Source organism: Quercus robur, chromosome 6 (assembly GCF_932294415.1).
Source record: "Quercus robur chromosome 6, dhQueRobu3.1, whole genome shotgun sequence".
Classification (NCBI taxonomy): Eukaryota; Viridiplantae; Streptophyta; class Magnoliopsida; order Fagales; family Fagaceae; genus Quercus; species Quercus robur.
The window spans coordinates 19996624-20067034 of NC_065539.1; the positions used below are offsets into that span (position 1 = coordinate 19996624).

General features: G+C 38.5%; 6 protein-coding genes, 1 long non-coding RNA gene and 1 other non-coding gene across 9 annotated transcripts; 4 read left to right on the forward strand and 4 right to left on the reverse strand.

Annotated features, from left to right (window-relative positions):
- Positions 1-522: 522 nt before the first annotated feature.
- Positions 523-1471, reverse strand: LOC126689666 (uncharacterized). Its single transcript, XR_007644570.1, has 2 exons — positions 1250-1471; positions 523-1114 (listed from the first exon to the last, which is right to left on the reverse strand). It is a non-coding gene; the product is annotated as an uncharacterized LOC126689666 (long non-coding RNA).
- Positions 1472-2533: 1062 nt separating this feature from the next.
- On the forward strand, positions 2534-8667 carry LOC126733164 (PHAF1 protein At3g51130). Of its 2 annotated transcripts, none has more exons than XM_050436357.1 (15): positions 2534-2775; positions 3139-3221; positions 3405-3479; positions 4528-4595; positions 4668-4773; positions 4881-4941; positions 5040-5206; positions 5526-5588; positions 6209-6256; positions 6749-6862; positions 6968-7067; positions 7154-7227; positions 7700-7804; positions 7989-8051; positions 8421-8667. In XM_050436357.1, the coding sequence occupies exons 1-14, from the start codon at positions 2679-2681 to the stop codon at positions 8037-8039; spliced, it is 1212 nt and encodes a 403-aa protein (XP_050292314.1). In that variant the 5' UTR covers positions 2534-2678; the 3' UTR covers positions 8040-8051; positions 8421-8667. The 2 variants fall into 2 exon arrangements, with proteins under 2 accessions (XP_050292314.1, XP_050292315.1); XM_050436358.1 differs by having other exon boundaries at positions 2536-2775; positions 7992-8051.
- Positions 8668-8712: 45 nt separating this feature from the next.
- On the reverse strand, positions 8713-12396 carry LOC126733165 (probable pectinesterase 53). Its single transcript, XM_050436359.1, has 4 exons — positions 11796-12396; positions 11044-11233; positions 9533-9975; positions 8713-9431 (listed from the first exon to the last, which is right to left on the reverse strand). Exons 1-4 carry the CDS (start codon positions 12134-12136, stop codon positions 9284-9286), a joined length of 1122 nt encoding a protein of 373 aa, XP_050292316.1. The 5' UTR covers positions 12137-12396; the 3' UTR covers positions 8713-9283.
- Positions 12397-13562: 1166 nt separating this feature from the next.
- On the reverse strand, positions 13563-13635 carry TRNAE-CUC (transfer RNA glutamic acid (anticodon CUC)). The gene has a single exon. It is a non-coding gene; the product is annotated as a tRNA-Glu (tRNA).
- An 83-nt stretch (positions 13636-13718) lies between these two features.
- On the forward strand, positions 13719-17829 carry LOC126733166 (protein CHAPERONE-LIKE PROTEIN OF POR1, chloroplastic). Its single transcript, XM_050436360.1, has 5 exons — positions 13719-13891; positions 14476-14682; positions 14776-14879; positions 16753-17197; positions 17536-17829. Exons 2-5 carry the CDS (start codon positions 14537-14539, stop codon positions 17690-17692), a joined length of 852 nt encoding a protein of 283 aa, XP_050292317.1. The 5' UTR covers positions 13719-13891; positions 14476-14536; the 3' UTR covers positions 17693-17829.
- Positions 17830-20387: 2558 nt separating this feature from the next.
- Positions 20388-28097, reverse strand: LOC126733167 (probable serine protease EDA2). The gene is made up of 12 exons (XM_050436361.1): positions 27779-28097; positions 26815-26940; positions 26507-26662; positions 26013-26195; positions 25292-25408; positions 25106-25159; positions 24954-25025; positions 24403-24608; positions 24144-24238; positions 23088-23162; positions 22094-22177; positions 20388-20744 (listed from the first exon to the last, which is right to left on the reverse strand). Exons 1-12 carry the CDS (start codon positions 27977-27979, stop codon positions 20629-20631), a joined length of 1485 nt encoding a protein of 494 aa, XP_050292318.1. The 5' UTR covers positions 27980-28097; the 3' UTR covers positions 20388-20628.
- Positions 28098-34788: 6691 nt separating this feature from the next.
- Positions 34789-36282, forward strand: LOC126689966 (uncharacterized). Its single transcript, XM_050385114.1, has one exon. The coding sequence runs from the start codon at positions 34789-34791 to the stop codon at positions 36280-36282; it is 1494 nt and encodes a 497-aa protein (XP_050241071.1).
- Positions 36283-36414: 132 nt separating this feature from the next.
- Positions 36415-39984, forward strand: LOC126689967 (uncharacterized). The gene is made up of 3 exons (XM_050385115.1): positions 36415-37147; positions 37286-39299; positions 39537-39984. Exons 1-3 carry the CDS (start codon positions 36415-36417, stop codon positions 39982-39984), a joined length of 3195 nt encoding a protein of 1064 aa, XP_050241072.1.
- The last annotated feature ends 30427 nt before the right edge of the window (positions 39985-70411 follow it).

Below are 70411 nucleotides of genomic sequence, written 5' to 3' on the forward strand. Positions count from 1 at the left end.
ACTGAATTATAATTTAAAATTTAATCGAATTTTTTCTATGTTTTGCTTATTACTAATATATATATATATACATATATATACATACATATATATATATATATATATAGATATGGTGCAATCATATCCATTAAATGCATATCTAAGTTTTACGTAACTACAAATCTAATAATCTAAATGTAGTTGTATTCATTACATGACAATATGTCTCTTCATAATTAATATTAATTCCTTGCAAGAAACCTTGTGTGACACTCTTCATAATTAATATTAAGTCCTTGCAAGAAACCTTGTGTGACAAAACATGCTAAGTACATTATTACGAGACAAAAGAAATACAAGAGCATGACAACAACCTTCTTTAAAGGCTAAAGGCTAAAAAGTATAGACGATATCACCTTTGAGCATTCACAGTAAGGAAGCTATAAAATATTGTTTTTAGCAACTTAAAAAGTAATTTTATATATTTTAACAACTCACATTTAACGTCAAAGAATCTTTGACATCAATAAAAATAAAATAAAATAAAATAAATCAAAGAATCTATATTAACATTCATCTCATTAAAATAATATAAACAACTTATTAAAATAAAATAAAACTTCCCCACAAAAACTCACAACAACCACCCACCACAACCTTCTCACCACCACTGTGGTAGCCACAATCCACTGAAAAACAAAAAAATGCAAAACAAAACCACCACCATAACCACAACGACAACCACCGTTATCAACAACCCACCACAAAAAACCTAGCAAAACCTAGCAACCCACTTTCGCCAAGAAACACTACTGAGTCAAAATCCACCATTAAAACCATTATCACCAATACAAACACAACCAAAACCCACTAGCACCAAGTCCCACTAAATCAAACCCATGAGCAAGCCACAATCAAGCCATCAGAGCACGGCCAACTCAAACCCACAAATCCGAGCATGACGACACCTCACAAATCACAAAATCGGCAATCCAAACCCATGAATCTGATCTCCACACCGAAGTAATAACAACAACAACAAAAAAGTGTAGTTCTTATAGTTTATTTTTAGGTTTGTATTGGTTGTAGGCAAATGACTTAAATAGATAGATAGAGAACCAAATAGTCCCAAACACTGTCACAAAAGTTAGAGAAATTGATTAGGTAAAATCAAATAAGTTAGAAAAATGAAGGAAATTGATGAGAAATTAAAAGAATCAAAAGAATTGAAATTGCAATCATAGTCATAGATTGATATTAAGAAAATTACTTTTGGTTTGGAATCGTCGACAAGACCTAGGAAGTTGCAGAAATAGATAAACAGCTAAGAAGATGCCCACGAATCCGATCTCACCTCAACATTGATGTCCACAATCCGATTTCACATGGGCTGGGTTTGGAGCTGAGAGGAGAGAGTAGAGGAGAAAGAAAATAAAAAAGAGAAAACAAACCTTATGCATGTGAAGTGATTTGTGAGTGTGTGGGGAATAAAAATAAAATAGTTTTTATTATATCATCCAGCTACTATGAGCTACTAGAGTTAGTAGCCCACTGTAGTAATCACTCAAAAAATGTTAGCTTTACCGTTTTTACTGTAGTGTGTGTTTTTGGTTGCTAAAATGACTATTTAGTTATTTTAGCAACCTTATTGTAAGTGCTCTAATACCCCTAAGGCCTCGTTTGGGAGGAGGGAATGGAATGGAAAGGAATGAAAAAAATAATTTTAGAACATTCTTCCCTTCCTTTATTTGGGAGTTTTAATGGAGGGAATTGAGAGTTTAAGTGGGAGAGAATGGAATTGGTAGGAAGGAACGCTCATTCCTTTTTATTCCTTTAAAACTTCAAATTTTCATTCTCCCCGAAATTGGGAGGAATTAGAGGGAATAAAATTAGATTCAATGATTTTTTTATTAAAACTCCCAAAATACCCTTATATATTCAACCATTTATTTTAAAATAGGGGTTTAATAGTAATATTGTCATAAAATGATTCCATTCCATTCCCTCCATGTTACTCCAAAACAAAATTATTTACATTCCATTCATTTTCATTCATTTCCATTCCTTTATTTTAAAACATCCAATCAAGGTTACTTAATTTCATTATTTTCCATTCCCTTATAATCATTCCATTCCATTCCATTTCATTCCCTTATGAACTCCCAAATGGAGTCTAAGGAAAATAAACCAATCTTCCCCATGATTGATAGTTTTTTTCATCTTGCTTGATTGAGCTTTGGTCTCGCTCATGCTAGCCTCTTCAGTTAGCAACACTTCAAGAATACAGAAAAAATAATATATATATTTTATTTTTCCTTTTTATAATTTCTTAAATAAATTTTTAGTGTATATTATTTTAAATTCTTGAAATTTACTATGAGGAAAAAAAAAAAAAAAACCCGAAATATCCATACATTTTTTTAATTTTCGAAAACTCGACTTAATTTTATAAACCACGGGGCCCAATAAGGTGGTCCCAAGCAACCCGGAACCCGAAATGTTGACATATTGATATTCCGTGCACTGCGAAGCAATCAAAAAAAAAAAACTAATCCCATTCCGAACCAACGCTGCCATTTGTATTTAAGCAATCAACACCTGTTCAGTTCTTTTGCGAAAGTAACGGAGGTTCCCTAAAACAAAAGAAAAAGAAAAAAAAAAAAGAACGAAAGCCAAACCCAAAAAGACCCAATTTGGTTATGTCGCAGAGAACTAGACGACGCTGCGAGGGCACAGCCATGGGTGCCATCGTTCTCGACCTCCGACCCGGTCTCGGTATCGGACCTTTCTCTCTCGGTATTTCTCAACTCATCTCTAACCTTTTCGATTTTTAGTATCGTAGTATATCTGGTCCGATCGTTTTCCCGATTAGTTTCAGATTTGGATTATATCCTAATCAGCTTGATTTTTTAGTTATTCACCTGTTTGGTTCCCGAGAAATTAAATAATTGTTTGCTAGTTTTAATGAAATAATGTTTTGTTGAAGCTGTAATGGATGAAGTACAATTCACTCAACTACCAAATTGAGTGTTAGGTTAGGTTACCGGTAACTTTGTGCTTCAAAAGCTTAAGCTAATTAGAAGAATTTTAGGCATTTTAGTGGTTAATAAATGTTTTAAATAATTTTGGTGCTGAAAATGGTTGTTGTTGTTTTTATAGGGATGCCAATATGTGAAGCATTTGCTCAGATAGAGCAGCAGCCTAATATCTATGACGTTGTTCACGTGAAGTACTTTGATGAGGTTTGGTTTAGAGAATTGCACGCGTACTTTGTGATTTTTCAGAAATTCAATTGATGCAATATTTGATTTTTTGTTACACATTTACGCCATGAATTCAGTTGGAGGTGTCTTATATATTTGTACATACGAGTCTTATGCGGTCTTGATCTTGTAAGTACCTCTTATGGTGGTTGTTTTATGCAGGAGCCGCTGAAACTGGATCTTGTTATTAGCTTTCCAGATCATGGTTTTCATCTTCGTTTTGATCCTTGGTCTCAGGTAATACTTTTGTTTGTTTTAAGGTTTTTTGTTAGGGTTCCTTGTTGCAATCCTGCGGATTCTTTCTTTAGTGAGCTGTGAGCATCAATGGGATGATGAAACTATTGAATATAGTTTTTGAACCTATTTTGTGATTGTTTTAGTCATTTTGGTAACTAGTGCATTGTTTTGAAAGGATACTATTCAAAATTGTTAGATGTAATTATTTTTCATGCCTAATTCATGGAATGAAGCTTTGCCTTTGGACTTATTGGGCAAACTAAGTTCATCTTTCTACTTTGGATACCTTGTGCTTTTTAACTATGGATTTTATGTGGCAGTGAAGATGAATGGGCCTCTGAAGAAATTTCTCTGAGACATAATCGTTACATTATGATAATTATTATTTTTGTTCTTTTCATATCTAGAATTGTTGTTAGAACTGGTGTTTTATTATTTATCTTGTATGCCAGGTTAAACCACATGATAAACTTATATGAAGAACTATGTGGGATATAGAAAACAATAAATTCTGAGGTTTCAACTTTCAGCATGGGCATGATATTAATGTGTGCATCTATTGAAGAAATTAAAAGCACAATAGGATTAGCACAATCACTTCAAGCTGTTTAAACTGTCAACTTGTGACCTGAATGGAGGTTTTCTTTTTCATATTTTTTTTTTACTTAATTGATGCAAGTAAATCAAATTTTATCTGTGGCAAAGAATTTTTTGGATTGGCAATTCAATAGACCATCTCAATTCTTTGGCATAGGTTCTTCAGTTTACATAATGGATAAATTACTCAGTGGAAAAGAGTAATTCTGTCTTTCTAGTTATTGCTTGGGACTATAAATTTGTTTCATCATTGGATTTGCTAGTGCAGTTGCCTTATGTTTTGAGTTCCATTCACCTTTGAGTTTTGATATAATTTTGGTGCTCCGATCTCCAAAATTTGTTGTTATTGCTCACATGGATTGTTGTTATAAATTGATTTTGTGTGCAAATATAATGTACATGACTATATTGTGATACAATTTGATTAATTTGACTTTGAATTTTGTGTCAGAGGCTAAGGCTTATTGAAATTTTTGATGTAAAACGGCTTCAAATGCGCTATGCTACTTCTCTGATTGGGTAAGTTACTAAAATAAGTTTTATGATTTTTATGCTATTAGTTTTATTAATGACCTGCGTTTCCTTTTGTAGGGGACCATCCACTCTAGCTACTTTTGTAGCTGTATATGCACTTTTTGGGCCAACCTTTCCTGGAATTTATGACAAAGTTAGAGGTGTTTACAATCTATTTTACCCAGTATGTATATGGAATACATAACTATGTCATAGTTTTATTTTTTTCCTAATATATCCTTGTCTTATTGTCTTACATCTTGGGGACTGTCTTATGTGCATATTTTGCAGGGCCTATCCTTTGCCTTTCCAATTCCTAGCCAGTATACAGATTGCTGCCATGATGGGGAAGGTATTGTTTCAGCATTTCCCAACTTGGGTTTTTACTTGTTTGAGTGAATTTTCAAGTTCTGATTACTTAAATTGACTCCTTTATTTCTTTTATGAAAGCGGAATTGCCATTAGAGTTTCCGGATGGCACCACACCTGTGACTTGCCGTGTCTCCATATATGATAGTTCTACAGACAAGAAAGTTGGTGTAGGATCCTTAATGGACAAGGCTTATGCTCCTCCATTACCTGCTGGCAGTCTTTACATGGAAGAGGTGCATGTTAAGGTTTGGTTTCATCCTTCATCTACCTGCAGTATTTTGATTGAATTGTCATCGTGCTTGAGTCTGGTATCATTTCAATTGAATTGTTTGCAGAATCCAGTGGGCCATCTTATGGATGGTCACCTGCTTCTCCTATTAGCATCAACCATTTAGCTTTAAGTATGGAAATTTGTTGGACCATCAAATAAAGCTTTGATTTTGAATGTTTTAGTGCTTGCCAATTGTGTTATTTATTTAGTTATTTGGTCTCTGAAGTGTAGTTTTTTGACCCATTTGAGTTTGAATATTGGATAAAATTTAATTCAATGTCAGTATTGTCCAGCTTGGAGAAGAATTATATTTCACTGTTGGTGGCCAACATATTCCTTTCGGTGCATCCCCACAGGCAAGTTTTAAGTTTAATGCAATTAAGCTTTAGTATCTTTTTTCTTGGTAAATGCTTTCCTGCTCAGATATTACTTTATGCTTTTGTTTCATTTTGTGTCATACAATTTTCCATGGAATCTTAGATGTCATTTAGGCTCTTAATGGAGGTGCAATGTAATCAGAATTGTCTTTCTTTCTTTCACACTCACTCACATGCACATGCACAGATGTGCAAGCTATAGATATAAATAATTTTATTTCTGCCGAAAACAAAATAAATTGCTATCAACTTGACTCACAAAGCCTTATCTTAAAGAATTCTGGAACTATGTTGGAAACAAAACTATCATACATTTAACGAGTTCTATTTGGGCATAATTTGGTATTTCTTAATGATAATTAAAAAACTTTGTCACTAGGATTTTTAAATTACATAAATTAGTTTAATTGCTGGATTTTTCTTTATCATCTCTTTTATTTTCTGGGTTCTGTTAATGACGTATTGTTTTTAGAAGTTTCAATGATATTTTAAAATTTCCATATACTTCTGTCATTTTCTGGTTAGTTTGTGTTCTTATGAGGGGCCAGATTGATGCAATGTTGTCATGCCTAATTTTTTTAGTTTTCTTTTTTCTGCAGGATGTGTGGACTGAATTAGGCCGTCCTTGTGGAATTCATCAAAAGCAGGTATTACTGAGACAGGAATATTTCTTTCTCATTATTGTTTATCTAGTGCGAGATATTCTATTAAGTCATACACCATGCTGTGTTTTCTGTCTCTTTGACATGAAATGCAATGAGGAAAGTATCTTTTCAGCACAGAGGCAATTGAGTGTTGCATGCTTTAGAAGAAAATTTATATTTTATTCTAAGACATATCGATGAACTAAGTTGCATTGTTTGCTTTTGACATCCATGTTGTGTCCTGTAATGCTCTTTAAGTCTTCCATTGCCATGTTGGTTGAAAATTCTTTTTGTTAATAATTTCTTTCCCTCATTGGAAGGTGTCTGAATTCCAGTATATTTATGACACTGGAATAATCTGGCTATGCTTGTATCTGCGGCTGCATAGGTGCTTGGGCTGTTTTTATTATCCGGTGTCTAAGCACTATTACTATCATTACTATATTTGAATTGTTTGTCATAATTAGTGAATATTGATTTGATTTAGTTGTACAGGTAGATCAAATGGTTATTCACTCTGCATCAGACCCTCGTCCACGGACAACACTTTGTGGTGATTATTTCTACAATTATTTTACCCGTGGTTTGGACATCTTATTTGATGGGCAGGTAACAACTTTTAGTTTTTGGGTTCTAGTGATATGTGTAATCATGATACCATGCATGATGACCTTTGCACTTAGGAATTATAATATCAGTGTTTTGTATTTGCAGACCCATAAAATCAAGAAGTTTGTTTTGCACACAAACTATCCTGGTCATGCAGACTTCAATTCATATATAAAATGCAATTTTGTTATATTTGGTTCGGACTGTAAGTTCTTTATCTGTTTCAGAAGCTTCCAATTAAACCTTTTAATAGAGAAACCAATGAACCATTTTTCATTTTGTTTCTTTTAGTTGAGGGTTCTTTTGAGGAAGTAAATAGCAGTGGACACAGGATTACACCAAGCACCAAGTGGGAGCAAGTGAAGGTATATTGTTTTTGCCTACTTGTTCTTCTCCATATTCTTAGTTTTTGTCTTTTATTTTTCATTTTCAATCTTTTCCGTGGTTGTGATGCAGAGTTTCAATTAGAGATTTTAGGTGTTTGAGTAAGTATCTAATTGGATGTGTCTAGTGAGTAGAATCATATATTTCAGTATAGCGCCTGTTTCTTGGTACCTGGTTATTGGGTTGGGGGGGAGCCTGGGAGGTGGGGTTTCATTCAATATTCAAGTTGCTTTATCATTTTTGGAAAAATCTTGTTTTTTTTTTTCTCTTCTAGATTGTTTATTCCTCATCTGCTGGCAGTAAGTTTGTGGGTGGGACATATCATATGTTTGCCAGATTAAACTGAACAGAGACATAACTGTACCCCATTTATCCATGTTACTGCTGTCTTAACCTTTAATGTCTACTCCCTTTATAGTTATTTAGGAAGTAACAAAGATTTTTACTTTTTAGGAAATCCTTGGTGACTGTGGGCGAGCTGCCATCCAAACACAAGGTTCTACAAGCAATCCTTTTGGATCTACATTTGTGTATGGTTATCAAAATGTTGCATTTGAGGTGAGTTAGTGATGATCTATACATCTTACTCGCTTACAATTTTGAACACCTTTCTGGTCTCTAAAAATGAAAAACAAAGTAAATTTAAATCCGAGTTCTGTTGAGTCAGACAATTATACTGCTATACTTTTAAGCTTATTGTATGGCTAAGTGGGACTACTAATAAGATTTTCATTGATATTAGCAGGTGATGAAGAATGGCTATATTGCAACTGTAACTCTCTTCCAATCATGAGTATAGTGTCTGGTAGGTTGCTCTATCTTGCTCTTCCTCAGGAATAATGTTCTTTTGTCTTTGCACACGTTCAGTTCTACAATTAGTTTCCTATATTGTTCTTTAGTTATCATTTGATAAGGTTTGTTTAGCTAAAATTCTTGGATCTACTAATCTTGGAGAGTTTGGAAGTTTGGTTCTCATTAGTCACTGTTAGAATCTTGTCTGTCAACATTTTTAGAGAACCACCATTGTCTTGATATTTTTCAACTCTTAAAGGTGTTATGGTGTAGATACGACTGCATTGTGATGTTTATCTTAGTTCAACTGTGTGTTTTCTAAAATGCTGTTGATTATTGCAGTTTCTGATCCCTGTTACTTGTGATTATTGTTATTTTTAAGGTTTGTTCAAATTGGATGCTGACACATCACGAGGAGTAGGTGGGATATGTACATTCAATTGGTGCTGAAGCAGCAAATGCTCTATGTAACTTCACCATGGCACGGGACACTTTGTACAGTTATTTATTAATTTGTACAGAAACGTTTATATTGTGCTAATATTTATTTGACTTGGTAATTGTTCAAAGAAAAGATGCAAAGACAAACTGCCACTTTTCATTTTATAGAATGTACATTTCATATCTCAGTTTAGGCATATTCATTTGTTTATTGAAAGTCTTTTTTATGAACTCTTTCTACTTTGATGGTTCTAATCATTCAACTTGTAGTACAATACCTTATAGCCTAATGAAAATTCTGAGGAGACTGCGGTTCAACTATTCCGGGTGAATGTTTTGCTTGGGAAAAAAAGGAATAAAAAAGAAAGAAAAACTCATCAAGTTTTTGGAAATAGCATAACAGTTTGCTACTTAACTTCCGATATTGAGGGTTACATGATATAAGGGGAATGAGATTAGTCATTCCAATAGCATAGTTTAGTTTAGTAGCAAACTATTATGCTATTACCAAAAACTATGCACATATTTTTTGAGGAGAATGCTAAATTCCAATAGCATAGTTCAATTTAGTAGCAAACTATTATTCTATTTCCTAATTAGGAGGATGAGAAATAGCATAATACTTGCACTACATGTGCCATACAAGAATCTCTGCAGATGCCGGCTTTACTTGCATGCTTTTTTTTTCAATTTAACTGTTGGGAATGAGAATATGTGTTGTGTTGTAACTCACTAAAATATATTTTTGAGTTGCACCGTGGCGTTGATGGTGTACCAAGTGCAGTTGATAACTTGAAATTATCCCTAGTTTGGGAGCCAGTCCTGGCCATTGATAAAACCAAGTGAAATAAATGGTTCAGCCTCCTCAGCAGTGAGCTCCCTAGACCATGAAACTCTGCCCCCGAAATCAGCCCCTGGTCCCCAACACTTGTATTGTCCATAAAATACGGTCCTGCAAAGCACATGTTAACGTTGTCTCAATTGGTTAAATACAATGATGCTGGCACATAATCAAAGGCATGTGGTAAAGGGAAAAAAAGAGAACAAACATACGTTTCCCTGTTTTTGTCTCCCCAGTCATACCATCCTCTAGGAGTGATGATCTTGTCCATATATGTGTACGCAAAGACTACCCTAGAAAATGTGCCCCAAGCTCTTCCCAGGTAAAGGGCACCTGATCCAGTGACCTTGCAATTGACAAATGAGAAGCCAGTTTCCTCAAGGAAGCTCTCTCTCTTTTGAGCAGTCAAGGCTCCATAGGTACTGGTGATGGCATTTAAATGGCACTCCTTATAGCACGAGAGACCATTTCCGAAAATGAAATCGACGGAGCCTTCAATGTAGCAATCCTTAAAGTAGTGTCTGCCTATGTGATCATAAAGAGTGTCTTGTGCTCCTATAACTTTGCAACTGAAGAAGGCTGCTGTGTCAGCTGAAATCCGCAGTGCCACTGCTTGCTTGCCTAGAGCTCCTGATGGTGGCGATGGTGCTATATTCTGTTATTTCAAAAAATCGACACCTTACTTTAGCCATTAAAAGCCTTCTTTATTCTTCTTCAATCAATATGTGTGTGAGGGTATAAAGTATAAACATATATCATTACTCATGGGTTCCATACGGAGGGATCTTTTCTATAAGAAAAATTATCTTATGAGATTGTCTCATAAGATACTGTCATATATCATTACTCATAGGGGTTCCATACAAAAGGATATTTTCTATAAGAAAAATTATTTTATGAGATTGTCTCATAAGATACTGTTTCGCTTTAAAATATATCTCACACAAAGTGTGAGACTCACATGTTGTGAAAGGCTTGTTCTAAACTAAAAGTTATAATTTTTTATTTATCTATTATTTTTTAAAGGGAGGGTTGTAGATTTAAATGGTCACTAATGTGACTGATTCATCACTTAAATCCTTACTTGCTGTTAACTTTGGTTGTGTGTTAGTACTCACTAACAATTAAAAAAAAGGGTAAATCATGCACTTATTCTTATAGTTTAGGAATGATTTTAAATTGAATTCTAATTTTTAAAAAGTTTCAATTAAAATCATTAACTTTATAATTCGTTTGAATATTTATAAACAAAGAAGAGTGAAATTATGAAAACTCATATAAGCTAGACTTAGAGCCTAATCTAGGCTCTAAAATCAGTCCATGTGAATCTTTGGATATAAAAAATCTGATGAAATTATTTAAGAATCCTAACAGATAATTACACTTTGATAAAGATATAATCGTTGTGAATTTTTTTTTTTTTTTTTGGGTACTAAAATACCTCATGATGTTAATTTGTGCCAAGATAAGTCTTATTAGGTGTAGTTTATTTTGTTTCGTGAAATAATTCACGGTTTTAATTGAACTTTTTCAAAATTATCCATAAATTACAAGAGAATTGTGTTTTTGGAAAACAACATATATGGAAATGGAAATTGAAGTATACTTTGACTGAGCTTAGACCTACAACACCCTACCTTAAGACTTATTCTGTAAAACTTTGAGACTAGTAGATAAATTAATAATGGTAAATACCGAAGCCAAAATCATGAAATTGACTGACCTTGAAGGTGATGTTCTTTGCAATGAAGTAAGGAGCATCAACTGCAAATGTGGCAGAACCAAAGGTACCCAATGGATGCCCAGTTTGTCCAATTCGGTCGGCTGTGTCGTCCCACTCAATAATGGTGTTATCAGCACCAGCACCTTCCAGGGTAATGTATGCCATAGTCGCAGGAATTAGGACCTTTTCCCTACATTTTTGCTCATAGTAAATTTAAACCAAAATATAACACTTTGACTGTTAGTGTTAGATACAATAAATAAAATCTTAATTGTTTAATGGTCTCTCTCTATTTTAGATCATTCTCTCTTCCCCCCTTCCCCCTCCCCTCTCCCAAAAAAAGTGAAGCAATTTTGTGTTATGAATGATTTATTGTTCGTTTGTTATCAGTTTTTTTTTTTTTTTTGCTAAAAAATTATAATGTTTATATTTGAAAAAATGGGATTTTAAGAAACTGCACATGAAATAATATAAACTAAAAGTTAAATCGAAAAAGCTCGTGTCAAACGAATACTTAATGTTATAAATGAAAGACTATTTGAGAATATGTTTTGGAGGAGAAAATGTTTTGGCATGACTATTATACAAACACAAATTATATAGGATTACAGGTAATAAAAAAAAAAAAACACAAAATCTAGTATATTGGTTTTGTGTTAATGTTACTTTATAAACACAGAACAAGACCAAGCAACCAACCACAACTAAATATGATCCATGAGTAACAAAACAAAGACAGCTCCATTTATTACCTGTAAATCCCTGCACTGATGGAAATAACCACCCGACAGTTATTGACTACTGGTATTGAACTGATAGCCTTTTGAACTGTAACAAAATTACCAGTTAACTTCGAGTTTTTGTTTACTCTTATGGTTGAGCAAGGTGTTAACTTGTTGGTTGCTTTCTGGAAGAGAGAGTGCTTGAAGGAACCTATTTGTTTGACCCAATTCAGGTACTCCTTTTCGCTCACCAAGTACCCATTAGACACATTTGTATGTGGTAAAGAACTCGTGCTGTCCAACAATAAAATCAACAAGAACAGCTTTACTACTATCTTATTGAAGCTGTGATTGTGAAGGCTGATTGTCATTGATGCTGCTAAGTGCTAAGTGAAAAAGTACGTAAAAAAAAGTCTCTAGGTGTAGTTGAAACTTGAAAGCCTTAAACTAAATTTGGTAAGCTTGGAATTTGAGTTTGTTTGAATGGAAGGTTTAAAAACATAAGAGCAGGGAAGGTCAAGGGAATCTAGCAAGTTGTGGCTCTATCTGGATTGTCACTTCCAATCACACCCATTAGGCCCAACTGTGATTTTCTGTCAAGTGGGGTTTCTTCTTGTCTGTTCTGGTGAAATTGTTTGTTTAATACATTAAAAGAAAATTAAATCAATCTAGTTTGCTGGACAAAACAGTGGATCATCACATGAGGCTGATAAAGCTTTACCTAATTGAACGTTGGGCTTAATAAAGGTGCATCTCTTGTGGCTCATTTTTAGACCTCAATTAGATAGAAAGTCTTGTAGTGGGGGAGACAGCAAAAATGGTGTGAATCTTTTTCATGTTTCATTTTTATTTGTAGGGTGAATGTAGCTTGCTAATGTGCTAGGAGAAAAAACAAACGAAGGGGTATGTTTTGGGTACAAGTGTGGTAGAAGATGACGAGAGGTGGTCATAAACATCATGTTCATGATGGAGAATCGGAGATGCTACATAAGCATATAGTTTTTTTTTTTTTTGGGTTGATGGGAACATGAGCATATAGTTGATTTGATAGCGTAATGATGATTTCATTTGTGTACAAAGTTTGTTTGGCCAAGGATTGGTTGTCCTCACATAAAATTAGGTACATCTTATGTAGTTTTCATTTTTTGTGTGGAAAGTGAGTGAATATTTTCAAAAACTATATGTTCTAATGACATTTGGTCCTATTTTGTGGAATTAAGATCTGGAGGTCAAATTTCTCTGCTTATACTTCAAAAAATAAATAATCAAACAATTATAAACAATTGAGCATATAGTTTCCTTAAAAAAAAAAATGCTAGTGTCTTTAATTCCAAATTTTAACCCTCATGCTCCATGACAATTTCTTTTGGGTGTAATGTTTGTTTGGCCAATAATTTATTGTCCTCACATAAGGCTAGATACACTTGATAATGATTTCAACTTATATGTAAAAAGTAAGTAAACAATTTTGTCAATGGTCATATGATTTAATAGCATTTTGTCCTTGTATGGGGATTAAGATTCAAATGTCAAATCCCTTTTCTCACTTAATGAAAAAGTAAGTGAACAATTGAAAATGATTGATTGATAATGTGTTTTAAAATTTTGATCCATACATTCCTAATGCTTTTAAGCTTTTTTTTTGAGAATGAAATGCTTTTAAGCTGGTATTACCAAAAAAAATAGTTATTTGATAACGTGTTTTAAAATTTTGATCCATACATTCCTAATGCTTTTAAGCCGGTAACACCCAAAAAAAAAAGTTAAAAAAGGCAGAAGTCAAAAATTTAAATTAAATTCCGTTGCCGGGACTTGAACCCGGGTCTCTCGGGTGAGAGCCGAGTATCCTAACCAACTAGACTACAACGGACTTGTTGTTTGAGTTACTCCAAAAATAATATAAATTTCAAATGCTTTGAGTACTAAATTAAATTCTGACACTCCTCAGAACAGGGTTTTAGTGCTGTGTCTGTCTAAACTCCTCGCTCGCTGGGCATTTCTCCTATCCGTTCTTACAGAAACACATAAAAACACAAACCAACCGTTAGAAACACACAAGCGATTTGTTTTGTTTTCATATAGTACAAAGAAGATTGATTGTTTTATCTTTCTTCTACGCCGAGCAGGTATGTTTTTTTGTTTTTGTTTTTTAAACTTCAATTTCCGCATTTGGAGTTTTTTTAATTCTCACGGATTTCAATTACTCACTCTTAGGTTAAATCCATTCTTTTATTTTCCATTCCACTGCAAAACCACACAAACATAATCGAATTTATTACCTGTTGGTTGGGTTCTAGAGGCTACTGTTTTTGGATTGTAATTATTTGGAGATTGAAAGTTAGATTTTATTTTGTAGATTACTATCTTCACTTTTATATTTATGATTACTGATTAAAAAAAAAAAAAAAGCTTTTTTATAATTACTACTCTACTAGGTTGGATATTTCTTGTTGCTATTGGGCTTATAATGCAGTGTTATTAGGCCAAAATACACTACTGATCCCTAAACTTTAGCTCATAATCGATTTTAATCCGTAAAGTTTGATGTGATCGCTTTCAGAACATAAACTTACATTGATCACTTTGAACTTCAGGGACTAAAATCGCTTGTGGCCTAAAGTTTAGGAGCCTTATTATATATTTATTTTAATTGATTCAAGTTGTTTTGTCTACTCAATCTGATATGGCCGATTCTGTTTATATGTTGCAGCCATTGGTTTGCGGTATTAGTTAGTGTGTCATAGATTGACAATAGCAACTTAGGCCAAAAGATGACAGTGTTTGGATTGACTGCTAGTCCATCAAGATGTTGTCTCCGGATACCTTCATGTGGCCCGGGCTCACTGAATAGGCGAGCTTTTGTGCTTTCTAGTCCTGGGAAGCCTAAACAACAGATTGATTCTCTCCGTTTAGTAAGGTACTTCTTAATTGTTACCAACTATTGAACTTGGAGTGAGGGCTGTACGCTACTATAACATTGTTATGCTTTTTCCTTGTTGTGACCGAACAGAACTGACTGGGTTGGTTCTAGACAAAGATGCAGAATGCGACCGTCTTACTTGATCAAGTGTGCAATGGATGCTTCCTATGGTGATACGCCAAATGAACCCACTGGTAATCTTTCACTTTCTTGATTAGTTGATGATTGTGTTATTGTTATCCATGGGGATTTATACTTAGTGGATAAAGGTTTATTGCAAGCCATGGTTTTGTAAACCTAAATAATAAATAAATGTGCATGTTTGTTGTGAACCTTTCTGTGGAAGAGCTCATGAGAACCTTCATGACCTTCTTAAAATTTTGTCCTGACCAGATGATGTGCATAGTGAAGCATTGACATTTGCCTCTGTGTTTGCTTGTAAGGCTGGGAGCTTTACTGAGCCATATTTTATTAGCGATTGATGGAGTTATTGGGCTACTGACCAGTTGTAACTTTAATATCTAACACTACATATTTTGTAGGAAGGGTGGAGAGGTAAGGGAAAAAGGGGAAGGATGGGGAAACGAGTGGATTCCACCTTTCTCTGACATTGTTTGGTTAGGAAGGAATGGAAATAGAAAGGAAGAGAAGATTGAAGCTATTTTCTTACTGAGCCAATTTAAATGGTTTAAGTGAAGATAAAATTGGAAATTCACATATTTTTCTTATGATACACAATCTCTCTCCTTCTATTTCTGCATTCATCAAACAAGGAAATTCTCTCTCACTGCCTTTTCCCTCATATGTCTCAGCATTGTAAAAAAGATAGTATAAATGTTGGAATTCACATTCATATGAACAAGAAAATAAAACATGTACATAGGACACAATATTTAATGTGGTTTGGCCAATTTCATGCCTGTATCTATGGGCAATGTTAACCAAAATCCATTATCCACAATATAGATTATAAAAACTCAAGCAAACATCACAAAAAAAACTATCACACTCGCACAAACCTCACAAACACACCAAAACCTCTCATAAGCATAAACTAACCCAAGTCCCAATACACCCAAAACAAACTCACTACGTACTCATAAACTTGACACTTCACAAGCCCAAAACCTCAATGCACTCACTGGTGTTCTCTCACTCAAAACAATTGGCAAACTATTCATTCACACATCTGAGTATCTTTCAAGCCCAAAGAACTATCAAACTACTCTTTGAAAAAACTCAGTCATGTTCTTCTAAGAGTGTTCTCTCCTCCCCAATGGGAGGACCTCTTGGACTAAAACTACTCTTTGAAAAAACTCAGCCATGTTCTTCTAAGAGTGTTTTCTCCTACCCATTTAGAATTCCCTTTATATTTTTATCTATATTTAAGGCTTCAATACTATTACTTTGGCGGACAAGAAAGAGCAAATTACTTTTTAGACTTTTCATTCATCCCAAGAAAATCCAAACCAAGTGAAAATAAGAATTTGAGGCAATTTCAACAGTAAATGTTCCTATTAGTGAGCTGCTTTGAGAATTCATGCCTAAGCTGTTTTTGCATCTGACATTTTATAATTGGATAAATTGTGGGCTGCTCTTGTATTGAGAAATTTGGTGTTGGGTGACTGGATTGCCTTTGTTGAACTTATTGGTGTGGCTCACCAGTATGACTTTCTTTCATGTCACCATACTTGCTCTATTCTGCATGGAATTTATTAGAATTTAGAAAGCATGTTTCACTCTTTCTCTCTGGGATTTAGCTTAGGTGGTTTAGGGTGGGTAGTGTTGGGATAGATTTTAGGTTCTACTCTTATCAATTATTAAAAAAAAAAATGGAGACATGAATGACTCTCTCTCTCTCTTTCTCTCTTCCCTTTGCTGAAATATAGGTAAGGCAACTAGGGACTTGCTCTTAGTTCCTTAAGCATTAAGTTGATGCAAACCTTCACATTGTAAGCGTTTTTTTGATTTATTGCTGCTGACCATATTCTTTTAATTTGGTTCACTAAATATTGTAACAATTTGGCACCATTGACTCTAAAATTCTCTCCTTTTCTGCAAGCTCAGCTATCTTTCCTAGAATTAATGTGAGGGACCCATACAAACGACTTGGAATAAGCAGGGAGGCTTCTGAAGATGAAATTCAAGCTGCAAGAAACTTTCTTATTCGTCAATATGCGGGCCACAAACCAAGTGTGGATGCTATTGAGTCAGCCCATGACAAAATAATTTTGCAGAAGTTTTATGATAGGAAGAACCCAAAAGTTGACATAAAAAAAAAGGTCAGAGAAGTCAGGCAGTCCCGTGTTGTTCAGGCTCTTACAAATAGGTTTCGAACTCCATCAACAAAGTTCATTATAAAAACATCTATTGCATTTATAGTGCTTGGGGTTCTCACTGCTTTCTTCCCAACCGAAGAAGGCCCGACCCTTCAGGTTGCAATCTCCCTGCTGGCTACCATGTATTTTATATACGATCGGTTGAAGAGCAAAATCCGAGCTTTTCTTTACGGGTATGTGGAACAGTATCTGTTTAATTAAACATGGAATATTGGAATGTTCCTGCTGTTAATCACTTAGGTCATTGTTGTGAGATTTTCTTCACAGAAAATTTGTATTGTACCAACCATTGCATTTAGTCCTGAGCCCAATGTCATGGTTTATGCTTCTATAATGAGCTAATGTTTTTCATGATTATCTTAAATGTCATGAGCTTTCCCTGTTTATGCAAACGTTCCAGATCAGCTTATGGTCTTCCCTTTTGAAATTAAATGCCCTCTTGAATCTCCCTGCTACTTAAAGCTGAAATATTACATAGATCCTTATCATAAAATTTGTTGTTATGTTGCAGGGCTGGATCTTTTGCTTTCTCATGGCTGTTGGGAACATTCTTGATGGTGGCTGTGATTCCTCCTGTACCTTTACTTAAAGGACCGAGGAGTTTTGAAGTGATGAGTTCATTAATAACCTATGTTCTACTTTGGATTTCATCTACATATCTTAAGTAGAGCCAATTATATATTACTACAAGGCCTCAATTCTTTTTGGAGTGGAGATCACCAGATTTTCTTTGTAGCTGGTTTGTTGATTCCCTGATTTTGCTTAATAGAACTGTGTGTATCTCTAATACAGTTTTGATTCTTTCCGGCTGTCGTGTTAATATTTTGTTGAATGAGCCTTCAGTTTAGGAAGAAAAGTTTTATGGAAATGGATGTTTTGTTGTTTGGAGAAAGCGTGTAAACTAGAAAAAGATACTGGTCAGGTTTGAGTGAGAGTCTAGTGGTACTAATTATTAAATAGATTATTTAACCTTGGTATTTTTGGAAAGTGGTTAAGTAAAATATGATTTTATACTAAACAAAAATTTTAGTACTACAAGTTAAGCCACAATTATTCCTATATGATAGATTATGATTGATTGTCACTTTTACAAGGACCCATAATTTTTGTAAATAATTGTGACAAAAATTGTGATTTAATTTATAGCAGTAAAATTTGTATGTGCTAAATAAATAAATAGGATTTGTTTTTGGTTGAGAAAAATATAAATAGGAATCTAAATATAGATCTGAAACTTTGAAAGCCTGAAATGGTCCACAGTCCACACCGACCACACCCGAGATAAAAGAGAAATAACGCAGTTCCATTTTCTCCCTCTTCAAAAGCAAAGTACCCACGCGCAGACTCCCATCCACAGCCAAAACAAAAACCCCTCATCTACTCCATAGAAACCCATCTCTCCAAGTAACCAAACTCCAAAACAACTCGTGCCTAAAGTGGCCACTTCTAATCATGTTAATATATCATGATAATATCAAGTCAACAAAATCATTTCTAGTTCCTCATGCAACCTAAGATTTATGTTTTCTAAAAAAAAATTATGATTTATGTATATTTCATCAATTTCACATAAATTATAAATGTTCTTCTCTTTTTAAAATGATGTTTAAAAGTCCCTTAGGACCTCACCCTATAAAAAAAAAAAAAAAAAAAAAAATCACAAACACACCATCTATTGTATTCCAACTTGAACCAATTAAAATAGCTTTTACTTTTTTGACAAATACATGGATAACCAAAAACATTACCTAACTAAAGATTAAATTTTTTAAAAGATTAGATTACATAACTTAACGTAACTAAAGATTTTTTTTTTTAAAATTTATAATTTCTGGATTCCAATTTGAATTTACTAATGTTCCAAGATCCAAGAATGAATCACAATTTGAAAAAAAAAACATAAATTGTAATAATTTTACAAATATATGGATAGCCAAAATTTACAAATTAAAGACCTAAGGTTAGAATAAATCTAATAAACATATTATGGTATGCGAACAAATACATGATGGATAGCAGAAACCAAAAACTAGACATGTATATGTCATCAATTTCATCAAATTGCTGTTTTACATCCAACCACACCCAAATTGCACTTTACCCGTGTTGATATTGCTAAAACTTCTTATAGCAACCGTGAACAGTAAATTAGTATATTTAAGAACTACTGTATCAGAGTTTGTAAAATAATATATATTTGGTATATTGTAAACTTGTTTGAAATGTTGAACGCCAATGCCCATTTTGCCCAACTGATAGGGGATTTCTACTGTACGAAGAAGCTATCAAATTAGAAACCCAAAATTAAATTCCATTTAGCATTTACACATTCCTATCTCTTACTTAGAGCAATCCTACTGTGGTGCACCCAGTCACCTACTCATTGCCCACCATACTTTTGCACACACACCCACAAATATCACTAGGGTAATCCTATAGAGAAATTTTACACGTTCTACAAAATAATTTTTAAGGGTTCATATTATAACCACGTGATTTGAGTAAAGTTTGAATTGCCAATCCAGGATTTAAAAAGGTATACTTTATCCGCTTGATCACAACTTTTAATACTTTTAATCCCATATCATTACAATCCACACATGGATGTGCTGAAACAAAGAAAACCCTAAAAATAAAATAACAATCTCATTCTAATTAAAGGAATAGCCCAATGATATTAATTAGCACTCTCTTTGATGTCTCATGTTTAAGATTCAAACCTCACCTCCCCCTCTCCGCATTATTTACCTATCAAAAAATATATATGTTGAAGTACATTAAGTATGTGTTTAGATATGATTATTTATACGTTTTGCGTCCACATCTGGACTTTCACGCGTTTCAGCCTTTTTTTTTTTGTGCCGTGATTGTTGACTTAACATAGTGTGAACAGTGCACACCTCAGCAACTTTTCCACACCTTTTAATCAACTTTTCAGTCATGGGATCCACAAACCTCACTTTTCAGCAACTTTTTCATTAAAAATAGGTCTCATGGTACTATTCACACATTTAAAAATTATTTTGTTACAGTGTTTTCAGTTTTTAGTTTCAACAAAATAAGTTATATCCAAATGGACCCTACACCCATGAGCCAGTGAATAAAATTAAATGGTTGACTGTTTCTCAAAAAAAAAAAAAAAATTAAACCACGTGTTAACAATTTGAACTTGATGTTAACCATGGGTGGATTAAAGTATAATTTCCCAACTTCCAAATACTCCATGTTTCAAATCTCTTTATAATGACATTCTTTGGCTATAATATTATGACATCAGCCTTTTCACTCAAAAAGTTATTCAAGACACATGGGTGAAGGATTCGTCAATTTGGCATACATCTAATTACAAAGGCTGTTTCCACATTCACCAAGTAATTACCTTTATCTGGATATGATAGGTATACAACAAATTTACAGAAGTAATACCAACCGTGCCTCTAAATTACTACTGTTTATAAATATATACAGGTTTGATGTCCATAAGATTGCAACTCATCTGGCAATATCTGAGATATATTTGCATATAAAGATCTGCTCAGAAGATATAAAGCACAACATCAAGGTTAGTTAAATAATCATTTTACACATTTATATGATCCAAACATCAGATAGCACTCCTAGCTGCATCTTGGCACTGTGACAGCCACAAATCTATATGTTCCACGATCTGTTGCCTTACTTTATTGACTGCATCAGGAGAGCTGCATTTCTCGGCATTGCCTGAGGGGAAAAACCAAAGCTTCAGAAGAGACAACATCAACTATTTGCAGGAAAAGTTGATGAGCATGACCGTTAATGCATATTATATCGGAATGTCATTCAAAGTGGCAACATTAGATACATTTAATGGTTAAATTTCAAGTCAATTACATCAAAACCTTCAATATAGGAAAGCTTCTAACTAAGAAGTGTGGACACGGACATGGCAACAATTCTAAATAGGAAGGCTTTTAACTAAGAAGTGCGGACATAAACATGGTGACAATTCTTAAAAAATTAGAATGTGAGACGGCAGTTAATATATGTATATTGTAGGTATTAGAAATAATTAACAGCCATTAAAAGTATTTAAAAACATATCTAGAAAATTCAACTAAAAGCAAAAACACAATTAAACCTTAGGGTCAATCATATGTATTTTTAGATGATGCTCTAACGTGTTTTTGTAGTGGATCCATTCATAATAAAAGAAATAATTAAAAATTTGCAATTATGTGCTCTACTAAAAACAATTTGAAAATCCTTCTAACAAAAAAAAACAATTTGAAAAAGTACAACTAACTCTTCTACTGCACTATGTAATAGCATTAACACACTGTAATGATAAATAAATAAATGGAACTATATTTTAAGTTTTATTTTTTAACAAAGACGTTCAAAATAAAAGAAAACTATATGAGAGAGAGGGCCCAGAAGTCTAAAAGACTAGGCTAAAATAAAGAAGAAAAAACCCTTAAAACACAGTTGCCATCATGGCTGAGAGGGAGGGCCAAAAGGCAGCTGTACTTAACTGAGAGAGAGGAGCGAGTAATTGCACTTCCAGTGGCACCGATAACCACTGGTTTGAGTCACCGTAGTTCGATCAAGTGAGACAACAAGCAAGAGAGAGAGAGAGAGAGAGATAAGGCCAAGATAGTTTAATCTGATCTGGAACGTGAGAGAGAGACAGGCTGTCACTCTTGATTATGGCTCAGATTGTCTCAGGTTATCAAAAATACTTTTTTTCGATACCATGTTTGGATGGTGTCATGACCGTCCACCAATCATATGCAAAATTTAGATTTAAATTTTTTTGCCAGACATGCATGCAGCTATGATGTGTATCTTGATCAAGAACGAAATTTACCACGCAACTTATTTGCTCATCAATGTCAAACTAATAATTGTGAAAAGATAACCATGTGCTTATTCTTCCAGCCATTGAAACCCATTATGGAAGCAATAGATTCCAGATGCATCAAATTTTACATTTTGAACATGCAAGTTATCAGCCCATTTCAAAACCCATGAATTGGCCAAAATTTAAATGAGACATTGAGAGTATAAAATCTGAGACAAGCTATGCATACCTTCAATGTTTAAAGGAGCTTGGGGACATCCTCGTAAATCGGTGCCATGGCCACAATTATGACAAGATATGGTGTAGGAAGGCACTAGAAAGTTCAACAGGCAGATTTAGTAAAAGAATAAAAACATCATAAAGGAAAGACATCAAAATGTCCTTAAACCATTAAAACGAACCCACATAGTTGTTACATGCAGGAAAGTCACCAAATCATTCACATACAAAGAGTAATCATATACAAATTCTAAAGCAGGAACCACAAAAAGACGACTGAAATACATTAAACCCTTTTTTTTATTTTTTATTTTTTATAACTAACTAAAATATATTAAACCTTACAAATTTGGTTCAGAATTTCTTGTGAAAGCTTATATATAATATTTTTCATTGTCGATTTAATCAGATAATAGAGATGCATCTATGGAAATGTCTACAGGAAAAAGTCTGCAGTGATTACTACTTATATTTAAGATATGTGTTCTAACAAGAATTGGCCCAATTTTGACATCTAAGGAAAAAAAAAAAATATATATATATATATATATATAGGATTGAGTTCAAGTTACATCTAGTATAATTTTAAGCAATGTTATACCACCCAATAACTTGTTATTGAATTCATATTTTGAAAATTTCACCGTTAGATTACATGTTCTATATGTTCTAACATGCATACCAATTTTCATGCCAATCGGATGTTATTTACCATTCAATCCATAAATTTATCTTTTATGCATTATTTTAGATTACAAAAACTTGAATTTAAATAATTGATTAATAACATGACTAATGATCTTTGATTACCTTGAAATTTTGCAAGCATGGAGAACATATGAAGATAATGTAATCTAATGGTGGATTTGTCAAAATTGAAAATTCGCATCCAATTAAAGTTACACCAGTGTAACTTGAATATATATATATATATATGTAATAAGTATACTTCCCATATTATTACAATAATTTTGTAATTTTATATCAAAAAATTAGAAACTCACTATCTGTCGATGAAGTCTGTTTAGATGCGTGACGCCAGGGATCTTGTGAACCATTGGTGAAAACTATTTTTGAACCTGCGTTTTAAATTTTCATGAGAAGAGGTGAACTATTAGTGAATACATTGATAGTATTTCATCACAGTATCTCAGCACCTATATGCACAAAATAAATACTTTCAGTCATCGATTTTCTCCTGTGAACTAAACTAACTTCTTTAAAATCTGCCTTCATATAAATACTAAACCTCCCTTCTGACATTTAACTTTTACTTATCATTCAGTGCATACAGCCCTCAAGTTCCCACAATGCAAGCTTCTAAAAATTATATGTAAAAAGCTAGATTCCCCAAGCCCATGAATGAATATTGTAAAACCAACAAAAGCAGCAATTGGTTACTAGGAGATGAAGGTGAGAATAAATAAAGCTGCAGATATTTACATGCACACATGCAAATAGGTATGTTGGAGAGAGAGAGAGAAAGAGAGGTGTTTGATTTTAAATTTTTTAGATATATCTAAAAACATGCAAAGAAAATAAATTGGTTGCCAAACCATAAATCATAGATTACTATCCATCTATCAGGGGCTAACATCGACTCCTCAGCTACCAAATGGGTACTATGGTCCAATACTCTTTTATATGGTTACACCTAGGAAGCACTACTACAGATATGGGACATGTATCCAACACAATATGGATACAGCAATATATCAATTAATGAAAATTTAGGATAATTTTCTGCCTGCATGCTATAATTTGTTAACATATTAATGAATATGTTTAAGTACATGTTATGCTAGGTTTTAGTTCAGAAAATAAACAACATATGCCAAACAAAACATATGTCTAAATAATAAACAAATTGAGAACATCTTAGTTTCATAGGGAGAAAGTGAGTGAGAGCGGAGAGGATATAAAAAAAGTTAAAGAAAAACTTCACGGTATCCATATAGGATACATGTCTGATATGGACATGGCTGCTAGTATTAAGTATCCATGCTTCCTAGAGATTTTGAGAAAGAAAATATAGACAGGAGCAAAGTCAAAGTTTATACCGGCAATTTTTGTGCCTCCATAGTAAATATTTGTTGCAGCAACATCAGGATAGATGCCTTCTCCAAAGACATTTTTGCAAAGGTCCAGATGGTATCTGTCATTTATGAGCAACCAAAATGCATGCCCAGATGCGCATAATAGGGCACACAAAACCAACAGCAAAAAGTTTTAAAATTTTTATGATCTCTAAATAAGGCAAGTAAAAATACAAAAAATAAAATGGGCACGTTAATCACAATGAGGTGATGAGAAACATGCCTTGTGTCAACTTTTGTGGAGCGAACGTTATCATTTAATGGTGCCACCTGAAAATATGCAACTTCAGTACAAACTTGGAACCACCACAACCGGTCAGCACTATCTTCACTAACAGCAGTGTTTTTCAAGTGTTTCTGATTGTATGTTTGGACATTAACACCAAAACTTCCAAGATAATATTCCTTCACATATTTAGCATATGCATCCTGCATGAAACAATGTTAGAAGCATTAGACAACAGCTGGATGGAGCACAAGGCCAAGAAAATGTAACATCAGCAGTGCTAAGAAGTTGAACAGAGAAAAATGGAACAAAGCAAAAAAGAATAAACTTAATTGAATGTAACATGTGACAAAGCAAAACATATATCTGTAACTAAAAGTGTGGGGAGCAAGATCTGGATAGCTCATCCATTAATAAGCTAGTGATAACTAGTCATAACCAGTGAAGGCAGTTAATAAATTGTCCAAAAAGAAGACCATTGATGTCTTAAAGAATTCCCCAATGAAAGAATCAGATCTATATTCTATAGCAAGAAAAAAGGAGCATACCACCAAATCATCTCCAGCCTTCTTTGCTTCAACAAGAGGGGAGCACAGTTTATCTGGATTTCCATATTGAAACTGCAAAATTTAAAATACAAAGATCACTAGTTTGTGAAAATTTAAAATAGAAACAGAGCTGGAAAAGAAACCATATTTACCGCTATCGCAGCAGCATCAGCGAGAAAATAAAAGAAATCGCCATCAATCTCAAGCTGCAGACACAGATAAAGGTCAACATGCAAGCTAAAGAGTATAGAAGAAAATTCTCATAAGTCTGCTATTTAAATAATGTTTTGGATTACATCATGAATCATGATCAATTATGACAGGGAAAAGACTCAAACCTCAGCTGCACCAAACAATGTCTTCACTGCTTTTGCATCTGTTGCAAGTCTTTGTTCAACAAGTTCATTAGTTTCTTGTAATGCAGCTTTACATTCCGCACCAGCTGACTTGCCAATCTGCATTAGAAGATAATATTGAAAGGATATATCTAACAACAAACTCAGAAGCATGGACACAACACGACAAAAGACATAGCAACATAATAATTCTTGAAAACTTTGGACACGACATAGTGGGGATATGACAATTAATTAATTAAAAAAATCTTTAGGAATATTTAATTTATTTTTAGGCATATTTTATGTTTATTTTAAGTTTTCAAATTAAATAAGTATTTTTTGGTAAGCGACACATGCACCTCTTGAATCCACAACCTCACCCTCCATCCCATTATTATGGGAGAAGAAGTGCGAATTAAGCTCTAGCTCATGGGAAAAAAGAAATAACAAATATAAATCTTTAAAAACATAAATTTTTATAATTTTTTTTTTTTCAACTTGACACACTGAGGCTATGCATGCTGAGTGTAGAGTGTCCCTTGTTTGTCTGTGTCCAACATGGACATGTTACGAATTTTGGGGTGTCCGTCCTTCTTAGACAGGAAGTAATAGCAAATTAGCAAGACAGGGAGCATTCTTAAAGCTTAGCTCCAGAAACAAAAATTTCATTTGTGTACACAGAACTGCACATGGAAAAGAAAAAAAAACCATAGTCTTTTACCTGCTTGTCAAATTCAGTGTAGTTATAAACAGCAAGAACAACTGCAGAACTTGCAAGGCTTCCACATGTTAAATGTGGGAACTTAAGACGGAACCATGCACTAAGAGCTCCTGGGTATGAGACACCAAAAACGAACCAGGGATTTTCAACATTTTCTCTATTGGACTTTGAATTTAAAGATTCCTGCCAAAAAAAAAAAAAGCTATCAAAACAACTGATAAAGACAATAGAAATAAGGCCATGGAAACACCCCTATAAGATTAAACTTTCAAGGTCCAAAAGGAGATGAAAAAAATCATAGGCTTCATGGATTGAAGCCAAGAATTTTATCCTCCTAAATCAGAATGTCAAGAAGACTTCTCCTTCTATTAATGCTTCACTGCCAAACACTAGAATATGAAGTATTGACTTATGGATCATGACTGGTAGCCAGTTTTTTTTTCTAGGTAACTGATCCTTGACTGGCCTATTTAATAAATGAGAAGATAACTTGCCTGGTAATACTGACGAAATACAGCCAAATCAAAAAGAGCCTGCTTAGATGACAGATATCTCAAATTTTCTGTCTTCAATGAGTTGAAGGGGGAGCTTTTTCCATAGTAGCGATGCTCAAGAGAAACCACTGCTGCTCCGAACTTCTTTGCTAAAACCTATAAGAATTGCAAGGTTTAAAGTTTTGCTCCTAATTATACTTACAAGAATCATAAAGTTCGATTGTACAATAGACTCTCTCTCTCTCTCTCTCTCTCTTGGCAAGGGTCTGACCAACAACAAAAAATTTGGGTTAAAAAACATAACTTACACTAATATAGTCATTGGTTATCCCATTGCAAGAAGATTCACCACAAATTTTCAAAAAGATAGGTCCATCTGGAAGCCGGAAGTGATCGAGGAATTCATAATATCGCTGCTGAAATTGCCTGTGATCCTGCAAATACAAGTGCAATCTACGAGTGAGCATGATGCACATCACATATTTGACCAACTTGCAATCACAAATAATCTGAAGAGAAGTTTTGTTCGAGGCCTCCACCACAAAAAGGGATGAACTGAATAATTATATAGGTCTCAAAACGTATTTAGGAAAGGAAGGAACTAGAAACTGTATTCATGTAGATTATAAAAATAAGTGCAGTTCTCTTGTCAAGATTTTTTTTTTCCTTAGAGGTATCATATATGTGCAGATCAGACAAAAGACAAAGATGGATAATTCTAAAATTTACAAAGCCAAAAATCACTTTGATTATTTGAGCACACCAACTATTGAACAAGGCTGTAAACTATACTCATAAACTAATCTTAAACAGAACATTTTTCATATATATAAGTAACAGAATTTGATTGATCATAAAAGGAAACACCCAGGTACACCGGAGGTGTACTCGAGGAGCTTACAATACTCAAGCCTTGTAGCTCAAGTGCCACTTCCTAATGTTTCCAACAGAGACGTTCAAGCTTCAAATCTCCACTCTCCATGGCAATCATTGAATTATGAACTTATAAAATAAAATAAAAAATTTTCCCCAAATGATCACAATTCTGCAATTCTTAGCACAACTAATCACAATTCACAAAATTCAATTTCATCATCATTTCTAAACAAACCATACACTACAATTCGAGTTACAATTTACAACAACTGATCTGATCCCACCCCTTTTACAGTATAAGCTATACAAAATGTGCTTCACCAGTTCTACAAAATTTCGCAAATAAACAAACAAATTTATCAAAATAATCATTGCGTAAGAGAGAAAAAAACGTACAAAGGGAGAGAAGTGGTCGAGAGTCTGATTGAACCAGAACTCCTTCTGAGTCAAGTAATTACCACTACTACTACTTCCAGGCAAGCGGTCAAGCATAGGATGAGATGTGAGTAATCCTAATCCATCAGAGAAGCTCGAGAATAATAAGAACAACAATAACCATGGCAGAATCATCGAACCCTCCTCCTGTCTCATCATCATCGTGGTTCCAAGGTTGTCTCTCTTTTCTTCTTTCTTTCAAAGTTTTCAACAGACTCACGGAGAGAGAGAGAACAACAACAACAGACGCTACCTTAAATACAGTTTTGTTTCTTCTTTATCCAACAAGCAAAGTTTTAAAATTAATATAGTTTTTTGTTTTTTTTTTTTTGGGGGGGCCTTTGCGGTCCAGTTAGATTTATTTTTAATGTCAAGTTATATGACATATATTGGTTGCTTCGGCAAAATGGAGATTGTATTTTTGTTTCCTTGGCTTAAAAGGGAAGTTCCCCCTAAAAAAAAGAAAAAAGAAAAAGAGGAAGCTTCCTGTATTTTCTTTCCACCCTGTTGACGTGGGTGGCTTGAATTGCCACTTAAGCCCAAAAGCCCACTATTTGTACGTCGGTCAAGTATGACCGAATACAGCTAGGAATATAATCTATAAATATATATATATATGGGTCCGTTTGGATTGAGCTTATTTTTGCTGAAACTGAAAACTGAAACTGAAAACACTGTAACAAAATAATTTTTAAATGTGTGAATAGTGCTGTGGGACCCATTTTTAATGAAAAAGTTACTGAAAAGTGGAATTTGTGGGTCCGTGAACAGTGCATGAATGCACTGTTCACTGTGCAAAAGTCAACAAATGCGGGTTGAACCAAAAAAAAAAAAAAGAGAAAACCGCAGAAAAAAACGCAGACGCCAGGAAACGGGCAATCCAAACGGGCACTATATATATAAAACTGAAATTTCTGAAACTCTCATAATTTTTCACGTCAGCACAATATTTAAATAAAATTATATTTGTTTAATCCAAACTTAACAAGTATCTCCCAAAAAAAAAAAAAAAAAAAAAAAAATCCAAACTTAACAAGGAGTGAAATTTTATTTCTCTAACAAGTCCAATTTAAACTCAAACTCATCATTATCATTTTTTTTAAACAAAATTATTTTTGTTTAATTCAAACTTAACAAGAAGTGAAACTCTATCTCTCTAACAAGTCCAACTTAAACTCAAACTCAAACTCAAATGTTGATAATTTATATTTTTTAATTTGATTTAGTTGTTTGGTGCTATACAACCACTATACTTAAAAGAGACCTAAATTATCACCTAAAATAATGGAATATATCTCCATTAAATGGAATAATTTATTTTTTTCTAGAGTGGACCAATTCTATGCATCTTACCCAGCTAGAACTGAACTCTTAACAGACACGGCTATGGTTTGTGAAAATAATAGTATGATTTGAGATTTGTACTTTGTTGTTTTCGTATGTGAGTTATGGTTGTTTTAAATTGATATTGCACTGATCTTTGATCTGATATGGTTTTATTTATTTATTGGTGGTTATATTTGAGTATGTGATTTGTTGGTAGTTATATAAAGCTGCACTTGGCAATTGCTTTGAAGTAGAAGAGTGGGGTCCGATTGAGTATTGCATCATGGCGAAACACTTTAAGCGTTAAGGGTTTTTTTAAAGCCGAGTAAAGGAATGAGCTCTTCTTATATTATTTTCTTCTCCTCTACTTTGTTATATATATATATATATATATATATATATATATAACAAAGTAGAGGAGAAGAAAATAATATAAGAAGAGCTCATTCCTTTACTCGGCTTTAAAAAAACCCTTAACGCTTAAAGTGTATATATATATATATATTATGGTTTTTCATGTATTTTTTAAATAGTAATTTTTATACTTGAACCACCAAACTCTCTTTAGCCGTTTTTTACGAGATAAAAAAGCTTGCAATAATTGAAATTATTCTTTCGAATGTAACCCATCTTTCTCTTATATTTCTCTATTGTTTAGTCATATATATTTTGTTTTGATTCAATAAGCCTTTCATAAGTTTTAATGTATGAATTTTTGAGTTATTTTTTTGCAGCATCTAAAACTATTCGACAAATTTTTTGTAAGCCATTGCACATTTAAGCAATGGCTTCTTCATCAAATTATAACACAAATTGAAGTCATATAAGAGCAAATTATGCAATGGTATAGTTTCTTAAATTTTTTATAAAATTATTTTAGTCTACCTTACAAATAGGCAGGTACCCGTGCATAGCACGGGTTAGCGACTAGTTCATAGTAATTGCCGACCTATAACATATATATACAAATAAATATATATATATATATATAGGTATATATATATATTAAGTTTGTGATAAACGGTAAATATATAGAGAGAAATTGAAAATTCTATTAACCTAGTAAGTGCAGCCGCATAAGAGAAAATACAGAAAAGAGAGGCAGTCAGCTTTTATTCTTATTGTTTCTATGAGAAAGTGCTAGGGTGTAACTGGAATTTGGGTTTCTTGAAAGTGTTTTTGTGCTCTGTTGTATTTCTCTATTTTTTTATAGTGAAATTTCTCTGTCGTTGCCATGGAGGTAAGTAGTTTGTCGGTGCTATCTGCACAACAAGTGGTATTAGAGCTAGGTTATGATTCAATCCTTTAAATACAGTAAAGATGTTAAGCACAAAGTATGACATAGAGAAGTTTTGTGGTAAGGGAAATTTTTCTCTTTGGCAAAGGCGGATGAAGGATCTCTTAATTCAACAAGGAGTTCATAAGGCCTTACTTGAGAAGGAGAAGAAACCGGAAACGATGAAGGATGTAGAATGGGTAGAGATGGATGAGAAAGCAGCTAACGCTATTTGTCTCAACCTAGGTGATGAGGTCATTCACAACATCCTAGAAGCAAAGACCACAAAGGAGGTTTGGGAAAAACTAGAAAGTCTTTATATGAGAAAGAATCTAACGAACAAATTGTATGTGAAGAAGCAACTGTATAGTTTGCATATGAAGAAGGGTTCAGATCTGTTGGAGCATCTCAACACGTTTAACATGTTGAATACCTAATTGTCAAGTTTTGGGGTGAACTATGAGGACGAAGATAAAACGTTACTCTTATTAGCGTCACTCCCTACATCTTTTAATCATCTAGTGACTACGTTGATGTACAGGAAAGAGACTATAGTACTCGAGGAGGTGACTAGTGCTCTCTTGTCACACATAAAGATGAAGCAAGATGGCAATGGTTCTTAAGCCGATGGACTTATTATAAAGTCTGAGTCAAGCAATAGGGGTAGAAGCAGGTTAAGAGGATGGAACTCCAACAGAAATAGATCATAGTTTAAATCATGTGCAAAGAAAGATGTAGAGTGCTTTTATTGTCACAAGAAAGGGCACTACAAGAATCAGTGTAAAGAGTTGAAGATCATTTAAAGGAGAAGAAGAATGGAAAGAAGCCCCTAGAATCAGCTAGTGTTGCTGAAGAAACATCAGATGACAGTGAAGTTGGTGCAAATTTACTTTCAGTTTCGTCAGGTAACAATGTTCTATTGGAATCTTGGATTTTAGATTCAACATGCTCATAACATATGACTCTAAAGAAAGATTGGTTTGACACGTATAAGCCTTACAATGGTGGTATGGTCCAAATGGGTAATGAAGCTATATGCCCGGTTATTGGGATTGGTACCGTGAAGATCAAGATGTTTGATGGAGTTGTGAGAGTTCTCAGTAATGTTAAACATGTTCCAAATCTAAAAAATTTAATTTCTTTAGGAGTATTAGATGATTTGGGCTATTCATACTCATCAAAGGGTGGAATCATGAAGATTACCAAATATCCTTTGATGGTGATGAAGGGATAGAACGTAAGTACGCTTTACAGATTGATTGGGAACATAGTTGTAGGAAAAGTTGCAATCACCACTCCGGTAAAGTCCAGCATTGATGACACAAAATTATGGCATATGCGACTTGGCCATATTGGTGAATGTGGTATGTTAGAGTTGCATAAGAGAAATTTATTGAAGGGGGTGAAGACATGCAAGTTAAACTTCTGCAAGTATTGTGTGTATGGAAAGCAGCATAGAGTCAGTTTCAAGACAGGCTCTCATACAAGTAAAGGTGTTCTTGACTACATTCATTCAGATGTTTGGGGTCCAGTATCAGTTTCTTCTCATAGTGGTGCTCAGTATTTTGTCAATTTCATTGATGACTACTCTAGAAAGGTATGAATTTATTTTATGAAGCTTAAGTCTGATGTGTTTGGCATATTTAAAAAATAGAAAGCACAGGTTGAGAATCAGACTTGCAGGAAAATAAAATATCTTAAAACAGATAATGGACTAGAGTATAGAGATAAAGAATTCATAAGATTTTGTGAATTAGAAGGCATTACTCGTCACTTCACAGTTAAAGAAACTCCACAGCAGAATGGGGTTGCAGAGAGAATGAACAAAACTTTAGCAGAAAGAGCCAGATGCATGAGATTGAATGCAGGGTTGCCTAAGGTGTTATGGGCAGAGACAGTTAACACAGCAAGCTTCATTATTAATAGATCTCTATCATCAGCCATAGATTTCAAGATTCCAAAAGAGGTTTGGTCAGGTAGACCGGTTGATTATTCAAATCTAAAAATCTTTGGTTGTCTAGCTTATGTGCATGTGTAGAGTGGAGAGCGTTCTAAATTGGATTCGAAGTCAAGAAAATGCGTATTTCTTGGTTTTGAAAAAGGTGTTAAAAGCTACAGGCTTTGGGATCCAATCTCAAAGAAAACGGTGATCAGTAGAGATGTCATATTTGATGAAGCCTTTATGTTGAAACAGAATGAAGTAGAGACATGGGATGATAGTCCACAAGAGAAATTAACTGTTGAGGTGGAGTTTGACGAGAATAGTTCACCTAGTGATAAGGATGATGCTGAGATTGATCCACAACAACAACAAGAAGAGTCTTTTTCAATTGCTAAAGGTAGAGAGAAGTGGATTCATAAAGCACCACAGAGATATGGCTTTAAAGACATGGTTAGTTTTGCTCTCGTAACCAGCGGTGGAGATCCATTCATTTTCAAGGAGGCTACAAATAGGAAAGACAATGATAAATGGCTTGTAGCAATGTTAGAAGAGATGGAGTCACTACAGAAGAATAAGACTTGGGAATTAGTGAAATTGCCCAAGGGAAAGAAGGCTATTGGTTGCAAGTGGATATTTCGCAAGAAAGAAGCATTGTCAGAAAAGGAAGGTGAAAAATTCAAGGCATGGTTAGTGGCTAAGGGTTACTCATAGAGAGAAGGAATTGATTATAATGAGATTTTTTCACCAATTGTGAAGCACACCTCAATTCGAGTAATCCTAGGATTTGTGACAATGCATGACATGGAGTTAGAGCAACTAGATGTGAAGATTGCATTCCTCCATGGAGATTTAGAAAAAGAGATTTACATGCAACAGCATGAAGGCTTCAAAGAACCTAGCAAGGAAGATTATGTTTGTCTATTGAAGAGGTCATTATATGGCTTGAAGCAGTCTCCCAGGCAATGGTACAAACGGTTTGATTCATTCATGGTCACACATAGGTACATGTGCTGTGAGTATGACTATTGTGTTTATTTTAGAGTACTTGCTGATGGCCCATATATATTTCTTGCTCTATATGTTAATGATATGTTAGTAGCTGCAAAGAGTAAGCAAGAAATTGTGAAGTTGAAGTCTTTGTTGAGTAGTGAATTTGACATGAAGGATCTTGGAGTTGCCAAGAAGATCCTTGGGATAGAATTCACTGAGATAGAGGGGTTGATAAATTATGGTTATCTTAGAAGGGATATCTTAAGAAGGTGTTAGAGAGGTTTGGTATGCTTGATGCAAAACTTGTTAGTACACCGCTTTCTGCCCATTTTAAATTGTCCTCACAGTCATGTCCAAGTTTAGATGAGGAGTCAAAGTATATGTCTAAAGTGTCATATGCAAATGCAGTTAGGTGTCTCATGTATTTGATGTTGTGCACTAGGCCTGATATTTCTCATGCAGTCAGTGTGGTCAGTAGGTATCAGGGACAGACCCAGGATTTCAAGCTGGGGGGGGGGGGTGGGGGGCGGAGATAAACGGAAAAAAAAAATTTCAAATACGCATCTATATAGTATTAATAAACTATCAACCAAGACAAATACCCAAAAATCATTGTTTCTTAATATATTAAGATACAATCATCTACCAACAAAAACAAAAGACACGAAACACTATTGTTTCTTTATACAATCATCTATGAAAATGGAACTTGACGCTCTTTCAAATCTTCAAAATCATCTACAATTGAATCTAATGTGCAACGAAAATTCGCCAAGTCGTCCTATCCATACGCGTCGTCCAAATCTTAGACGAGGTAAGTCATCAGTCACTCGTCCGTCTGTCTTCAAGACAGACTGAACAGACGAGCTTACTATCATCCGTCCGTCCTTGAGGACAGACGGGCTTCTTAGCATTCGTCCGTCTGTAAAGGACGTATGAGCTTGCTATCATCTCCTCGTCCATAAAGGACAAAGGAGGATTACTACGTTTCCGCCGAGTGGAAGAACGAACCGTCACCCGCCAAGACCAACCGTTGCGCAGTACGAACTTCTACATCAGTTACGGAAGTTATTTCCAAGCCTGTTGGATTCCCCAACTGTAGGAGCGGTTACTAAACAAGTAACCGCTTCCCGTATACTATATAAGCACACGCCAATGAAAGAGTAAGGCATTCTGTTCTGGAGAAACTAAGTTTACATTCCTTCAGTCATCAGTGAGAGACTAACTTCACCATCGGAGGGTTCTTGGCCGGCTTCCACCGGTCTCCTCTGAGTTTTTACTTGTTTTCTCAGGATTCAATCGCAAGTTTACCAAGGCCCGGCATTTTCAGTCCACTGATATCCCAGAGTTCATCAGTTGGCGCCGTCTGTAGGAAAGAATAACGTTGGATTTCCATTGTTGGATTCTGCGATTTCTTTCTTGGACATAAGGGCTGAAATGGTCTGGACAAGGTCAAGGGCTACCAGCCCAGGCCTTCAAGAGAGCAGAGGCGACCGTCAATCGGTGCCTACCGTACAACCGCCTTCTGTCCAACACGTGCAATCCATGGCTGCTACTATGGCAGAATTGACCCGCCAGAACCAGGAGTTGGTTAGAGAACTTAACATGAGGAGGCAGCATCGGGATGAGAACGTTGGAAGACAGGTCCAGAGCCAAGATGAGAGGAATGTCGAGTTTGAGAGCCAGTCCAGGGGTACCCCTTCAAGGAGGGTGCCTCACTTGGAAAGGGAGATGGACCAAATGAGAAGAACTATGGATGAGATGAAGGAAAATATGAAGAGGACCAACCCCGTAGAGGACTTGGTTCACAGGACTGACTCCCCATTTGTGCCTCCTATCAATGCTCACCCTTTGCCACCGAAGTTCAAGATGCCTTCCTTAGATTCATATGATGGGACGCGAGATCCATTTGACCACATTGCCACCTTCAAAACTACTATGCATCTTCAAGGGGTTCCGGATGAAATAATGTGCAGAACTTTCCCTACTACTCTTAAAGGACCCGCACGAGTGTGGTTCAGCAAAATACCTCCCAGCACGGTAACGTCCTTTGAAGAATTAAGTAAGTTGTTTGTCAACAACTTCATCGGAGGACAGAGGCACAAGCGTTCCTCGTCCAGTTTGCTGACCATAGAACAAGGGGAGAATGAAAGTTTGTGGTCGTTCATTACGCGGTTCAATAGGGAAGCTTTAGCAGTGGACGAGATGGATGACAAGCTGCTCCTGGCGGCTTTCCACAATGGGGTTCACTCTGATTTGTTCATCCACAAGCTATATGAGCAAGAGCCTCAGACCATGGCCGAACTCATCCACTCAGCCCAGAATTTTATGAATGTGGAGGATGCTATCATAGCCAAGAAGAGGAAGAGAATTGAGAAAATGGATGCTAACTCCACTCGTCACTCAGAGCAAGATCCTCGTCTTAAGAAAGGACGAATGGAAGATAAAAAGGATCGTGACAAGAAGGCAGGCCCCTCAGCACGAAGTCAGCAGTATACGCCATTGAACATGCCACTTGATCAAGTCCTAAAGCAAATCAAGGATGATCCTTCCTTGAAGTGGCCAGAAAAAATGAAGGGAGATCCAAATAAGCGCAATAGAAACAAGTATTGTCGCTTCCATAGAGACCATGGCCATGATACGGACGAATGTTTTGATCTAAAACAGCAGATTGAGAATCTTATAAGGCAGGGGAAGCTAAGAAGTTTCCTAGGACGAGACCACAAGGACGACAAACTCAAGGGAAAAGCTGAAGAGTCATCACGGCCACCTCTCGGAGAAATCAGGGTTATCGTCGGAGGGAGTTCTACAATCCAGTCGTCCAGGTCCAGGAAAACATACCTGAAGGTGGTGCAGAGCGTCCAACTCTCTGGACGACCACCTAGAGATAGGGATGCGGACGAACAGGCAATCACATTCACCGAAGAATAAGCTGAAAGAATCCACCATCCTCATGACGATGCTATTGTCATTACCTTGCTCATCGCTAACTACACAACTAGAAGGGTACTCGTTGATAATGGAAGTTCGGCAGATATCCTGTATCTGCCAGCTTTTCAGCAGATGAAGTTAGGACGAGACTGTCTTCATCCGGTGAATTCTCCGTTAGTAGGTTTTGGTGGGATGAAGGTGCAGCCCGTGGGTACTGTTACATTACCAGTGGTAGTTGGGGCATATCCACAGCAAGTCACCAAGGACGTGAGTTTCCTGGTAGTAGACTGTTCGTCCTCCTATAATGCCATAATTGGGAGGCCAACTTTGAATAGTTGGAAAGCAGTTACGTCCACCTACCACCTATCAGTCAAGTTCCCAACAGACTATGGAGTAGGGCAGGTGCAAGGAGATCAACTGGCTGCGAGAGAGTGTTACTTGGCTATGTTGGCCACGGACGAGCAAGTGCAGACCATGACTATTGAAGAAAAAAGGGTCGTGGTGGAACCTATTGAAGTGTTGGAAGATGTTCCCTTAGACGAAAGGAACCCTGAGAGATGTACCAGGGTGGGGGCAGATCTAGAAGGAGGAATTAAAGAAAACCTTGTCCAGTTTTTGAGGAAGAATGTAGATGTGTTTGCTTGGAGTCATGAGGATATGCCTGGAATAGATCCTAATGTCATCACCCATCGCCTGAATGTATGTCTATCCTCGAAGCCAATACGACAAAAGAAAAGGGTGTTTGCTCCTGAGAGAGAAAACGCTATTAAAGACGAGGTTCAAAAATTGATTGCAGCGAAGTTTATCAGAGAGGTGTACTATCCGGATTGGTTGGCCAACGTAGTAATGGTCAAAAAGGCGAACGGCAAGTGGAGGATGTGTGTGGATTTTACTGATCTGAACAAGGCTTGCCCCAAAGATAGCTATCCATTACCACGCATTGATCAGCTGGTGGACTCCACCGCGGGCCATAAACTGCTTAGTTTTATGGACGCTTTCTCAGGATACAACCAGATACGGATGGACGAGGTTGACCAGGAGAAGACCTCATTTGTTACTAGTCAGGGCTTGTTCTGTTATGAAGTAATGCCCTTCGGATTGAAAAACGCTGGAGCAACGTATCAACGACTGGTAAATCACATGTTCCGCCCCCAGATTGGGCAAAATGTCGAAGTGTATGTGGATGATATGTTAGTGAAAAGTTTGGAAGAGGCTAAGCATTTAGACGACTTGCAAGAAACCTTCAACACACTCAGGCGATACAGTATGAAGTTGAACCCCAGTAAATGTGCTTTCGGAGTGGCTTCGGGAAAATTTCTTGGATTCATGGTCTCACACAGGGGGATCGAGGCCAATCCAGAAAAGATCAAGGCAATCCTAGAAATGAAGCCTCCACAGACTATTAAAGAAGTTCAATCTCTCACCGGGCGAGTTGCCGCCCTCAACAGGTTTGTCTCCAAAGCTACTGACAAGTGTTTGCCATTTTTCAAGGTTCTAAAGAAAGCATTCGAATGGACGGATGAGTGCCAAAGAGCCTTCCAAGATTTGAAGACGTATCTTGTCATGCCCCCGCTGCTAAGTCCGTCCGTGGCAGGAGAGGAACTGTTCTTGTACTTGGCGGTGACCCCGCATGCTGTGAGCTCAACACTGATAAGGGAGGAAGCAAAAATACAAAAGCCAGTGTATTACACCAGTAGGGCATTGAGGGGGGCGGAAGGGCGATATCCGCTAATAGAAAAGCTGGCCTTCGCGCTCATCACGGCTTCCAAGAAGTTAAGACATTACTTCCAAGCCCATGTAATCAATGTTATGATAGATCACCCACTTAAGAAAGCTATGAACAAGTTGGAAGCCGCAGGACGTCTGATCCAATGGGCGGTCGAACTTAGCGAGTTTGATATCCGATACCAACCAAGACATGCTATTAAGGCTCAAGCCCTGGCAGACTTTATTGCGGAGTTCACTCCAAGATGCAACGATGAAGTGCAGGAGGATAAAAATTGGGTGGTCCATGTAGATGGCTCGTCCACACAGCATACAGGAGGAATAGGGGTAGTTTTGCAATCCCCTGAAGGAGACAAGTTGAAGCATAGAGTCCGTCTGCAATATCGACCAACTAACAATGAGGTGGAGTATGAAGCTCTGCTTAAAGGGCTAGAATTGGCTAAGTCTGTAGAAGCGGAGTCAGTTCTCGTCCTGGGAGACTCTTCGCTAGTAATGGGCCAAATAAATGGGACATATGAGGCGAAAGAAGAGCGAATGAAAAAGTACTTGGAAAGGGTATTACAGTTTGTGAAAAAATTCAAGAAAACTAACTTCATTCAAATCCCGAGGGAAGAGAATGTGGAAGCAGATACCTTAGCGAAGGAAGCCTCAGCAACCGGAACAACCGACCAGTATGATGAAATTCAGTACGTCCCGAGTGTAGATCTCCCGGAAGTGCAGCAAATAGGGAATGAAGAAAATTGGATGACACCAATCGTCTCGTATCTAAAGGACGGGAGACTTCTGGAAGCAAGAGACGAAGCTAAGAAACTCAGGATAAAAGCAGCCAGGTATGTCCTTATGGACGAAGTTCTTTACAAGAGGGGCTTTTCTCAACCTTATCTCAGGTGTCTGGCCCCAGACGAGGCGAACTACGTGCTGAGGGAAGTCCATGAAGGAACCTATGGAAACCATTCAGGAGCCAGGTCGCTCATCCACAAAGTCGTCCGTGCAGGGTACTATTGGCCAACTGTTCAAGTGGATGCCAAAGCTTATGTCAAGGCATGCGACAAATGCCAGCGATTCAGTAATGTCCCCAGACAACCATCCGAGTATCTCACTCCAATGATGGCCCCGTGGCCCTTTGCTCAATGGGGCCTAGATATCCTGGGTCCATTTCCACTTGGAACTAGACAGATGAAATTCTTGGTGGTAGGGATTGACTATTTCACTAAGTGGGTGGAAGCAGAACCATTGGCACACATTACACAGCAGAATGTAAAGAACTTCGTCTGGAAGAATATAGTGTGCAGGTTTGGAGTACCCAGGGTACTAGTTTCCGACAACGGGCGACAGTTTGATAACACCCTTTTCAGGGACTTCTGTCTACACTTCGGAATCCAAAATCGTTATTCCTCCCCCGCCCATCCACAGGCAAACGGTCAGGCTGAGGTTACAAACCGATCCTTGCTGAAAATCATCAAGACTCGTCTTGAGGGGGCAAAGGGAGTATGGCCAGATGAGTTACCTGGTGTCCTATGGGCATACAGGACGATAGTGAGGACCCCTACAGGGGAGACCCCTTTTAAACTAGCCTATGGAAGTGAAGCAGTTATACCTGCGGAAGTGCACATGGCTAACCATAGGGTGATGTCATATGAGGAGAAGGATAACGAGGAGCAACTCCGCTTGAACCTCGATCTTATAGACGAAGTAAGGACAGAAGCAGAGCACAGGGCAGCGAAGTACAAGAACCTCATGGCTAGGCAATATGATGCAAGGGTGAAACCAAGACGTTTCAACATAGGAGATCTTGTCCTGAGGAAGGTCTCTTTAGCAACCAAGAACTCAGCTCATGGGAAATTGGGCCCCAATTGGGAAGGACCCTATAGAGTCATCAACTTCAAAAGACAAGGATCCTATTACCTGGAGGCCCTGGACGGGAGAAAGCTAGAACATCCTTGGAACGTGGAGCACCTGAGGAGGTACTACCAGTAGAAGCAGGCCGAAATGAGGTTCACTGTGGACGAGCTTGAAGCTTGCTACCCATGGCTAACCATAGGGTGATGTCATATGAGGAGAAGGATAACGAGGAGCAACTCTGCTTGAACCTCGATCTTATAGACGAAGTAAGGACAGAAGCAGAGCACAGGGCAGCGAAGTACAAGAACCTCATGGCTAGGCAATATGATGCAAGGGTGAAACCAAGACGTTTCAACATAGGAGATCTTGTCCTGAGGAAGGTCTCTTTAGCAACCAAGAACTCAGCTCATGGGAAATTGGGCCCCAATTGGGAAGGACCCTATAGAGTCATCAACTTCAAAAGACAAGGATCCTATTACCTGGAGGCCCTGGACGGGAGAAAGCTAGAACATCCTTGGAACGTGGAGCACCTGAGGAGGTACTACCAGTAGAAGCAGGCCGAAATGAGGTTCACTGTGGACGAGCTTGAAGCTTGCTACCCTATTTACATTCTACTTATGTTTTATGCTGTGTTTGATACTATCACTTTGTTATTTGTGTTGTGGTTATTTATCATGATTATGGACGAAGTTATGGAGTGCTTACTAAATAAAAGGCATTAGCATGTATGTGCCTTATCTGTAAACGATATTTATGTAATGTACAAAATGTTGTGTGAATTTCAGATTTCCATGGCATTCTCGTTCAAAGCTAACCTACAAGGTGGCTAAGAACAAAATATTTTTTAATTGTCAATCAGACGAGTAAATTCTCTGGACGCGGAGATGTAACGTCTAAAACTTTCCTAAGGGTAAAGCAAGACACCTTTATTTTAGTCAAAGAACAAGGTGGAACCTATAATGAGCCCAAGGCGTATTCGTCCATAAGGGTTAAAAGCAAGGTAAAGGCGTCCTCGTCCAGATCAAAGGACGAGGAAGAACCCACAACTTGCCTAGGCCCTGGGCAAACTTATATAAAGGACGAGGCAAAACACACGTCCAGACCATAAACAGTAAAGTCCATAGACAAGATTTTTGAGCCAAAACCCAGTCTACGGACGGGCAAGGTCCATAAGTCCGTGGACGATCAGAGTGCATGACAATTTTTAGTCTAAGGAAGAGAAATAGCCATTGAAATTTTAATAGATGGTTTAAACACACCAAATATGGACGAGTAAAGCAAGAAGCTAAGAATACGAAATGAAAAATCTCGTCCATACATAAAAGGTAAAATTCACCAACTGTTCAAGGGCGGACAACCAACGTCCAAACACCCTTGCGAAGAACTAGTTTCAATACCTCGTCCTAAGAATTTTGGACGAGATCAGTGTACTTGAATTACATCAAAAGATCCCAAAACAAAGGATCAAAAAAAAAAAAAAAAAAAAAAAAAAAAAAAAAAAAAAAAACTTATTCTTAAGCAGGAGGGGCACTGGGTGGCTGGGTGGAGGCATCGTCCTCAATATTAACGTCCTCAGAGATGGTTTGGAGAAGAGAGCTGGTAGCAGCGTTCAAATTAAGTTTGATAGAGTTGAAATCCACCTCAGGGAAGTTTTCAACAGCGTCCATCCTGAAATCTTCAAAACCCGCCGCATAGTTGCGGTCCAGCAAGTCTGTAAATTCCTTGGACGCTTTGAACTCTGCAATGGCATCGTCCTTGGCCTTGGAGAGGGAACTACTCAGCTCGTCATTCTTCACTTGAAGGTGGTCGAGACGAGAATCTTTCTCCACCAAGGCAACCTTCAACTCTGCGATCAAATTTTGCTGCTCCGCTTCTTTCTGCTTAGCCTCAGCAGCAACCCCAGCCCATTTCTTACTCTCGTCCCTCACGCTCTTTATGGTCGTCTCCAGCAAAATTCTCGTCTTGTCCAACTCAGTGGCTTGCCTGGACGCTGCGATGAACTTAGACATGGCCTGCAAAAGAGAAATGCTTGGTTAAGACGTCTAAAAGACAGTGAAATAATAAAGGCAAGACGAAAGGAAATTTACCTTAAACAGATCATGAACACCAGAATGTTCGAAATCTTTTAAAGACATGTCATAGCAAGCCTGTATGTCCTCGTCCTTCACAGCTTCTTGAAAACGTTGCCAAGCCAAATCTTCGTTTTCAATTATGTTCGAAGATACCCTCGGCGGGGGCTGAGACGAGACAGACGTAGTCGTCCTGGGAGGAGTCTTGGACGAGGTTGTCTCCACAGGTGGAGATACGTCCACATCGATTGTTTGGACGGAGAGGTTGGGCTGAGGCAAAATAGGCTTAGCCACCTTAGACGACTGTTTCATTCTTTTGTCACGACGGCTGGGGAGGCTCCCTAAGTCCAAATTCTTTGGTAGGGACTTCCTTTTGTCCCCAGCAGACGGACGAGTCTGAGGTACAGTGTCAGGACGAGCGTCCCCAGCCTCAGGACGATCCCCCTCGCCAGCTACCTCTTTTCCCTTGTTACCCTTCATTGTCGCCATTCCTAAAACACAAAAAAAGAAAAAGAAAAAGGGAGTTTTTAGAGCGAACATAAAAAAAAAAAGGGGTAAAAGACGTCCTGAGTTAGAGGCTTACTTCTCCTTACTGTTATCTCGTGCGCGAGTGCTTCGTCAGAAGGATCAGGACCAAGTCCCCACTTAGCAAGTCGTCTAAGAGTCACTAGGAAGTGGAAACTCCTACCTGCGTATAGACGTGCTCTGTGGACGCGATCACGGTGGAACTTGCTAAGGGAAGGACGCCCAACAGCTGTAAAGGAATGAGTTAGAATGCAAAAAATAATAATAACTTAAAAAAAAAAAAAAAAAAAAAAAAAAAAAAGACTTACCCTGAGGACGAAGGTTCCCTAGGTCCCCAGTATAACGACCAAAAGTGTCCCGTCCAACGTCCGAAGGGTTTCCAGCCCAATTCCTGGAGACGAAGAAAAACTCCGTCTTCCACTTTCTGTCAGACGAGGGTAGGGACCTAATCATTCTACAATCTTTGCCCCTGGCAGTAAACTGGTAAAAGCCAAGGGATTGATGAATTTCGGAGGGTTTATAACAGTAGAGGAACTCGTCCACCGTAAGAGGACGGTCCCCCCTAAACACCTCTCTCCATAGGACTTGCATAGAAATGACTAATCTCCATGCGTTTGGGTTAAACTGACATATCCCTAAACCTAACCTAACTAGTAATTCCCTAATGAAAGCGTTTAAAGGGAATCTCAAACCCCCCAGAAGATAAGCCTCATAGACACCTATCCCAAAACGAGGATCACAACACCATTCTCCACGGACGGGCAACCTAGGGTTAAGCTCGTCTGGGATCTGGTACCATGCCCTCAGATTATCTAACCTTTGTTCGTCTGTTTTAGAAGGTATGTCTACTGCGCAACTAAATACAGTGACCTCCTCCTCGTCCAAAGGGACAGTTGGAGGGACAGACGAGGAAACCCTGGACGAGGTACCTGCTTGGGACCCTGAGGCCTTCCTAATTTCTTGTTGTATAGCCTCTAAGGGAAACCCAGGGACGCCGGAAACATATTCCTCGTCCGTAGAGTTCCCCCCATCACTACTACTAGAACCACTAGAACTGGTACTAGACACGAATTGGTACTCGTCTATGGTTTTTTCTAGGCTGTCGCTAGACGACATTTTCTTCAAGAAGATTAAAAAACCTAAAAGACGAGAGAAGAGGGAATACCTGGCTCTAAGACGAATGGAGGCTACGGACGCTAGGAATATCCTAGACGAGGCTCTAGACGAGGAATGTCAATGAACGAAAATCTTAGGAATGCAAGGGGCAACGCAGGAATTCCCCTATTTATAGGAAATTGACCTGGGCATACAAAATGACACAACCAATCAGGGAGTGACACGTGGCATTCGTCTCGAAAAATGGATCGACGAAACTCGTCACCAATGAGAGTGTGACACGTGGCATCTTGACGTATGGGCTTTCTAGGTACAACGCCTGGCTGTTCGTCTCCTTAGACGACCCATATGAACAAGGGGGCAACTGATGTGCAACGAAAATTCGCCAAGTCGTCTTGTCCATACGCGTCGTCCAAATCTTAGACGAGGTAAGTCATCAGTCACTCGTCCGTCTGTCCTCAAGACAGACTGAAAAGACGAGCTTACTATCATCCGTCCGTCCTTGAGGACAGACGGGCTTCTTAGCATTCGTCCGTTTGTAAAGGACGGACGAGCTTGCTATCATCTCCTCATCCATAAAGGACAAAGGAGGATTACTACATTTCCGCCGAGTGGAAGAACGAACCGTCACCCGCCAAGACCAACCGTTGCGCAATACGAACTTCTACATCAGTTACGGAAGTTATTTCCAAGCCTGTTGGATTCCCCAATTGTAGGAGCGGTTACTAAACAAGTAACCGCTTCCCGTATACTATATAAGCACACGCCAATGAAAGAGTAAGGCATTCTGTTCTGGAGAAACTAAGTTTACATTCCTTCAGTCATCAGTGAGAGACTAACTTCACCATCGGAGGGTTCTTGGCCAGCTTCCATCGGTCTCCTTTGAGTTTTTACTTGTTTTCTCAGGATTCAATCGCAAGTTTACCAAGGCCCGGCATTTTCAGTCCACTGATATCCCAGAGTTCATCAGAATCCAAACTAAATGTCAAAGCTATATCCTTTTCAATGTATAACATCAAAGAGTCCGTCAAAAAATCATTTTCCATTTTCCATTTTGACACTGACCCACTAACCTAATCAATCCCACTACCGACACTCTAAATTTATTTCCACTTTCTACACTACTAACAAAAACTTTTCTTAACTTTACATTTTTTTTTCTATCACTTGCCCGTTGCCCAACTCCACTTGTCCCTATTATGCCCAACTACCAGTCAACAAAAAAAAAACTAATCTCTACAAACTCTACTCTCTGTCTCTGTCTCTGTCTCTCTCTATCTCTCTTATCTATATAAACAAGAGAGGGAGTCACAAACACAGAGTCACAAAGCCAAAAAGCCAAAAAGCCAAAAAAAAAAAAAACCACCACAGGCAGCACAAATTCAATTCACAATCACCAACATCAGTTTAGTTCATCACTCATCAGTAAAAATACAAACATGAAACACCACAAGTCCACAAGGCACAAGCACAATTTCTGTGAATCTCAGATTCTCAGATCATAAACATTTTATTAGGTTTTGAAGGAAAAGATAAGAGTAAATACCTGTGAACTGTGAAGGCTGGAGCAACGAAGCTAGGTTGGGTAGATCAAGCAATCGGCGGCGACGGCGGCAAGTGGGTCCCGCGTGGGCGGCGTCAAGTGGGTCTCGACTCTCGCGTGGGTCTCGCCGGCGTGGGTACTAGGTAGCAAGATCAAGATGGGTCTCGCAAGCGTCACAGACTCATGGCGTGGGCGTGGGCGGCGGCGTCACAGCGTGGGTGAGTGGGTCTCTTTGAGTACTCTGTCTCACCTCTCACTTTCCTTTTTTTTTTTTTTTTCCCTTCATTTTTTTGCTTTCTCCGTTTGGTTTTGGACTGCTAAGATCTGAGTGTGTTTTTTTTTTTTTTTTTTTTTTTTTAATTTTTTATTTTAATAAAATATTTAAATTGGTTATGGGCTCCTGGACTGGCCGGATGATGGGCTAGGGGGGGGGGGTTCATGATTTTTGGGAGGGGGCCCAAGCTAAAAACTAAGGGGGGCCCAAAGCCTTTTTTTTTTTGAAAATTTTACCTGCTCAAAATTTTTTTTTTTTGGGCCTAGAGGGGGCTCGGGCCCCCTTTGGGCTCAACGTGGGTCCATCTTTGGTAGGTATATAGCGGATCCAGGCAAAGAGCATTGGAATGCAATAAAGTGGATCTTTAGATATCTTACAAGCACTCGTGATTTCGGTATCCTATTTGATTAGAGAGCTAGTACAGAAGTTGCGGGTTATGTGGATTCCGACTATGCAGGGGACCTTGATTCTAGAAAGTCCATGACAGGCTTGTGTTTAGGTTTGCTGGTGGCCTAATTTGCTGGAAGTCTACATTACAAGATTCAGTTGCTTTATCCACTATAGAAGCAAAATATATGGCGAGGACAGAGGCAGGAAAAGAAGCCATTTGGCTTAGTGGACTGGTTAATGAGCTTAGTTTCAAGCAGGATAGCATGGTGCTACATTGTGATAGTCAAAGTGCAATTCATTTGGCGAAGAATCAAGTATATCGTGCAAGAACAAAACATATTGCTGTGCGGTATCACAAGATCAGAGAATGGGTTTCGTTTGGTGATATTTCTTTGTCGAAGATTCTCACTAGTGAGAATGCCTCTGAAATGTTAACAAAGCCAGTTCCAACAGACAAGTTCAAGCACTGCTTGGACTTGATTGGTGTTTGCAACTTGTGAGCCCTTAAGGGCTAAGGTGGATGGAGGAGTTTTCTCATGTAGCTTGATCAATTCAAGCTAAGGTGGAGATTTGTTGACGTGGGTGGCTTGAATTGCCACTAAAGCCCACAAGCCCACTATTTGTATGTCGGTCAAGTATGACCGAATACAACTAGGAATATAATTCCTAGTAATTGCCGACCTATAACATATATATATATATATATATATATATTAGGTTTGTGATAAACGGCAAATATATAGAGAGAATTTGAAAATTCTATTAACCTAGTAAATGCAGCCGCATAAGAGAAAATAGAGAAAAGAGAGGCAGTCAACTTCTATTCTTATTGTTTCTATGAGAGAGTGCTAGGGTGTAACTGGGATTTGGGTTTCTTGAGAGTATTCTTGTGCACTGTTATATCTCTCTATTTTTTTATAGTGAAATTTCTCCATCGTCGCCATAGAGGTAGCCAGTTTGTTGAACCACGTAAATTCTTGTGTTCTTTGTGTGTGTGCTTATTATTTAATTTCCGATTATTTACTGTTATTGATTTGAGTCCTGAGGTGCTCTCTGCACAACACATCCAATAAAGAAAAAAAAAAAGAAAGGAATTTTCGATTTTTGGTGCATTTGCTATCCGTGGATCAGCAATCCTCTTGCAGATGTGTAGTATCTTGGTACCAGGGTACTGTTTATCACAAAGTTTGTGTATTTATAGATGTATATATAGTATACGTCTCTTATTTTTTTTTGGGGGGGGGGGGGGGGGTGTTATTTTTGCTTTTATACAAGGAGGGAATGAAAGAGAACATCTATTTGTTTATTTTGGTTTAATTAATATTTAAACGATAATAAATTTTATTTTATTGGGTCTAGCTAATGGATGCCATTAGGGCATCTATTAATCAATCATTTTAGACCACTGGTAGTTTTTTTTTAAGACTTTCTCTCCTCTCCCCGTGTGTGTGTATTAAAATAATTAGTATTCTCAAAAAAAATAAAATTTATAAAATTATTTTATGTAAAATTGAAATTTTTTTTCATTGTTTCATAAAAAAAATTTCTAAAATAGTTTATTAAAAAATGCCTTAGGGCATCCGTTAGTAAAATCCTATTTTATAAACCTATTTTTTTTAGTCAAAAAGCATTATTAATTTTTTCTTTAATTTAAAAAAAGAAAAAGTAGTAGGGGCTTATTAAAGATAACTTCTCTACTGGTCGTGATTATAGTAAGAAATAGATTATCAAAAAAAGAAAAGAAAAGATTTTAGTAGGAAATATCCTTATCCATTGGACTTAGTGAGCTATAACTACCCTAATCCTACTAATGAGCACTAAGTTGGTATTTCACCAATATAAAAAATAGTAACATAAGTCGAAAATTTACTATACCATTACCATTGAATTATCACTTTTTTTTTTTTTTTGATAGGTCATTGAATTATCACTTGAATCTTGTAAATACAAAAATTCGTTTGCCCAAAATTAGAGTCATTATTGCTTGATGAGGGCATTGGAATAGTTAGCACTAAGGTCTAAATTTATTTCTTTATTAACAAAAAAGAGTCATTTTAATAGTAAAAAAATATTATTTTGTCATGATCATAACATAAATATGATATCAGGTATCATAATCTAGTTATGGGTTCTAATTAGCTCAATTAGTAGGCACTTTTTAATATATACCACTGTAAGTTTTTTAAAAAAACCTTATCCCCTCTCCCTTTGTGTGTGTGTGTGTTAATACTTAGTATTTTCAAAAAAAAAAAGAAAAAAGCAGCTCAACTGGTAAGTTCTCTGATGGTTGAATAAGAGAATTAGGTTTCAATCCCCACCTGCACCAAAAACTAATTGGTGTTTTGGTATGATGATAAAGAGCTATCATCAGAAGCAGATGCTATAGATTAAAAATCTCTCAAAAAAAGGTATTATAATCCTTTTTATTTTATATTTAGGAAAGGTATCACAATCCAGTTGGCTTAATTAGTAATAAACTCTCTTATCTTTAAATAAATTATTTATGTTCAAATCCCACTTCAAAAAAGAAAAAGAAAAAAAATCACACACTCAATTGATGGGAAAATTATTGAATACTCCAAGAGTAATATGAATGTGTACTCCCTCCATTCTCACATGAATTGTAGGTCTCACTATTAATTTAACTAGTGGGACCCACAATTAGGTGAAATGGAGGAATGTGCATTTATGGTACTCCAGGAGTATTCTATAATTACTCTAATGGGAAGTGCTAGCCTAATTATTAAAAACCAATCCTTACTATGGGTGTCAATTTGGGTTCGCGTGTCATGTCAAGATAGGGGTATTTAGCTAAATGGTCAACTTGAATCTGATCCATTTAACAATCATGTCATGACCGTTCAACCCTAACATGACCTGTTAATGAAGCAAGTTGACACAACATGAATCACTTGATACACTTAATAGACGATTCATGTTGGGTTGACACGAATGTGACACCATTTTAACCTGTTTAATATTAAACATGTAGGGTTGACACAAATTCAATCCATTTAACCCACTTAAAAAAGTCACATGATAAATATTGTTATAAATTTAATAAACAACAAATTTAATACAAACTCATTATCGAGGGCAGTTTTTTCATTGCCAATATGATATTTGGGAAGTCAAAACCGAAACTCGACTTTGGGCTTGGAATATGGCCCAAGGGCTATCGGTGAAGTAAGAAAGACCCATGATAAATATCACATGATAATATTGTTATAAATTTAATAAGCAACAAATTTAATACAAACTCATTGTCTGGGGTAGTTTTTTCATTGCCAATATGATATTTGGGAAGCCAAGACCAAGACTCAACTTTGGGCTTGGAATATGGCCCAAAGTCTATCAGTGAAGTAAGAAAGGCCCATTTTGCTCAAAGTCCGGGTTGCATTTAAAAAAGATTATAATAAAGCCTAAAAAATACCTCTTGCAAAGATAAGCTACCACAAAGGATGACCCACCACAATAAGTGCTTAAATAATATTCTAGTGGTGAACAAGAGAAACATCCAGCTGTAAACATTAGGAAAATTAATAAATGTATTTGCATAGTAAAAATTATGCATTTCCTCTATAGTCGGTTAATATAAAAGTGGGCCCGTTATAACAAGTACACAAGAGGAAAATGTTCCAGCAGTGAATATGACAGACCTCTAGTGGTAGACGTATGACAGATTAATAAGTGTGTTTACATAATAAAAATCATATATTTTTCTCATTATTATTAAGTCAACATGAGGGAAAAATTCCATAGTATCCAAGATATTATGACCTTCATTATTATAGCAATAAATAAGGATTAAAGGCTATAATTACAAGTAAAAGAGGAAAATTAGGATGGAATGAAGGGAGAGAAAGACACCTAACTTAGTGCAGCAAATATTTAACCAAGGATCTTATGCCCATGATGAAATATGTGGAAAGATGTATGGTAAATGATGGAAACTACTCTTATATGAGTGGATGAGCAAATATATGGTAATGTGAGAATAAAATGGTAAAGGAAATTGGCTATTTTTTACCATGGTGGAGAGAGACTGATTTTAACTAATCATGAGACCTTTATGGTGTAGGGTTTTGTTGCAAAATGGAAGGAATATTCGTGAGTTGATGGGTATGGGCATTTATTAACTAAAAAGGGAACTTATTTGTGAATCAAGGGTTAGCAAGATTGATGGAGACTTTGAGAGGATTTCATCCCCCTGGTGAGTAGATGGTTCTTTCCTTTTATAGTGAAGCTTAGGGAGCAATTAGCAAAAGCCAAAAATGTTGGGTTTGATCAGTAAGAGAATTTTCAAAATATCCATCATGAGATTTGGCCAAAAATGGTGTGAGCTTGTTTTTGAATGTTTGTCTCCTTTGGGCAATGTTAGATGGAGCTGAAATTCAGAGCATTTAACCTAGGATTTGGCCAAAAATTGTGTGATTTGCTTTTGGGTATTTTACCTTCTTTGGGTAATGTCATTTTTTTTTTTTTTATATACAAGATAGAAATTCTATTTTAGCTTAATCTAAGTGTATATGTGTGTGAAACTCTTTCCTGGAGACTTGAACTCCCCCCCCCCACCCCACAAGTACTTATACTTGTGAAGTGACCACTACACCAAGGGTGTGCGGTGGTTCTTTGGGTAATGTCATTAAGTGTTGAGATTTGGAAATTGATCTCAGCCAATAAGATCAAGACATACATGGGGCTAGAACTTGGTTGTTGCAACTAAGATTTGAGCTTCAAAGATTAGGAGCTATCACCCTAAGCCAGGTGTCAAGCTTTTAGCCTACTTCAGGGAGCTCCGCTAGAGATCTTTTTATGTCCTCCAAACCACATTTCCTTATATTTCCCCTTTAGGAATTCATGGGCTTGGTTCATGAATTAGTTTTTTGATATTTCCCCTTTAGTTTTTTGCTGAAATTTGGATGATTTGGTCATGACTTTCTCCAGCAGTAACTGAAATTTAGGGAGGAAGAATGGAATTTATTGCATTTCAGCTTTTTAGTGTCAGCCCAGCCCCTTAGCACTGTTCACCTTAGAAATGACAGTGGTAGAGAGGCTGATGGGACAGGTGGTCAGCTCCTAATTTGGTTTGGGAGATTGGTTACTTCTTAAGGTGCTCTCCAGCGAAAGGCAAAACTGAATGAAGCTTTCTAGTTGGGTCAGTTTGCACACATGAGCTGTTTTGGTTGAGACTTCATGTTGGGCTTGGCCATGAGGTTTAAGTATTTTGGTGGGCCTTTGACTTGGTGGTTCTCTCCACTTGGGCCTATCATTTTGCTTTCTCATTATAAGCCCTACAAAATGGACAAAGCTACCATATATTGCCACAGATATTTATTCTACAGGGGCTTTAGTTGTTAGTAAAAATGGAATGTATTCATGAGCTTTAATAGATATTTACAATAGGTTTTGGGTATTAATTTTCCATGGGTTTTAAATAACAATTTGTATAGTTTCTCATAGTTTTTGCCATGGATTATTTTGTAAAGAGTAATGTTAAAGGCACAAACTATTTTACAACATTTTTATAAAATGTTGATATGGTCAACCTTTCGTTGGTTTTCATCTAGGCCCACCATTAATATCACTTTTTTTCATTTACTAATAATCACTCGCCAGTTGCCACATCAGCAGTTTGTAAAATTTTTTATAAATAGTTTGTATCTCTAGCATTATTCTTTTGTAAATGATATTTTCTTTGGGGCTTTTAAATAGTGTTGAGGTCTAAAAAATCACAGTAAAATAAGCCCAAGAAAGAATAAGCTAAGCCCAAGAAAGAGTGAGTTAAGCCCAGAAGAAAAAAGACCAAGTCCAAAGGGATTATACAAAAGGCCCTGAGGATCCCGAAGCCCAGAAAAGGAAAAGCAACCAAAGAAGAAAAAGAGAGAACATCATAGCAAAGTATAAGACGCAAGGATCCTCGGGCACCATCAATGAGCGCGAAGAAAAAAGAAGACCAGGACAGATCGATAGAAAGAAAAACAAGGAAAAAACAAAAGGACGCAAGCGACCCTTCATGGCACAGACAGAAAAGGCGTCGGGGAACCAAAAACAAGGAAGAAGAATGTTAACAAAACGATTTCAAAAGAGCAGAACAGGATTCCGCCCAAATAGGAAAGAAACGGAGAAGTAAAAGACACCAGAAGTGAGGATGCCGAGAAAGGCATACCTCAGCACATCCCAAAGCGGATGGCCAACCAGAAGCTTTCGAAGGAATCAGAACCAAGAGAAGGAAAGAATGAGAGAAAACGGAAAAGGGGACTTACCGAGATGATGAGGACAGAACATACTCTGTTTGCAAAAGACCAAAACAGGGGAACCAACGGTTCCCCAAGACGCCCAGAAAACTCCACTATAAAAGGAGAGGATGGGTTGTGAAGAAGGCAGCGAGAAAAAGAGGGAAAGAAACACAATAGAAAGGAGAGATTCTCTAGGAAAAATCATCAGAAAGTTTAGGCAGAAAGAAAATACCAAGGGAAAACAAATATTGCTTCCCGATATCCTGTAAAAGCAACTATGGCACATACTCGGATCCAACGAGAATCAAACTTCGCAAGTTTTGAAGGCTGAAATAGCCATTCAAGGCTGCAATTTTTGAGCTTGATTGGACCTTGTATCACGTCCTAGTAAGCTTGCTGTGATCAAATAGATAATGCTTTAATGAAATATTGTTCCCAGGATCCCCACAGTATTTTTTTTTATTGTCTTGCTAATCCTGCTTAATCTTTCCTTCTGAACTTGCGTTGTTAATTTTGGCACTCCTCGATATCCTTGTTTGTCATCCTTTTGTATGATGTCAGGAACATTCTCTGCATTCACTTGATTCTTAAACAGCCATTTAGCTGCGGTGAGTCAAGGCCCAGTCCACCAAATCCCCTTTTTCTTTTTCATTCAGGCTCGGGATCCTTGGGCCTGAGTATCCCGAAAAAGACACTCTCACATTTTGGCGACTTCGCTGGGGACTGGGCAAAGAAGAAGGAAGAAACAATCCCTTCACAGAGAATGCCTCCAAGACAAAGAAACAGCAAAGGAACCAATGTGCCACCTATGGCCTCTGAGCCTGTAGGAGAAAACGAGGAAGTCTCCAGGCAAGGAGGTGGGATACCCTTGGTGGAACAGGAGGTTGTGTCGGAACAAAGACACGCAAGACAGGAACCAGACCTAATGGCCAGGATGACAGCAATGTTAAAGGATTTGGAGCAAGAAGTTCGTCTTCTCAAAGAAGGCAGGACACAAGAAGTCAGAGACAACATTCCCCCTACTGGCCACCAAGATGGGACCCAGCCAGAAGGAGGGTCAGCAGTAGGAGGAAGAGCCAACCCTCAGTATTTGACACTGGCAGACGTCAATGCCCTCTTGGAGCAAGAAAGGGAAAAACTCTCAGGGATCCCCAAGCAATTCTCTCGGGATCCCCCGTTCCCTCCAGAACTCCTTGGCAAACCATATCCTAAGGGATACGAACCCCCAAAGTTCCATCCTTTCGATGGGAGGAATGGAAGTGCCGTGGAACATGTGAGCAGGTTTGTCCACACTATGGGCCCCTATGCAGGAGACAAAGAATTATGTCTAAGGGAATTTGCCAAATCTTTGGTAGATAGGGCATACACCTGGTACACCACGCTGAGACCCGGGTCCATCAAGACCTGGGATGAGATGATGGAAAAATTCTGCGCCAAATATTACCCTGGTGAAGACAAAATCACTTTCCAGAATCTGCAAATGGTGAGGCAGAGACCTGGAGAAGATCCTGTTCAATTCATCAAAAGATTCGAAGATGTGTCTTTAGACTGCTACGGAGACCACGAAGAAAAGGAGCTCGTGGAAACCTGCATAGCCAACATGCTTTTTGACTACAGGCTCAACCTTGAAAATTTATGTATCACGCAGTTTGCTGATCTGCTGCAAAGAACTAGAAGGACGGCGCAAACCATGAGAACCAAAAGGCTGCCCGCATCCCAAGCTATGACAGCATCAACAGGAGAAAAAAGGAAAAGACCAGACGGGAAGGTGTTTGAAGAACCACCAGTGATCCCATGCACAGCTGAGGAGTTAAGCCATGTCCTAGACAAATGGATTGGAGATGGGGTTGTTAGGCCATTCACTGTGTCCAGGCCACCAACCGAAGAAGAAAGGAAGAATCCTTTATTTTGCAGAATCCATAACTATGTGAAGCACTCCACTAAGGACTGCTGGACCCTTCGCAGACTATTCCACAAAAAGTTGAGAGAAGGAACCCTGGAGCTCACCCAGAAGGAACCGGAAGTGCAGAGGAACCCCTTACCTAACCACAAAGGAAAAGGGGTGGTAGTAGTAGTAATACATGGGAACCCAGCAGAGGCAGGAGAATCTGAAGGATCCTTCCACCCGAGTACAGTCAAGACCCTCCAAAAGAATCCTAAGTTCAGGTCACTATTCAATCAATTAGGATTCAGACCAGAAGCAAGAAGAGTGGCTACAGAGTCTCTCATGAGTATAGCAGCAGATTCAGGGATGGAATGTTTTACAGCTGAGTCACATGCTAGTCGCGCTTTCCTAGAGACAACCAATGCAATAACTTTCACTGATGAGGACATGGAGATTGAGCACCCAGACCACCGTAGACCCCTTTATTTAATGGCCACCATAAACGGCGTTCAAGTCAGGAGAGCACTGGTGGATACAGAGGCATCACTCAACCTCATAGCCTTGAGTACCTTGGAAGCTGTTGGCTTAGCTGACAGAAGGATCCTGGGGACCCCCATGGAGATAACAGGATTTGGAGGATCAGTGGAAGCAACAGAAGGATACGTACAGCTAGCCTTAAGGGTAGGGCCAATAGTAGCTTTGACAAGGTTTCATGTGATTAATGCAGAAGTTTCTTATCACGTGCTGCTGGGACGCCCGTGGCTTCACAAACATCGCCTTATTCCATCCACGTTCCATCAATGCATTAAAGGGAGACTGAATGGGAGGCCCATAAGGATCCCTGCCAATCATAATCCTTTCAGCCAGGGAGAAGTGAACTTTGCAGAAACAATGTTTTATGATGAGTTGGAGCCAGATGATGAGAACCCCACCCCAGGGACCCCGGGGGCACCTATCCTAGAAGAAGAAGAAGGAGGAAGGGGCACCCGTGACCTGAGAAACCTTTTAGAAAGAAAAAGACAAAAGAGGGAGCCCAGCTCTTCAGGATCCCGAGAATGTGTGGTGGTGCGGGAACCTGGGGGAAGGCTAATTTATCGTTTGTGAAGGTGCGCGGGACCCGAATGCATTGTGCAGGAAGGTCCCGGACCACCAAGTTGCATGATGGCCCAAGAAGAAATCCCAGAAGAACCAATTAAGGAGGCCCAGATTCAGCCCGAGGAAGAACTGAAGGAAGTAGACCTGGGAACAGAACCAGGATCCCGGAAACCTGTTTTCATTAGCAGTCAATTGGTGGCTCAAGAAAGAGAACAACTGGTAACCTTACTTCAAAAATACAGAGATGTGTTTGCATGGACTTATGATGAGATGCCTGGTCTAGACCCGGAGTTGGTAGTCCATTCTCTTAATGTGGAACCAGGGGTGAGGCCAGTAGTCCAACCAGCCAGGGTCTTCCACACTGAGGTAGAAGCTCAAATAGTCCAAGAAGTCAAGAAATTACTAACAGCTGGTTTTATCAAACCCATCCAACACCCAAAATGGCTTTCCAACATTGTACCTGTGAAGAAGAAGAATGGTCAAATCCGCTGCTGTGTAGACTTTCGCAACTTGAACAAGGCATGTCCTAAAGATGAGTTTCCCTTGCCCAATATCGATCTCCTTGTAGATTCAGCTGCAGGAAACTCAATGTTCTCGTTTATGGACGGGTACAGTGGATACAATCAAATTCGCATGGCAGCCAAAGATGCAGAGAAGACGGCATTCAGAACTCCGATTGGGAACTTTTACTACACTGTAATGCCCTTTGGCCTAAAAAATGCGGGGGCTACGTATCAACGGACCATGACAGCCATTTTCCATGACATGATGCATGAGGAGATGGAAGATTATGTAGACGATATTGTGGTCAAGTCAAAAACCAGAACAGGACATTTCCAAGTACTTGAGCAGGTCTTTGAAAGATGCAGGAAATACAAGTTACGTATGAACCCCATGAAGTGTGCCTTTGGAGTGTCTGCTGGAAAGTTCCTTGGGTTCCTGGTACATCACAAAGGCATAAGCGTGGATCCAGCCAAGGCCACAGCTATTGCCACGATGAGAAGACCAACTACTGTTAGAGAACTCAAAAGCTTCCTGGGAAGAGTCTCATATATCAGGAGGTTTGTGCCTGGTTTAGCCTCAGCCACGGCAGGCTTATCAAAACTACTGAAAAAGGGAAATGAATTCACCTGGGGAACAGAGCAGCAGGAAGCTTTTCAAAGAATTCAGAGCATTATGAACCATCTGCCCACCCTCCAGGCACCAGTACGTGGGCGACCTCTGTTGCTATACTTAGCATCAAACTCTCAGGCAATAGGAGCTTTGCTGGCGCAAGAAGATGACCAAGGAAATGAGCAGCCCATATATTATGTAAGCAGAATACTCAAGGATACCGAGACCAGGTACCCCAGAATAGAGAAAGCCTGCCTAGTAATCGTTTATGCCTCCCAAAGGTTGAAGAGGTACTTCTCAGCTCACCAAATCCTCTTGGTAACTAAGTCCCACCCCATAAAAGCACTCCTGCACCAGCCCCTCCTCACGGGAAGGATGGCACAATGGCTAGTATTGCTCTCACAATATGATATAGGCACAAGAACTCCCAAGGCTGTAAAGAGCCAGGCCATAGCAGATTTGCTAGCTCAATTCCCAGGGAAGGAAGAAGGCCCGCTGAGCGAAGAAATCCCTGGTGAGGTAGCAGTGATGGAGATCCCAGGGAAGAAATGGACTATGAGGTTTGACGGGTCAGCTACAGCAACTTCAAATGGGGTAGGAATTGTACTAAGCTGTGAAAATGGGGATGTCATGCCCCTGTCTTTCAAGCTTGGTTTCTCATGCTCTAATAATGCAGCTGAGTATGAGACATACTTGACTGGGTTGACTATAGCACTCAGCATAGGAGTGAAACACATGAGAGTGCTGGGAGATTCTAATCTTGTAGTCTCCCAAGTAAAAGGTGACTTTGCATTACGGGAACAAAGCTTAGCAGCCTACAGGACTTGGGCACAAAGACTGGAAATGGAGTTTCAAACCTTCAGCATAGAATACACTCAAAGAAGCGAAAACAGGTTCGCAGATGCTCTCGCCACCCTGGGATCCCAAATACCATTTGATGGGAGAGATACACTGATAAAAATAGGAAGGCAGGAACATTCTATTGTGAGGATCCTCCAAGGAATGTACCCAGGGGAATCCAAACAGTGGGACTGGAGGGACGAAGTCAAAGAAAGGATGAAAGAAGTAAATCCTAGGGGGAACATCAAAGAGCTAATGGATTACACTCAAATAGAAGGAGAATTGTACAGAAGACTGCCAGGAGGAATACTGTCCAGATGTATCACCGAGAAGGAAGGAAAGTTGAAATTAGAAGAATTACACGCCCAAACATGTGGAGTTGTAGAAAAAGTCAGCCTATACAAGAGGATGCAACGCATGGGGTACTACTGGCCAGACATGGACAAGGAAGCAGCAGTCATACAGGGGAAATGTAAGGAATGTCGTTTGGCAATCGATAAAGAAGAAAGCTACGCTGTGTTTGTTACAGAAGATTGGCGGGTTCCTTTCATAGGATACCTGGCTCAGGGTATCCTGCCAACCGACAAGGAGCTGGCCCATAAGCTCAAGAAACTGGCGTGCAGGTATTTCTTGCAGAATGATATTTGTTCAAAAAAGGATACCACGGGGATCCCCTCAGATGCCTGGGACCGAAGGAAGCTAGAGAAGTAGTCAGAGAGGTGCACTCTGGAGATTGCGGAAGTCACCCAGGGAAGAGAAGGCTGCACAAGCAGTTACTGTTGTTGGGGTATTACTGGCCAACGATGAAAAGAGACTCTGAGGAGCTGGTCAAAACATGTCATGCTTGCCAAGTCCTAGGGGATGCGATTCACACTCACCCAAATGTCCTACAGGATATGACAACACCATGGCCTTTTCATACTTGGGGGCTCGATCTCATAGGGCCCATAAATCCTCCATCCAATGGTTATATATGGATCCTGGCAGCCACGGAGTACTTTACAAAATGGGTAGAGGCCATCCCTTTGAAAAAAGCTACTGGAGCAGCTGTAGCAAATTTCATTCGAGACCACATCATTACAAGATTCGGGATCCCCAGAAGATTGATCAGCGACAATGGAACCCCATTCATAAATAAAGATGTGAAGGGATTAACTGAAGCATACCACATCAAGCAGGGAAGATCTACCCCATACTACCTACAAGGAAACGGCCAAGCTGAAGCTACTAACAGGGTAATATTAAAAATCCTTAAGAAAATGAAGCATGAGTATGGAGGAAAATGGAGTGACCATCTGGCAGATGTGCTTTGGGCATGTAGGAGCTCTGTAAAGACAGCCACAGGATTCTCCCCATTCTCCCTAGTTTATGGAACAGAGGCCATCAGCCCTGTGGAGTTAATCATTCCTACACCAAGGGTAGTTCTTGAAGAAAATTAGGGAGAAAGTGAAGACGCAAGCAATGAAAAGAGATTAGTAGATCTGGAAGGACTAGAAGAAGAAAGGGAACTGGCCAAGAAAAGGAGCCACAGATACCAGCAAAGAATGACCAGAGCATATGCACAAGCAGTACGCCCAAGAGTGTTCACCAAAGGGCAATTAGTGCTAAGGATGGCGGAGCACGTGAGGAGGAACCTGCCAGGGCCTTCCAAGTTCACCCCAAAATGGGAAGGACCCTACATCATCAACACAGCTCATGAAAGTGGATATTATTACCTTGCTAAAGAAGATGGAACAGTCCTGACAGAACCCATAAATGGGAAGTGGCTGAAGCAATATTATGCATGAGGACAAGGGGATCCCCAGTACCTCAGGGTCCTTTCACCAACTGCACTATCTGCTAATTTCCTTTTTATTTTGTCTTTTTATTTTCAGCCTTTATCAAGAATTCTGGTCTAAGATAATTTTGTTCAGGAACATGTGATAGATTGACACTTTGTGGTCAATGCTGCACCAAAAGACTTTTATTTGTTCCTAAAAAAAAAAAATGATCATGTTTTAATGGAATTCCTGTTTCTGCAACATTTAAGTTTTTTTTTTACTGCAAAGACCAAATATGGATAAATTCAAGGAAGGATACCTGAGTCAAAAAAAAAAGGGGAGAATGTGTAATACCCTTTTTACATATGGCCCAGGATCCACCTCACAAATAATTTCGGATATCCCACAAACAGTCCCAAGTGCATAGGTCTAGGATCACAGAATAAAAGAAAATATCTAGGATACCTAGCCTAGCACTTGGCAAAACGGGAACCTGTCAAAAGTTCATGAACTGGGACCATATCTCAAAAAAAAAATAATACACAGAGAAGGATACTAGTGTACCCAGTTCAGTACTCGCACAATAAGTCACCAAGTACCTGGACCAGAACTTACAGTGAAGCCTGTGGAAACCATGGTCCAGGACTCAGGGAAGAAAAGAGTCATAGGAAAGTAAAAACAATATATATATCTAAGGAAAAAGGCAGATTCACATACTAAGAAATAAGTAGCAGTCTTGAAGCACAAAAAAGAAAGCAAAGAGCAGAGCAATGTTCAAAAAAAAAAAACTTATACAACCCCAAATTGTTCATGTAAAAAAAAAAGCTAAGGAATGAGGCCGGCCAACAGAGAAGCATCTGGAGAAATAGCAGGAACAGCCAAAGAAGAAAGGATCCTCTGCCGCTTGACTTTCAAATCTTGTAGAACTTTGTGAGCATGAGCCAAAGCTTCCTCAGCAACAGCTATCTCAGTGTCTATACTCTTGAATGATTGCCTTTGAAACAGCATATGAGCCAGCAGACGCAAGTGATCCAGCAGGAAAGACAAATTAAACTTGGCCTCTAGAAGGTCCTGCACCACCCCTCTCCATTCCAGAAGCTTTTCTTCAGACAACGAATCAACAGAGGAATTCCTTAGAGAAATCAACACAGCACACAGCAACTCCATCAAAATGTTGCCTAGAAAAATGCCTCCCCTAAAGCCACTGGTAAAATCCCCGTGACTCTTGAGCAGGCTCTCTAGCAGTGGCAAGCCCTCCACAGGAACAGAGAAGCGCAGGAAGCTGCCATAAGAAGACCCAAAGACATGAAAGTGGCTGGCAGGAAGACTGTTGAATTCCAAAAGATCGAAGCGAGCCAGGAAAGAGGAAAGCTTCGAATCAAGATCTGATGCAGCCACCTTCGAGGCATCCCCCATCACCGTGTCACCACTTGCAGAAACCTGAGGACTTGCAGCCTTTTGCTCTGGATGAAGGTCAGCAACTCCAACAGGTCTCACAATTCCTTCAGGGATAACAGGCTCAGAACCTGCAAAGCCTGTATCAGCATTCAAAAAAAAAAGGGAGAAAGAAGAAAAAGAAAAAGAAGAACAGATTTAGAAGAACAAAGCGGTTCCAGTTTCTTGAGGCAGAACCTCTTCTTCCTGATCTCCTGACTTCCCCGAAGATTCTGGGAAGGAACATAAGGCAAGTTGAAGAAAAGGTGAGGGACCAATGGCAAATTGGCTAAAGGAAGGGATAGATGCAGGGGGCTTCGCCATATATATAAAAAAAAAGGGAAAACACGATGGAACAGCTTGCACTCACCTTCTGAGCTCTCTGATTCTAAAGAAGAGGCAACACTGGGAACGGGTTTCTCACTGGTTTGACCTAAAAGGAAAAGAAGGAACTCAAGAGAAACTGGGAAAGAGAGTGAAACATAACGTTATTTCAAAAAGAAACAAGCTTTACCTGTTTGTTTGGATAAAGGAGTGTCTCCCAAAGCACCTTTATCTGACGAGGACTGAGGAAACACAGTCTTGATAGGACTAGGAGTGCGTTCGAGATGGGGACTCTGAGATGATGGGATCCTAGAAGCTTTGGGATCCTGAGAGTCCTGGGAACCTTGCATCGGCTGCCCAATTTCCTCAGCAGGGTCATCAGTAGGGGGCTCCTCCCCCATAACAGGAAAAATGACAGAAAGAGCTGTGATAGTTTCCTCCCCCAGAGCCTTGCCAGTCACAGGAGGGGATACCTCCACCTAAAGAAAGGAGAAGCAGAGAAGGCAATACTAAAAAAAAAAAAAAACAGCAGGAATGCTAGCAACACAGAAAGAACAGAAGAAGGGGGAACACACGTACCACGTCGTCTCCGGAAGATTGACTCTTACCCTTCTTATAATCAGACTTGCGCTTGGACTGCAAAGAAAATCATCACTCGTCAGCAAAGATAGAAAATGAATGCAACAAAAAAAAAGAGAGAAGAAGGAAAGAAGTCTTGCCCTTCTCTCTCTCTCTACAGATTCTCTGGAAGTCTTTTGCTTACTACGAGTACGCCCAGAGGGTCCTAAAGGAGGCTGGGATACCAAACCAGAGGATCCTAAAGAACCATGGACTGAAGCAGTCACAGGAACCTGGGGAAAAGAAGACTCTACCTTGGTCTTCTTCCGGGTCCTTGAAACTAAAGGTTCCCTGACATCCTTGCCTTCGTGGGATGCCAAGTGTGCTTGAGATTTCCCCGTTTTCCTTCTTTTTGCTTCAGAGCCTATCTCCACACCCCCTGCACTTTCGCCAGCATCAGCAGCTTTCATCTTCTTCAACTTAACATCCTTACCTTTAGCAGTAGCAACACTAATTGTCTCTGTTGCACCCTTTTTTATGGGCACCCCAGAGGAAGTACCAATGATAAGACTGTCACCCAGCCAGGCTTCAGGAAAATCCTGTCCATAAGTCACCCAACCTCCCCTGGAGGAATGCCACTCTGCAAACCCAGTCTTGCTGCTTGCAGCAGCAGAAACAATCCCAGCAGTAGGAAGGGATAAACGTCTATTAGCTGTCGGAGCAGAAACAATGCTAGAGTTCGGGACTTCCCGAATTGTACCAGTGCCAACATAGTCAACAAAAGATTTTTGTACTTTTCTCCAATAACCGGTATAGCCATTGGAAGCAAAGACTCCTCTCTGGGAGTCAGGCACTACGAACTGGGGGCTCCTCTGAGACCAATAAGAAAAGGCCTGCAGCCTCAAGAAAGGATCCAAGGAAGGAAGGGATGGCACCACATCCTTGAAAACTGGCGGGATATCTTGATCAAAACCAAACTGTCGAAGTACCCGATGTGCTGAATAATGAGTGTACTTTGGGCCACTTGAAGAAGGCACGGGAAGCCAGGAGGGGCTAATGCAGGCAAGATAAGCCAGACTGCCCTCATCACCACGGCGCAAGTCGAAGGTATTACCTGTTGAAGATAAGAAAGAAGACAACACAGAATCACACGCAAAGCCAGGACCAAACTCACGAGGGGATCTCCAACATAAGCTCTCTGCTTGGTCAAACAACTCCACAAGATTGAGGCCACCACCTTTTAAGCTAATCCAACGAAAAATAATGGGAAAGACATCAGTAGAATTGCCACAAAGACCCTTCACTATGTCGGGGGATCCTTGGAACTTGTCCTTCACAAACTTCAAATTTCTACACTTAGCCAAGGTAGCTGCAGAATGGTCCCACATAAAAATTTGAAGAATGGCACAATGAAGAGATGAAGTAATCACATAGCATGAGTCACCCTCAGCCTCGTCTCCATGAAGCTGGTCCAGTTGAGAATAAACATGACCCAAAAACAGAGGGGCCAAAGGATACTGGGTACCCCGAGCCAACTTGATTGCCAATGGAAAAAATGAAGACTTAACTCCGTACCCAGGGAACTCACTGAACAAAAATTTACTAAGCCAAAAAGCCAGGAAACCGGCCCACCTCACTTCCTTATCCTTTTCACGAGAGAGGTTCATCACCCATCTCCCCATCCTAGCCGGTTTACCACCAGGAGAGGCGGAGCGGCCACCAAAATGACCAAATAATTTCTCTTCTACCACGAGATCCTCACCAGAAAGATCAATATCAAAGGGATTTTCTTCACCAAACACCGGGAGGAGGAAGTTATTAACCACATCCTCCAAGGTAATTGTCAATTCACCAGTAGAAAAGAAAAAAGTATGAAGGGAAGGACACCAACGACGTACCAGATGCCTGAGCCCTTTGGCGTCTCTGAAACCCTCAAGGTTTCTGGAAATAGCCACTGCCTTTAGGATGCCGGCGCGCTCCAAACGACCCACGAACTCAGCATCAGACAGTTCTTTGTCTACCCATATAGGCCAACCCTGAATCTTTCCCGGAACAAAATCAAAGAAAATAGGAACCGCCTCTCGGATTCCTTGTCTGATCTGGAGATCAAAAATCTCTCTAGGGTCAGGAACCTGAGCGGAACCAGCGAAACCCGCTTGGCCAGAAAATAGCCAAACGTGAGGGGATGGAGGAGCCTCACCATGAGATATATGGGGAAAAAATAAACTGAGAGAATACCAAGGATCCCGTAAAGGGAAGGCCGGACGTTCAGCAACCTCGCGGGAATCGCTCGGAGCAGAACCAGAAGAACCTTCCCCCTCAGAAGGACTGGGGGTACGCTCTCTCCTCTTTCGAGAAGAAGAAGAAGCCATGGACACAGCACACTCTGAGAAGAAAAGAGATTGAAAGTGCGAAAAAGGGGAGACCAGAGTAACAGAGAAGAAGAAAAACTCAGGGAATGAAAAAAAGTTCAGAGAAGCAAAATGATAAGGTGAAACGGCTACAATAAAGGCGCAAGTAGTAGTTGGGAAAAACAGTTTATGAAAAGACGCGCCAGTTGCAAAATTTTTTTTTTGAAGAGGGGGTTAATCAGCAGTTATTAATGAGAAGCAATGGGAAACGAGATAAGTGGGTGGAAGAGTTTTATCTCAAATACTCAACTGCCACGTCCCGTGTAAAGAGGAAGTTGCGGAAAGTAATAATTGTAAAAGAACACAACACGCAAAAAAAAAAAAAAAAAAAAAAGAAAAAGAAAAAAGGGAGGCGACCAAAAGCAGCATAAGAGAGCTGGGATCCCACAAAAACCTAAGGAAACCTAAATCACTCACGCGTGGGCTTCAGGCAACCTACGAGCTCGGGGGGCTAAATGTTGAGGTCTAAAAAATCACAGTAAAATAAGCCCAAGAAAGAATAAGCTAAGCCCAAGAAAGAGTGAGTTAAGCCCAGAAGAAAAAAGACCAAGTCCAAAGGGATTATACAAAAGGCCCTGAGGATCCCGAAGCCCAGAAAAGGAAAAGCAACCAAAGAAGAAAAAGAGAGAACATCATAGCAAAGTATAAGACGCAAGGATCCTCGGGCACCATCAATGAGCGCGAAGAAAAAAGAAGACCAGGACAGATCGATAGAAAGAAAAACAAGGAAAAAACAAAAGGACGCAAGCGACCCTTCATGGCACAGACAGAAAAGGCGTCGGGGAACCAAAAACAAGGAAGAAGAATGTTAACAAAACGATTTCAAAAGAGCAGAACAGGATTCCGCCCAAATAGGAAAGAAACGGAGAAGTAAAAGACACCAGAAGTGAGGATGCCGAGAAAGGCATACCTCAACACATCCCAAAGCGGATGGCCAACTAGAAGCTTTCGAAGGAATCAGAACCAAGAGAAGGAAAGAATGAGAGAAAACGGAAAAGGGGACTTACCGAGATGATGAGGACAGAACATACTCTGTTTGCAAAAGACCAAAACAGGGGAACCAACGGTTCCCCAAGACGCCCAGAAAACTCCACTATAAAAGGAGAGGATGGGTTGTGAAGAAGGCAGCGAGAAAAAGAGGGAAAGAAACACAATAGAAAGGAGAGATTCTCTAGGAAAAATCATCAGAAAGTTTAGGCAGAAAGAAAATACCAAGGGAAAACAAATATTGCTTCCCGATATCCTGTAAAAGCAACTATGGCACATACTCGGATCCAACGAGAATCAAACTTCGCAAGTTTTGAAGGCTGAAATAGCCATTCAAGGCTGCAATTTTTGAGCTTGATTGGACCTTGTATCACGTCCTAGTAAGCTTGCTGTGATCAAATAGATAATGCTTTAATGAAATATTGTTCCCAGGATCCCCACAGTATTTTTTTTTATTGTCTTGCTAATCCTGCTTAATCTTTCCTTCTGAACTTGCGTTGTTAATTTTGGCACTCCTCGATATCCTTGTTTGTCATCCTTTTGTATGATGTTAGGAACATTCTCTGCATTCACTTGATTCTTAAACAGCCATTTAGCTGCGATGAGTCAAGGCCCAGTCCACCAAATCCCCTTTTTCTTTTTCATTCAGGCTCGGGATCCTTGGGCCTGAGTATCCCGAAAAAGACACTCTCACAAATAGTAACCTCCAATGATTATTGTGAATAATATTTACCATGAGTTTTAATAGAGGCAATATCCATAGGTTTCCAATAAAATATGGTAACAACCACTATAATGGAATAATATGATATTCTCATGAGTTTTTTTATAGATAATCATAATGGGCTTGTAAGGTGAATAATTACCATGAGTTTTGGAAATAAATATTATGAATGTTGTGATATAAATAGTGACCATGATTTCTTATTATATAAATTCCATGGATTTATGGTTTGAAATAAATGAATGTCATGGTTTTAAGATAAATAATCATAACTTTCCATGGGCTTTTATAAGATGATTTCCATGGATTTTGAGAATAGATAATTGTCATAGATTCCATGGGCTTGTAATATTATAGTAATAGGTTTAAGAACTTAAAACATTGCTCATCATTGGAGTTTTAAGTGAAATACTTATGATATAGTATGTTGACAAGTATTAATAACTTTGAATTTTTAATAAAATAGTGCCAAGTAGTTAGCTTGGGTTTTTAATAGTGCCAACGTAAATTGAGTTTTTAATAGTGCCAATGTAAATTGGGCTTTTGATGTTGCTAATGTAAATTGAGCTTTTGATATTACCAATGAGAATTGGGTTTTTAATATTGCCAATAAGAATTGGGCTTTTGATATTGTCAATGTGAATTGGGCTTTTGATATTGCCAATGAAAATTGGGCTCTTGATAAATAAATTGCCATGGGTTTAAACCATGAGATTTGATTATGGATTTGAATTGCCATGGGTTTAAACCATGGACTTTGATTATGATTTGAATTCCATTGATAAAATTGCTTTGCCATAGACTTGAATCATGGGCTTTTGAAATATTGTCAAGCATAAATAGTCTTAGGCTTTAAAAAGAATGGGATGTGTGCATTAGGCTCGTAGGGCTGGTTTTGGGTTTAGCTAAATAATGATAATGAAATTGGGTAAGATATGAGTTTTTTTGGGCCTTTTGTGATGGTTTATACTGTGGCCCAATTTGGATAATGAGGTATGAAATATTTGTGGGCCAACGGGATGAGAAATAGTCATGGAGGCCCAAAATAATTTATGGGTGATATTTTGGTATTTTTTGGTGGATAAATAAATTTAATTAAATAGGATTGCGACATGTGGCATGAATGAAAAAAATTGTACCTCAACACTCATAACATCAAAATACCTATTAAGCATATAATTTGAAAGTTAATAATTACATCAAATACTTAAAACACGTTGTCCAAAAGTTCAAAATAACATAAAAGTACTTGATAATTATTAAGTCCATAATATAGTACCATCCATTTAAAAATAAGTTATTTACATCCCAAAAGAAGTGCATACACTTTGTGAGGGTCCATTTTCGGACAATGTCCAGGCCTAAGTAGAAGCAAGGACCCTAGGCCTTTTAGTTGTTGTTTCAAGGGACTGAGCTTGGTTCACCGTAGCTAAATGGACTGATTAAAAACCAAGTGGTGCACAGAGCAAGAATCCTACAATACATACATACTAGCAAACAAGAAACATATATGCATGGAACAACAAGAAACAGTAAAGGAGCAATGTAATAAAGAAAGACACAAAATAAACATTAAGGATCCTTAAAATGATGTGAGATATTTCATTGCTTTTCTTAATTGTGAATTACAATGTGCTCACTAAGACGTGTTACAAGGTCCAAATAAACTCAAAAATTACAGACTTAGATGGCTCTCTAAGCCTCTAAGACTTGCAAAGTTTGAATCCCTTCGAATCCAAGTATGTTCTATAGTGGTTGTTTTAGGATACCAGGCAATATTTCTCTTTCTTTTACGACTTTCTTTGAACTTTTTGATAGAATTTTCTCAACAATTCTATTCTGATTCATTGTTGTTGAATGCCCCTTCACTGTTGGATGCTTCCCCTTTTTATAGTGTCATCCTAGTGTTCCAGGGTACCACTGATTCCCCTCCTTTGCTCCCCTGGATACCAAAGCCAATGTTGTACCAGCAACTTTGGTGGCTAGTCCTTTCCTTATTTCTCATAATTTTCTTCTTTTGGTACTTTTTCCCCAAAAGCCTCTTGCTGACTTTCCATTCTGGGGTGTCCCTATAAAGCTGACCTCTAATCTCTCTTCCTTTAAAGCTTCTACACCTCACCTTTTCAAATTCAGTTTCCTTTCCTTTTTGTCATTTTTCTCGAGTGAACCGATTCCATCTCTACCAGGTTGAAAGTTTTCCCAGCTACTTCCCTTCATGGTTCTTCTTTCTGGATTCCTCGAGGTACCAACCATTTGTTCATGAATTGTTAGTCCAAGTTTTCTAATTCCTTTCTACCTCATTGGGTGGCTAATAAGGACGTATCTATTCTTCATTCCTTGTGTTTCTGGGCACTCCTTTTGAGCTGTCTTAATCTCATCCTAGCTTTGCTGCATGTCCTAAAGACCTCGAGCTCCTGGCAGTCCCTGGGTATCCCGGCCCAGTTCTTATCACTGGACTCCCTTTTGATTTTCTGATTTTAGCAAGCTGGGCTTCTTCATTTCTTCCCTTCATTTCATGGGCCCTAAGGCCTATCCCTTCGTGGGTCTTGGGCTTAAATATTTTTAATGGATTTGGGCCTACCATCATTTTTTCCTTGTTGTGAGCTCAAGCCTTTTATTATTATTTTTTCCATGGAGTTTAACTTACTGTGCCACTTTGGGCCTTGGTACAACATTATAACTTTTTAGACCTCAACATTTAGCCCCTCGAGCTCGTGGGTTGCCTGCAGCCCATGCGTGAGTAGACCAGAGCCTTAATTTCTATAGGAATTCCTTCTTCACTATCTTAATTAACCTCAGGGTTCCCCCTCTTCTTTCTTCAGGGTCCTGTCTTTCTCGTTACTTTCGAGTATCCTAGTTTTCTTTGCGTGTTGCACTTCTCTCTTTTTGTAACTCACCCCTTTACACGGGACGTGGCAGTTGAATGTTGGAGTGAAAACTCCCCTTACCTACTTTTCACGTTCCTCGTAACTCCCATTAATAACTGTCAATAACTCTCCTCTTTAAAATTAAATTTTGGCAACTGGCGCGCCTTTCCATATATCGTCTTCTCCAATTGCTCTTTGCGCCATTATTGCAGTCAATTCATATTTTCTTTTCACTTTCCAGAGTCCTCTATTCCCAAGCTTACCTTCTTCTTTCCAATTAGTCTGCTTCTCTGTTTTCTTCTTTTGGCCTTCATTCCTTTAAACTTCCTTATTTCCCAGTACATTTGTTATTCTATGGCTTCTTCTTCCTCACGGAAAAGGAGGGAGCATACTCCCAATCTTTCCAATGGTGAGAGTTCTTCGAGGTTTGCATAGGGCGAGTCACAGGGGGTCACAGAGTGCCCAGCTTTCCCTTTACGGGACCCCTGGTACACCCCAAACTTATTTTTTCCTCTGGTGTCTCACGGTAAGGCCCCTCCTTCCCCTCACAATTGGGTGTTCTCCGGTCAGTCTGGTTTTGCCAGTTCCGCCCAGGTTCTAGATCCAAGAGAGGTTTTAGATCTCCAAATTAGGCGAGGATCTTAAGAGGCGGTTCCTATTTTCTTTGACTTCGTTCTTGCGAAAATTACTGATTGGCCCATTTGAGTGGATAGAGAATTTTCTGATGGGGAATTTATTGGTTGTTTGGAGCGCGCCGGGGTCCTGAAAGTAGTGGCAATTTCTAGGAACCTTGAAGGTTTTAGAGACACCAAGGGCCTCAGACACTTGGTACGCCGTTGGTGCCCTTCTCTTCATATCTTCTTCTTTTCTATTGGTGAGCTTACTATCACCTTAGAGGATGTGGTCAATAACTTCCTCCTCCCGGTGTTTGGAGATGAGAATCTTTTCGACATCAGTCTTTCCAACGAGGATCTCGAAATGGAAGAGAAACTATTTAGTCATTTTGGTGGGTGTACTGGTTCTCATAGTGGGAAACCAGCCAGAATGAGCAAGTGGGTCATGAACCTTTCATGAGAGAAGGACAAGGCAGTTAGGCAAGCTGGGTTCCTGGTGCTTTGACTCAGTAAGTTTTTATTTAGTGAGTTCCCTGGGTACGGGGTTAAGTCTTGTGAGAGTGCTTTTTTTCGGGATACTCAGGCCCAAGGATCCCGAGCCTGAATGAAAAAGAAAGGATTTGGTGGACTGGGCCTTGACTCACCGCAGCTAAATGGCTGTTTAAGAATCAAGTGAATGCAGAGAATACTCCTGACAACATACAAAAAATGACAAACAAGGATATCGAGGAGTGCTAGAAATTAACAACGTAAGCTCAGAAAGAAAAGAAAAGCAGGATTAGCAAGACGATAAAAAAAAGTACTGTGGGGATCCTGGGAACAATATTTCATTAAAGCATTATCTGTTTGATTACAGCAAGCTTACTAGGACGTGATACAAGGTCCAATCGAGCTCAAAAATTGCAGCCTTGAATAGCTATTTCAGCCTTCAAAACTTGTGAAGTTTGATTCTCGTTGGATCCGAGTATGTGCCATAGTTGCTTTTACAGGATATCGGGAAGCAGTATTTGTTTTCCCTTAGTATTCTCTTTCTGCCTGGACTTTCTGATAATTTTTTCTAGGGAATCTCTTCTTTCTATTGTTCCTTTCTTTTTTTCTCGCTGCCTTCTTCACAACCCATCCTCTCCTTTTATAGTGGAGTTTTTCTGGGCGTCTTGGGGAACCGTTGGTTCCCCTGTTTTGGTCTTTTGCAAACAGAGTATGTTCTGTCCTCATCATCTCGGTAAGTCCCCTTTTCCGTTTTCTCTCATTCTTTCCTTTTCTTGGTTCTGATTCCTTCGAAAGCTTCTGGTTGGCCATCCTCTTTGGGATGTGCTGAGGTATGCCCTTCTCGGCATCCTCACTTCTGGCGTCTTTTACCTTTCTGTTTCTTTCCTATTTGGGCAGAATCCTGTTCTGCTCTTTTGAAATTGTTTTGTTATCATTCTTCTTCCTTGTCTTGGTTCCCCGACGCCTTTTCTGTCTGTGCCATGAAGGGTCGCTTGCGTTCTTTTGTTTTTCTTGTTTTCTTTTTCTGTCTTCTTTCTATCGATCTGTCCTGGTCTTCTTTTTCTTTGCGCTTATTGATGGGGCCTGAGGATCCTTGCGTCTTATACTTTGCTGTGATGTTCTCTCTCTTTTTTCTTTGGTTGCTTTTCCTTTTCTGGGCTTCGGGATCCTCAGGGCCTTTCGTATAATCCCTTTGGACTTGGTCTGAGTTTTCTTTTTTCTGGGCTTAACTCACTCTTTCTTGGGCTTAGCTTATTCTTTCTTGGGCTTATTTTTACTGTGATTTTTTAGACCTCAACAAGTCTA

Coding starts and splice junctions, on each gene's coding strand:
- LOC126733166 (XM_050436360.1), top strand. CDS start 14,537: ATGACAGTGTTTGGATTGACTGCTAGTCCATCAAGATGTTGTCTCCGG. Junction 14,683..14,775: donor GATTCTCTCCGTTTAGTAAG/GTACTTCTTAAT, acceptor GTGACCGAACAG/AACTGACTGGGTTGGTTCTA. Junction 17,198..17,535: donor ATCCGAGCTTTTCTTTACGG/GTATGTGGAACA, acceptor GTTATGTTGCAG/GGCTGGATCTTTTGCTTTCT.
- LOC126689967 (XM_050385115.1), top strand. CDS start 36,415: ATGAAGTTAGGACGAGACTGTCTTCATCCGGTGAATTCTCCGTTAGTA. Junction 37,148..37,285: donor AATGGTCAAAAAGGCGAACG/GCAAGTGGAGGA, acceptor ACGCTTTCTCAG/GATACAACCAGATACGGATG. Junction 39,300..39,536: donor TGGAAGAATATAGTGTGCAG/GTTTGGAGTACC, acceptor ATGGGCATACAG/GACGATAGTGAGGACCCCTA.
- LOC126733164 (XM_050436357.1), top strand. CDS start 2,679: ATGTCGCAGAGAACTAGACGACGCTGCGAGGGCACAGCCATGGGTGCC. Junction 3,480..4,527: donor GTTTTGATCCTTGGTCTCAG/GTAATACTTTTG, acceptor ATTTTGTGTCAG/AGGCTAAGGCTTATTGAAAT. Junction 4,942..5,039: donor TTGCTGCCATGATGGGGAAG/GTATTGTTTCAG, acceptor CTTTTATGAAAG/CGGAATTGCCATTAGAGTTT.
- LOC126733165 (XM_050436359.1), bottom strand. CDS start 12,136: ATGACAATCAGCCTTCACAATCACAGCTTCAATAAGATAGTAGTAAAG. Junction 9,976..11,043: donor CAAAGAACATCACCTTCAAG/GTCAGTCAATTT, acceptor TTGAAATAACAG/AATATAGCACCATCGCCACC. Junction 9,432..9,532: donor GGAGACAAAAACAGGGAAAC/GTATGTTTGTTC, acceptor TGTGCTTTGCAG/GACCGTATTTTATGGACAAT.
- LOC126689966 (XM_050385114.1), top strand. CDS start 34,789: ATGGTCTGGACAAGGTCAAGGGCTACCAGCCCAGGCCTTCAAGAGAGC.
- LOC126733167 (XM_050436361.1), bottom strand. CDS start 27,979: ATGATGATGAGACAGGAGGAGGGTTCGATGATTCTGCCATGGTTATTG. Junction 25,409..26,012: donor ACACTGAATTTGACAAGCAG/GTAAAAGACTAT, acceptor CTTCTAATGCAG/ATTGGCAAGTCAGCTGGTGC. Junction 22,178..23,087: donor ACAGACTTCATCGACAGATA/GTGAGTTTCTAA, acceptor TGAACTTTCTAG/TGCCTTCCTACACCATATCT.